At 34.2% G+C, this 72,089-nt stretch overlaps 3 protein-coding genes and 2 pseudogenes across 3 annotated transcripts; 2 read left to right on the top strand and 3 right to left on the bottom strand.

Annotated features, from left to right (window-relative positions):
• Positions 1-25,333: 25,333 nt before the first annotated feature.
• Positions 25,334-27,200, bottom strand: LOC139885334 (tubby-like protein 8; annotated as a pseudogene).
• A 6,746-nt stretch (positions 27,201-33,946) lies between these two features.
• Positions 33,947-37,420, top strand: LOC139885332 (probable disease resistance protein At1g61300). Its single transcript, XM_071869250.1, has 3 exons — positions 33,947-36,646; positions 37,059-37,199; positions 37,313-37,420. The coding sequence occupies exons 1-3, from the start codon at positions 33,947-33,949 to the stop codon at positions 37,418-37,420; spliced, it is 2,949 nt and encodes a 982-aa protein (XP_071725351.1).
• Positions 37,421-37,794: 374 nt separating this feature from the next.
• LOC139885331 (tubby-like protein 4) lies at positions 37,795-38,961 on the bottom strand. Its single transcript, XM_071869249.1, has 5 exons — positions 38,470-38,961; positions 38,323-38,369; positions 38,180-38,228; positions 37,950-38,039; positions 37,795-37,857 (listed from the first exon to the last, which is right to left on the bottom strand). Exons 1-5 carry the CDS (start codon positions 38,959-38,961, stop codon positions 37,795-37,797), a joined length of 741 nt encoding a protein of 246 aa, XP_071725350.1.
• Positions 38,962-38,963: 2 nt separating this feature from the next.
• Positions 38,964-42,453, bottom strand: LOC139885330 (nudix hydrolase 3-like; annotated as a pseudogene).
• Positions 42,454-64,457: 22,004 nt separating this feature from the next.
• Positions 64,458-66,614, top strand: LOC139885329 (protein HEADING DATE REPRESSOR 1-like). The gene is made up of 3 exons (XM_071869248.1): positions 64,458-64,560; positions 65,976-66,310; positions 66,402-66,614. The coding sequence occupies exons 1-3, from the start codon at positions 64,458-64,460 to the stop codon at positions 66,612-66,614; spliced, it is 651 nt and encodes a 216-aa protein (XP_071725349.1).
• The last annotated feature ends 5,475 nt before the right edge of the window (positions 66,615-72,089 follow it).

The following is a 72,089-nucleotide window of genomic DNA, read 5'->3' as shown; positions in this document are numbered from 1 at the left end:
ACAGAGAAAAGATTATCAAAGTGGATGGATTGGTTTAATTTGCTCACCCATGAGCTTCTTCTAAACCAAACCGTACTGAGCGGAAGCAGCCTGCTAGAAAAGAAACATACATTGACTTGACTAAATCATTTGGAAGGAGGCCCTGCAAAAAGAAACATCCACTTAAGCTTGTTTAGTTCTGATGCATCAGCATGTTGCTTCAACCAATCCTGTAGTGCTGGATTGCTGCACCAAACCTGAAAATGGAAAATTGACAGTGATCAGACCGCCATCAACATTTAACAGAAAAGAAAACCTGATACCAAAAATACATGCAGAATAAAAAGATGATATATGTAATATTTCAAATTCGAAGATCTTCCCAACATAGAAAAAGGTGTTAGATGATTGTTAAAGGAAACGCAAAAAGGCCAAGGGAGACTTGTAGGATGTTATGCTACGTATTAGATTGCGAGCCCTCAATTAAATAATGACATGAGCGCATGGGAATTTCTAATCCCACCACAATTTCAATGCAGGCGGCTTCTCATGTGTGTAACCAACAGAAGACATTATCTCAGAAAACCAAGAACTCCATACAAATTCTCACACAGCGAACAAACAAAATTTCATGGTAGCCCTTCTTTATGCTTTTATACTGCAACTTTTTCGGGTTTTTAAAGAGTATGATTTTTGGGTGCATCAAATGATCCATATGCAGTAATTGATACGTAACCTGAAGGTAGAAGATTTCATCCATTATTTTTGCAGCCTTTATAAGTAATACCAGAGCTTCCTTATCAGCATCTGTCAGCCCTGTAAGCTACAGTGAGAAAAACGATTGAAAACATTAATCTAACAAAAGAGAAAAATCAATTATCATTGCAAAATGTTGCTAAAAAGGAAAAATTAAGGCAAGTGTGACTTATCTTTTATAACAGTAAGGAATGCACGGCTAAATTAAACTCAAGGATAAAATTACTTGAATTTCAACACAACCGTCAGTATCCTCACCTGAAGTGTGAAGGCCTCCAAAGGAATGGGATTTTTAGTTGTCACTAAGAACCTTGTTCGTTATACTCATTGTTGATGAATTTTCCATCATTTATGACGCTGCATGAAACAACTAAGTCAAATGATTGGACAGACCACATGGGTGGAGAAAATGAAGATCCCCAAGTCAAATGGGAGACGATTATCCCTTGCATTATGATGAATTGTCTAATAAAATATAAAGGTTTAGGTATTGCCAATCGAGTCGAGACGAGTCGAACTGGAGCGAAACAAAAAAGAACAGGACTTTAGTTAGCTGGAAGAAGAAGAAGAGGAAGAGGATGAAGAAGACAATGTTTGATATTTGTCCTTTAACTTTGATAATTATTACGTTTTGAACTTTTTACTTTTAAAATATTATATCTAGCTCCTTGCACTTTAGTTCCATTGATGCAAGATGCTCTGTGGCGGCATTGACCCAGACCGTTACGTTTATTTAACAGTGTTGATGTGGATTGTGGTGTTTTGGTAATTTAAAAGATTATTTCTTTAGAGTTAAACAAAATGAAAAGTCTTAAAAAAACATGCGACGGAAAAAATAATAAATATATATATAAAATAGTATTATATAACCCAACTCATATGTTTAAACGGCCCAATTCAACTCAATCCAGATTGTTTGGGCTTTTTAATTTCATTATTAGATTCAGTTTGGGTTTACACAAAAAACTCCCGCGCACATACCGTCGCCCACCGAAAATATTATTTTTCGTCTTTCAATACGTGATCAAAAAATTAGATAAAATGAAAAATATAATATATTTTGATATAAATTATATATGATTTTATGAGAATTATCATTTTCAAGACAAAATGAAAAGTTTAAAAAACATACGACGAAAAGATTAATAAATATATATAAATATATTATATATGATATGATGGGGGCTAAAAAAAATATTACTAAACATATTGCGAGCTACTATTTTCGTCTCTAATTATTTGTCATTTTTTAAATATAATTTATATAGGAAAAATGACAAGTAATATTAACGATAGATAGAGTATATTTTATGGCTAGATCTGTCGAGGTACGCAACTCGATCAACTGCAAATTGTCTACTAATGCAATGAACGTTATTCGAAGCACGACTCTTCTAATTAGTCTGTCTCTGTTTCGTACGAGATAATTGAGGTTCAAGTGTTCAATTAACTATATATATATATGCAATTGATATGAAGAAAGAATATTCTATACTTATGGCAACAAAATGGGTCGAAGTCAAACGTAGACTTAGATTCCAATTTCAAATAAAATATTATTTAAGTCGAGAAATTTTAAGTTGCACGTAACGTAATACGTTATCTTTACACTCCATTTTAGATTATGATATTTATACTATTTATGTGTTGTATTTAGCTTATTATGGATCTCACATTTTATATAAAAATTTATGTTATTTTAATTTATGACGTGCCTATAATTATAATAAATGCATCACATAAATAATACTCATATAAATATTTGAATGAAGTGTGAAATAACACAATATTAAATTCCAATTTGAAGTATAACATTATTTAAGACATCGTCCACAGAAATATAATTATTGCTAAAGCTTACGTATATATGATTCTTTGTAGCATAACACTTGTATAAAATAGCAAGGAATCAATGAATTTGATTAGTTTAATTTGAGTTCTTATTAAAGATATCTTATACGTAAACGGATGTTGACGATTACACGAATACAACACGATGATGTTAAATGACTAGCGATTAGTTGCCTTGGTCAAATACAGAAACCAGCTCCTAGTGAATTTTAAAGTTTACCATTTTGGTTATACAGTTGCCAGAAAAAGCAGACAGTTTTTATAACTGTAAAAGTTTACTTCTTTTTAACATTCAAACCAGAGAGCAGGAACCAACCTGGGACATTACAACTCGATAACTGTAAGATTGTGTTGGAGCACCATGTAGGAAGACAATAGTTCCACGCGGACTATCCGGCCTTCCTAAAAAGGTCAGAGCACCAAATTACAGATTTTCATCTTTCATTTTAACAACATAGAGATTGAAGTATGAATTAGGAGATGATCTTTTACCAGTTTCTCTAACGAACCATCTTAACTTCCCGGATTTGATAACTGAACCATATTCCTTCCCTTTGTCTTCAGTCCTCTGAGAAATAATAATATATATACATATATCGAACAAGGTTCTTACAAATAATATGAAAATTACCACTCAAATGCACTCCCTTACTTAAATTCCTAGCTCCACTACGAATCATAAGGTGAATTAGTATACCAAGGTTTAAGCTTTGCACGGCTTTCTCTATGAAGGAACACTACGATATAAAAATAGGAAGATTTATTTTTTCAACAATAGTTATACTCGAAAAACCGTTAGGCTTCATTTTCAACTTCTTACTGTATATCTTATCACTTCCTCACAACTGATTTTCATTCTAAATTCATCATCTCAAATACTTTAGATAACTGTTTTCTAATTTTCAGTTTTTCAGTTTGTTTGGTCCATCATCTCTAATGTCGTGATAAACCAACCGGTAAGTACAGGATGTTTTCATGTCATTTAGAGTTCTCCAACCCAATGAAAATATTATTTAACGTAGGTCTTTTTGCCGAGTGTAATAAATAGAGAGTGTACTCGATATTGCAGTTTCACTTGCATCAATCTCTTCCAACATTTTCAAACCCCCCCAAATCCTATGGCAAATTATCAAGCTTAAAGCAACCAGATACATTGAGTTCCTCAAGTGATTTCAAACTACTTATGCCTCTTGGAAGACCTTTAAGGTCATAACAGTTGTCCAAGTACAACGATTTTAGTCTTTGTAGGTTTACAATGGTGTAGGTTTACAATGGTGGATGGTAGTTCTGATATTGCAGTAAAACTTGCATAAAGCTCTAGCAAGCTTTTCAAACTCCCCAAATCATCTGCAATTTATCAAGATTATAACAATGAGAGACTGAGATACTCAAGTGAATTTAACCCATTTACGCTTGGAAGAGCTTTAAGATTTTTGCAGTATTCCAATCTCAACCATTTTAGTCTTTGTAGGTTTACAATGGCGGATGGTAGTCTTTGTAGGTTTACTTTTGTTCCCTCCCAGAGCTTTTCAATGGAGCTGTGAGACATTTCAAGACGAACAAGTTTATATGGTTCAAAGCTTGATGGTAAGGACTTTAAAGAAGAACTATCCCAATCAAGTGACTGTAAACTTCTTGGAAGGAAACTGAGACCACGAGGAGTCTGTAGAAAACCGACGAGTCGATTCCCTGTTTTATTCACTACTGTGCGGCACTCACAGTTTGCGAAAATGAAGCTTCTTGGATGCATTTCATCAAACATGTTGTAGGCATGAGGTTGATTGCTTCCCAAGAAATAGTTGTAGCTCTGTTTTTGTCATTCCAGGAAATACTCCACACTGCAGAATGAGATTTCATTCTTCAATTGTCGATTATAATGCTCCCGCTAGCCACTTTGAGTCGAAAATTTTCTGGATTCTCACAAGCATTTGATCAAACAGTTGTTGTGCATAGAAGAAAAACTTGCTTCTCAAGGCACGTTACAAGCTCTGTATTCTGCTTCTCAAGCTACAAACCAGAATTCTCCGAGTGCAACTTTCAACCTATACTATGTGTGCATATCTTAACCAATACATCATACTTCAATCCTACATTTATATAACTACTAAGAACTTGAAAGGAACAAATTTAAGACACTTAATCTCCATGAACTGACCTAAGCAAGTGATCCCCAGTTCTTGCAGTTTCAAGATTCACCATCATGTAGCTTTGTTTGGCATCCACTTCTAGGACATGGTTTTCGAACTTCCAGAATTGGCTTTTTAGGGAGGAGACTTTCTTCAAACACTTGGCGTGCCTTTGAGAAACTTAGGCTCCAAGATGCCATAAATCCATATTGACTATTTCCCATAGACATAAAAACATACCATTTCATCAACAAATTCATAACAGATGGATGCAAACATGAAGTACTATTGTCTCGAAGAGTAACACAAATTAAAGCTTGAGATGATGATGTATGGCGTGATTGGTATAAGAGAAAAGAAGCTTCACCAGGATCTGACACACCAGATCTTGCGGAAGATCTCCAAATTTTGTCATTGCTAATATTCTATAGGAATTGATTAATTAAGAACTTGTAATCACCAAATTAAGAGAAAGCTTTATGTATTTATAAGGTGTTGACAAAAACCTAAACCAAACTGGAACAGAATTTCTCCTATATATTTCAAATAGGACAAGAATTCAAACTAACTAAACCGCTCTCCATCTGCGTGAAGACCAAGTCATCGCGTCCACAATCATTGCTTTATCAGGGTTCCTACAACAATCAAATTAATCCATTTTTTTGTTTTTGTCCATTTTTAATACTGATTTTTCTGTTATAAATATTGTGCGGGAGTTGTTATAGCACCAGATATCAACGAGCCCAGAATGATTGAATAGAGCCTAATATGCTCAAAATTAGTTGAAGCCCAACCCAAACGCATCAAGATAAGGGTCGGAAGGGTTGACTGGACCGAGTTAATGATAAGAGCGAGTAAATGATAAGAGCACATGGAACACATGTGCACGAGTTGTCCTTATCTGAACGGACTGTTACACTCATGATGACCTTACCATTACACCAACTCGTAAATACCTCTATTTATGACTCGTAACCTTCCCATTCACTACATCCTTGGAGGCCAAGTAAAGACTCCACTATAAAAAGGAAAGAGCACACATGAACAAAACAACTCACATCCACCTACTACACCTACACACACTTTGTATAAGCACTTTATATTGTAATACGTCTTCTAACTACTGAATAAAGACTTCCTGATCTTTTCTGGTTCATCAAATTAGGAGCACACATGAACAAAACAACTCACATTAACCTACTACACCTACACACACTTTGTATAAACATTTTATATTGTAATACGTCTTCTTAGTCAATAAAGACTTCCTGATCTTTTCTGGTTCATCGGAAGTCACGAAACTTCCCTTTCACATCACATTTTCTACTGATCACCAAGTCAACATGTTTGTTGACCAAGCAAAAGCTTGTTTAACAAGTTGCGTGCAAAGAAGATATATAAATTTATGTGATATTGTGTTTTGATGCTCGATCGTACTTACATTTTAATTATTCATTAAACGACAATCTAAAGTTTGAAGTTTGAAGTACTTGAATGTAAGCTTCGAATGAAACTTGCTTAGGAACCGCTAAGTTCAAATGAAACTTGCTTAGGAAGTTAGCAAACTTGGAGGGCTTTTTTTTTTTTTTTTTAATTTTGCAAACTTACGAAGGTTTTTATGATGATCGTACTTACGAAGCATGAAGTACGGAGATGCTTTTTCTTGATGAAGAGGTATTTCTTATTTTTATGATGATTTAGTTGATTATTGTAGTTTGTTTATGATAAGAATTTAAAGAACAAAACCGAACAATAGAAGATTTTTTTTTTGGTTGGGGGAGTTTGTTTGTTGGCAGTGAATTACAGTAAGTAGTATTTCTTTCTTTCTTTCTGGTAAACGACACCGTAGTATAACAAAGTGAGAATTATTAACAACCACTTCTCTTATTTTTCTCATTAATTAATTCAACTGTCTTATGTATATGTACATATTTATACTAGAAAACAGCTGTTTGTACGAAATGAAAATAAAAGGACTTTATCTCTTGTAAGACGACACCGTTTTGCATGTTTTGAATATAACGGTCAAATGGGTAAGAACTGACTGAATTCATGTTATCAACTACGATACAAGACGAACCAATATGTACGTAGTTCTTATTAACAGTAATTAATTATACCCCTTTAATTAATCTCTTGCATCATTCTAAAATGTTGCGGAGATAATGTGAGAGTCGACGGAGACAATTTTGCTTTGGCAACTACTATAGCATGCAGGACACTAAAATATTGGATGCCTTGTTGATGAAGTCATGTGTTTGAGTTTAGCAGTAAGGAAAAAATGCAAAGGAAATAAAATAAAATTAATGCCCTGTTTTGATTCGAGCAGTGTTGAAAATTCGTCTCAAGGAGAAAATAAAATTAAAAACAGGGGCATGAAGATATATAAATCGAGGGATTGAAATTGTTTGATTAGCAAGCAACCATTGGCTCCAACCAATACCCAGTACTCTGACATAGAGTTTTTATATTGACAAAGCTTTTCAAAAACTTTTGTTATTCGGTATTGACACTACTTTTAACAATGCCAATCAATTTTGGACTTTTTTTAAAAAAAAAGGTTTGACTTGGGGTGCTACGTCATCAGCTTCCAAAGTCGAAAGGTATAAAACTAACTCTGCTCATGCTTACAGAGTTGAAAACAAGAAAAACAGAACCTATGAACTTGTAACCGAGAAAATGATAGTCTCAATCATGTTTGAGTTGATTTGAATGCTGTAAATTAAAGGCTATATGAACATCACTTATGCAGAGGCATCAGCCCTTCTTATTTGCTAACTCTATATATATATATATATATATATACACATATATGTATATACACAAGGATTAGAGTGGTGTTTCGAGAGGACATTGTAAACACTTATAGTTTGATACAAAGCATTAAGATAGTCATGCGTTTTATTTTGGCAAATAGAAAGGGCCATATGTGTGTAGGAATTTTGAGAAGGTGGAAATGATCGTTAAGATGCAACTTGTTTTGTCTCTATATATATAGTTCAATAAGAAGAAATCGCACCACAAACGAGATATAAATCATCACTTTGCGCACCGACATCGGCCAAATTGGAGACGGAGAAGAGATCGTATAGAATGATATCGCAAAGATTAGCTGTGAGAGCTGAAAGGGAATGATGGGAAAAAAGCTTTTCAAATGTGTAGGTAAAGTAATAGAGTTTGTGAAAAAAAATATGAGGACCAAACTGCAAACCTGGATTTCTTCAGGGACCTGAAGGTACAAAGATTTTCTGGACTACAATGGTTTATGTAAAAGGGTGAACCCGATTCCTTCAAAACAAAGATCGAAGCTTTTAGTCTTAAAAATGTAGATCTTTAATTTGCTTTGTGTTTTATTTTATTGTCATGAATAAATTAGTGTAGTGTAGTTTTTGCAATAATCACTCTTCTCTTGTTTTTTATGGTAAAGGAGAAACCTGGTTCTAGTCTTAAAAAGGCTCAAGTCTCTCGATTTAGGTTGATGTTTGAATGCCTCTGTTGCTGTTTAATGTCACTTAGAGGTCTATTCTAAGTGTGGTTGAAGGAGACTCTGAGTTACTTGTTTTTCAAGTTTTCTCTCCTATGCAGACAACCTATTCGATGAAATGTCTCTCTATACTATATGATTGATTCTTGCAAAATTTCGATTGTAATGCTGATAGTAGAATATCAGGAAGCAGTTTTTATCAGTATGTAGTCAGTAGTATGTCCAGAATTGAAAACAACAGAGCTTTCATCAAGTACCTTGAAAAGCAAGCAACAAATAACAGTGTACACGCCAACTGTTCGATAAAACGCTTGTCAGAAGCTGCAGAAAAGTTTAACTCGAAAATGGATAGATGGATCGTAGTCATACTCTTAAGAATCAATACATGAAATACGTTATGACTTAGATGTATCTGACGATAGTTTTAACCAATAGGCAAATTTAGCGATGCGCTCTAGAATTCTATACGGATCAACGTACATTGGCGTTAACTTGCCTTACTTACCGAATCGTATTACTCCTTTTCATGGTGAGACTTTCAAGAATACTAAATATCCTTCTTCGTTCTCGTTCTCATTATGGGTCCAGCTGATGGATATTTTAAAGTACGTGAAAATCGAAACTTAATACTAGAAATCTAATACAAGAAGCTTAATTTGAATCCTTGCCATTCTAATGGCAAGTCTAAGTGATAAGGAATTTTTTCTCGATCCTCTGTACGATTTTGAGTTGATAAATAAAACGTGATATATCAACCTTGCCTCCACGTTTGAAACGTAGAATGCATATCCTGAAAGATAGCTTCTAACATGCTAGAACTTTTCTTCATTCTCTGCGTCGATCTATTGGGAATTGAAACTAAGACTCTCTCGTAGGAAAATGCTACAATCTAATTCCTTGATGGATAATAGGTGATCATTAGGAAGGAAAATATTTGTTGAAACGAATTACTGGATCGTTGACTCTATTAAAGGAACTCTACTAGAGTTTACTGACATAGAAAAGTATATGACACTTTATCTTAGGATTTTGATATCCTAGATAAATCATACTTCGCTCTTTTACTGAAATAGTGCGACCCTATTGAGATAATCCAACTAGATTATCTATTTAAGAGATATAGTTTAAACTGAAGATTTCTATAGGTATCTATCATCTAATCTAGAGACTTCTAACAGCTCTGCTGGTTATGAAACTATTAACTGATTATTTATTCAGACCCATGAATTTCTATTTCTAATACTGATTATAGACAATGGTACACTTTCTAAATAACTGATTAAAATCATGTACAACTTTGACCTTAACTTGACTACATCTTATACTACATGGTCATTTACCTCATGCATATTCAATGATCCATTATTCTAGAATGTGACTTCTTATTGACAAATGCAACAGGATGCTTATATAATTACTGACACATGATACATGGTGCATCTTACTAATAACATGTCTATATATGGCAATTGGTTCATGCACACATTTAGTGACTTAAGAAATGTGACATCATGGTGATCTTCTTATAATAAATTTCCTAGTTATGCAATACTCCACTTTAAATCGTAGTCCATGCGATTCTGAATGTTTCTATAAATGTTGACTTCAAAAATAAAAGTACATATGCTTATTTTTCATGCTAATGCACTTCTTCCTCGCTAACTGACATACATTTTACTTAATATGCAATGATTATTAACTGAATGACCGTATCGACTATTAATCATTCTTAATTATCTCTTCTAGACAATTTACCATTTAGTCAAAATTCTAATAAAATTAAAATTTATACTTATCTAAGAAAACGTTATTCTTGATTCCGAAAGAACTTGCTACTAAAATATCAACTCGATTAATCAATCATCAATTATTCTATCATGACTATATTGCACTTTACCATTTTACATTTATCATAGTCTCATTTTAAATTCATATCTCAATAATTCCAATCTAACAAAATTTTATCATGCATTAATAGTTGACTATATTAACAGTTTCTATTATCCCTACATATAAAATTTCATACTTATCTACATCTAACTTATCTGAAATTAACTGCATCTAGTTATTCCTGATTTACTTCTAATAAAGAAAAATTAATTCTAACCCTTCTAAGTAATTATTCTTATTTCTATTTCCGATCTTATAATTTATTAAGTGATCTGTTATTCTATTACCAACATAACTCATTACTACTAACAACTGATAATAATGACATCTATTAATTAACACATGTATTGATATTTCTAAATGCAAACATTTTCTATGTATGACATTAGTCTCTCTAATCATCATAACAAAATATGTTCCAATGCATGTTTAGACCTTAACATTATGCACTATTACATCTTATCCGATCTTTAATACTCTTTTTAAATATGTGCCATGATGATGCCAAAGAAATGCTTATGCTTTCATTTTATATTTAACGTGAATTAAATCTTTATCTGATGGAAAACTTTCTAACTGCTTAGACTCAAAATGTCTAATGCAATGCATACTTTGAAAGTTTATTACTCTAAGTGATATCCTGATAATTCCTAGAATTCTTAAATTAAACTGGTTATTGACCAAGGACTAAACATTTATCGACTCTTTCAATTGCACATTGCAACAGATCATAGAAGTTATTGGGAATAGAGGAAGATATTGGAATTGCGATTTTATAACTTAGATCGTTCATGAATCTCTTCTCATCAGTGTCTCCTTTATTAGGAATGCACTATAAGTGATCCGTTCATCATCGTCGAAATACGTGTCGTATCGCGAAACTAAATGTAGAATTTATCTGGTCTTTCATCATCGTCAAAATACGTGTCGTATCGCGAAACTAAATGTAGAATTTATCTGGTCTTTCATCATCATTGAATCTTTGGCTCCAAGGCTGCGAAACCTCTCAATTGGCATTTTACCTCCTCTTCGGTTCATTATCTATCAAACGGCGTGGCTCCTCGAACTTCTGGATTAGGCGACGATGCCTCATTATTACGATTAGTGGAATCTCGATCTAGCTATTCAGGGTTAGCATCCTGAATCTGGCGGATATTTCGTCAAACGCTTATTAGCTACATATCTATACGTAGAAGAATATCTTCATCGTCTACTTCGATAAGCAGAATTCTTCATTCCTCGTGGATATGGCTCGATCGATCATGACTTGATTTGATTAACTTTCTATAGATCATCATTTTTTTTCAACACATCTTTTCAAAACTTTAAACGAAAATTCTTATTTTAAAAAATTATTTCATAAAAATAATTTTATTCAAATCGACTCTCGAATTGACAACTGAAAAAGAAAATTTATGCGTGATCACGACTTTTAAAACTTTAGTTGATCCATAGTCCGTCATCTTATCAGAACATGACTTATTGATTTGTCTTTCATCTTTCACTTCCATCTTCATCGTTTGTGTTACTTGAACTTCAACTTCAAGATTTCTCACATTTGAGAATAAAATGACATCGTTCATCGTACGAGTCATAAAACCTTTAAGCTCGATCGTTTATCGTTTAAGTCATAAGACTTTTAAGTTCGTTCGTCTAATTATCTAATGGTTTATCTCTTTTAACTCAATTTATTGTAACGATCCGGCCCCGCCTCAGCCCGTTGGCCGTTCTCTCAAGGTCTACTTTAATTCTAACGTGTTTAGCGAATCCACGAATCATAATCGCAAAAAGGGAATTGTTCCTATGAATCACTTACTCTAAGTAAGTATTCACGCACGTATATAAAACTTAGATACAGACCTCGCAGAGCTTAATTTCACCTAGGTATTTTTCCTATGGTCATTCTATACCCCAACATTTTTCCAAAAGACACTTAACCTGGGCTCTGATACCAAAATTGAGACATCCCACTCATGATTTTCCCTCTAAGGAATATCCTCCAAAGACGGAAGATCACTCGAGGAGCGTCTGGGGTTAACACTTATCAATTTAACAAACAAATAAATATTTAAGTTTTATATTGATAAAACATAGTAAAATAAATTAATTACAAATAAGGTTGAAATATTAATAAAAGCCAGGTTAAGTCTAAGACTCACTTCGGCACAAGTGCCGCCCAACAGGTTTATTTAAGTAAGACCATCACTATGCTCTGCTCGAGGCTGTGGAGTAATCTACCTCGATCTCCAAACGATAACTTATTCTACTCGTTACCTGTAAAAAAATTTAATTCAACGTTTATGAGATATAAAATCCCGTGAGTAGGCCGTTAATTATAGGAGGAGTTTTTCCCCCCTTATATATTCTAGATTCTACCCACGTAATATTTGAAAATATTATCATGAAATGCATATCCAAAATCTTAAATGATTTTTATCTCAAATAGTTTATATATATATATATCAAAATATATATATATTTTCCAATCAATTCAGACAATAAAAATATGTTATTTATTTATATAGTAACCACTTTAATCCCACAATCGAACCTTTACCGATAAATCGATAAAGTCTAGTGTCCTACCACCGGGACAAGCTACCTTTCCGCTCCCCAACCAGGCTCTGGTCGAGTTTTTGAACTACGGCCCGCGGCCCTCCGTAGCCCAGCGCCCCGTCATGACAACCCAAATCCGAGCATTCCGTAGAACCGGCGTAGATTCATAGTGTGAGTCCCGTCGAACTCACGAATCAGTTTATGTATGTATCCGTCCGAGTTCCCACATGTGGTTACATGTAATAATATTTTTTATAAATCTTTACGGATATTTATCCGATTAATTTATTTAGAATTCTTTCCGAATATTTTCTCCCACATTATATATATGATTATTTATCATATAATTCATAATATTTTTCCCAAAATATATATATATATATATATCAATTCCAAATTATTTCCCAATTCGTATATATATATATATATTCGTATATATATATAATACAACCAATCCTAGGTAGCTATTATATATATATATATATTATATACAAAACAACATGCATGATACATAATAAAAACATAAGCGCCTTCTATAATTAAAAGTCTACTCACAGTGATGAAGACCGTTAATTAGCTAATCGGTATTAGATACTTCTCCAATGTCGTCCGTAGTTTCGTTACCTACTAAACGATATATATAACAATCATTATTTTCTAATTTTATAATCAAAGAAATATCTAGACGTTCTATTTTAGTTAGATTAGATCTATAAGTCGTGTTAGTATTTACTACGACTTAATTCGTACACGTCTCACTCGTCGAAATACCTCTAAGTTACTTTCAAAATATTTATATAATAATAAAATTTTCCCCAATTATAGAATTAAATATTTTTATACCATAAAAATATTTAAGAAATTTTCAGAATAGTACTAATCATTTAAAATAATATATTATAATTTTTCTGAATTTTTCTAAACTGATTTACTATTTTTAAAACAATTTATTTACTTTAATAATATATTTTTAACTCTAATTTTACCAAAAATCGAAATAAATTAAATCTGTTATCATAAAATTCTAATTTTTACATATGTTGTTTAAAATAATATTTATAACCTACTGTAAAAATTTCATAATTTTTGGATAAGTAAAAATGATTTTATTAGCTTCGGAAAATAAATATAATACTTTAATATATAAAATCAGGTTCGGAGCTATGAAATTACCAGAAAGGGTTTTTGACTTAATTTTGACCCGTTGGTATAATTGTAAATAGTTTAAAAACGGAAAGGACAGAACTGACATTTAATTCGAAATGATTCAACAAAACTACAACTCGAGATGAACTGAACAAAACTACAACCTGGAATGGACTCAAACAAAACTACAACTCGGGATAGCTCATAATATATTCAACAAAACTGCAACTCGGAACGAACTTATGAAAAAAACGATTTTGCCCTTTGACTATTTAGGTTGACCGGAAATTCAGTTTGGTTTTTCGGTATATAACTTAAACAGCTAAGGATTTAACAGTAATTTACTCGTATTAAAATTATATAACAGTTTTCCTCTTCCTTTCTTCTTCTTTTAAACGACGACACAGTAATCTCTCTCCACCGCTCTCTGCCGTTCGTCGACCACAGCGTTACCGGCGACGTCGTGGCCCGAAACCGGCACCGATCGACGCGGCTCGGCACAAGGAACAAGATTCTACCGTCAATTTTATCAAATTCCAAGCGGGTAAGTCTAAATTTCAATTTTTGTTTTCGGTGTAAATTCTTTAAGCAGCCGATTTGAGTTCCAATCTCTTAATATGTTAGTCTATTGATACTGGGGATTGTTTCTATACTAATTTTGGAATGAAAAACGTATAGGAAAGGTGGGTTTCGTTAGCTTACAGTGGCTCCGGTGAGCTCGTACGATGTCGGCTCCTGCTCGAACAGAGTCGCCGGAGTCCCTGGGTGTGGTTGGCGTTCAAATTCGGTCGGAAAACACTACTTCCGATTTCAACACCGAAACTTCTCAGCTCCGGTACGGTGGTTTCCGGTCGATGAAATGGTATGGTCCTTTGACAAAAAATGATCCTCGTAACGTCTAGTTTAGCATAGATTATTTTGAGATTTTTCTGGAAAATTGTATTTTGAGGCAGAGGATTAATTAACAAAGTTTTCGTGTTTGGTTCTTACGGAGACAAATTGAACTGTGTTCGGTATTGGTTTTGTAATGAAATTGGACTGTAATCTGTACTGTGGAGGTTTATTTGAAGGAAACTGTAAATGTTGTGTTGTTGTTTGCTCTCTGTTGTGAAATCAATGGCGAGAGAGGAGAGGATATATAACATGTGCTAAAGATGGTTGTCAACGGTGAGGAGTGATTAAGATCACACTAAGAAAAATGGCAGACATCTAATATTTGGTTAGTTAGGTCTCATAGCACAACGAACGATCGAGAGCAAAAGAAAAGAATAGTGAAAGAAAAAGATGATTTAAAATAAAAACGTCAAAATCACTATTATTAATTATCTATCCGTCACGATCCACACGTGTAATACCAAACGTTTCGAGTATTATACCCGATATCCAAAGCAAGAAAATATATATTATCAGCTATCGAAAATATTAAGAATTTAAGGGCTAATTCTCTCGATAAAATGCTACGCGAACAATTTAAAACGACTATTCGAAATAATTAGATATACTACGCGTCTAAACGGAGTACGGGTGTTACAATTCTCCCCCACTTAGGTTATTTCGTCCTCGAAATAGTACTAACCTGTCGAAGGAAATCAGGCACTGAAGAACTTTATTTCGCATCATCATATTCTCATCTATCTATGACTGCGACACGGACTTTTTCGTAGGATCAGTCCTCTCGATTCAACTGAAGAATGCTCGAGAATATAAGATGGATCGTAGTCATACTCTTAAGAATCAATACATGAAATACGTTATGACTTAGATGTATCTGACGATAGTTTTAACCAATAGGCAAATTTAGCGATGCGCTCTAGAATTCTATACGGATCAACGTACATTGGCGTTAACTTGCCTTACTTACCGAATCGTATTACTCCTTTTCATGGTGAGACTTTCAAGAATACTAAATATCCTTCTTCGTTCTCGTTCTCATTATGGGTCCAGCTGATGGATATTTTAAAGTACGTGAAAATCGAAACTTAATACTAGAAATCTAATACAAGAAGCTTAATTTGAATCCTTGCCATTCTAATGGCAAGTCTAAGTGATAAGGAATTTTTTCTCGATCCTCTGTACGATTTTGAGTTGATAAATAAAACGTGATATATCAACCTTGCCTCCACGTTTGAAACGTAGAATGCATATCCTGAAAGATAGCTTCTAACATGCTAGAACTTTTCTTCATTCTCTGCGTCGATCTATTGGGAATTGAAACTAAGACTCTCTCGTAGGAAAATGCTACAATCTAATTCCTTGATGGATAATAGGTGATCATTAGGAAGGAAAATATTTGTTGAAACGAATTACTGGATCGTTGACTCTATTAAAGGAACTCTACTAGAGTTTACTGACATAGAAAAGTATATGACACTTTATCTTAGGATTTTGATATCCTAGATAAATCATACTTCGCTCTTTTACTGAAATAGTGCGACCCTATTGAGATAATCCAACTAGATTATCTATTTAAGAGATATAGTTTAAACTGAAGATTTCTATAGGTATCTATCATCTATTCTAGAGACTTCTAACAGCTCTGCTGGTTATGAAACTATTAACTGATTATTTATTCAGACCCATGAATTTCTATTTCTAATACTGATTATAGACAATGGTACACTTTCTAAATAACTGATTAAAATCATGTACAACTTTGACCTTAACTTGACTACATCTTATACTACATGGTCATTTACCTCATGCATATTCAATGATCCATTATTCTAGAATGTGACTTCTTATTGACAAATGCAACAGGATGCTTATATAATTACTGACACATGATACATGGTGCATCTTACTAATAACATGTCTATATATGGCAATTGGTTCATGCACACATTTAGTGACTTAAGAAATGTGACATCATGGTGATCTTCTTATAATAAATTTCCTAGTTATGCAATACTCCACTTTAAATCGTAGTCCATGCGATTCTGAATGTTTCTATAAATGTTGACTTCAAAAATAAAAGTACATATGCTTATTTTTCATGCTAATGCACTTCTTCCTCGCTAACTGACATACATTTTACTTAATATGCAATGATTATTAACTGAATGACCGTATCGACTATTAATCATTCTTAATTATCTCTTCTAGACAATTTACCATTTAGTCAAAATTCTAATAAAATTAAAATTTATACTTATCTAAGAAAACGTTATTCTTGATTCCGAAAGAACTTGCTACTAAAATATCAACTCGATTAATCAATCATCAATTATTCTATCATGACTATATTGCACTTTACCATTTTACATTTATCATAGTCTCATTTTAAATTCATATCTCAATAATTCCAATCTAACAAAATTTTATCATGCATTAATAGTTGACTATATTAACAGTTTCTATTATCCCTACATATAAAATTTCATACTTATCTACATCTAACTTATCTGAAATTAACTGCATCTAGTTATTCCTGATTTACTTCTAATAAAGAAAAATTAATTCTAACCCTTCTAAGTAATTATTCTTATTTCTATTTCCGATCTTATAATTTATTAAGTGATCTGTTATTCTATTACCAACATAACTCATTACTACTAACAACTGATAATAATGACATCTATTAATTAACACATGTATTGATATTTCTAAATGCAAACATTTTCTATGTATGACATTAGTCTCTCTAATCATCATAACAAAATATGTTCCAATGCATGTTTAGACCTTAACATTATGCACTATTACATCTTATCCGATCTTTAATACTCTTTTTAAATATGTGCCATGATGATGCCAAAGAAATGCTTATGCTTTCATTTTATATTTAACGTGAATTAAATCTTTATCTGATGGAAAACTTTCTAACTGCTTAGACTCAAAATGTCTAATGCAATGCATACTTTGAAAGTTTATTACTCTAAGTGATATCCTGATAATTCCTAGAATTCTTAAATTAAACTGGTTATTGACCAAGGACTAAACATTTATCGACTCTTTCAATTGCACATTGCAACAGATCATAGAAGTTATTGGGAATAGAGGAAGATATTGGAATTGCGATTTTATAACTTAGATCGTTCATGAATCTCTTCTCATCAGTGTCTCCTTTATTAGGAATGCACTATAAGTGATCCGTTCATCATCGTCGAAATACGTGTCGTATCGCGAAACTAAATGTAGAATTTATCTGGTCTTTCATCATCGTCAAAATACGTGTCGTATCGCGAAACTAAATGTAGAATTTATCTGGTCTTTCATCATCATTGAATCTTTGGCTCCAAGGCTGCGAAACCTCTCAATTGGCATTTTACCTCCTCTTCGGTTCATTATCTATCAAACGGCGTGGCTCCTCGAACTTCTGGATTAGGCGACGATGCCTCATTATTACGATTAGTGGAATCTCGATCTAGCTATTCAGGGTTAGCATCCTGAATCTGGCGGATATTTCGTCAAACGCTTATTAGCTACATATCTATACGTAGAAGAATATCTTCATCGTCTACTTCGATAAGCAGAATTCTTCATTCCTCGTGGATATGGCTCGATCGATCATGACTTGATTTGATTAACTTTCTATAGATCATCATTTTTTTTTCAACACATCTTTTCAAAACTTTAAACGAAAATTCTTATTTTAAAAAATTATTTCATAAAAATAATTTTATTCAAATCGACTCTCGAATTGACAACTGAAAAAGAAAATTTATGCGTGATCACGACTTTTAAAACTTTAGTTGATCCATAGTCCGTCATCTTATCAGAACATGACTTATTGATTTGTCTTTCATCTTTCACTTCCATCTTCATCGTTTGTGTTACTTGAACTTCAACTTCAAGATTTCTCACATTTGAGAATAAAATGACATCGTTCATCGTACGAGTCATAAAACCTTTAAGCTCGATCGTTTATCGTTTAAGTCATAAGACTTTTAAGTTCGTTCGTCTAATTATCTAATGGTTTATCTCTTTTAACTCAATTTATTGTAACGATCCGGCCCCGCCTCAGCCCGTTGGCCGTTCTCTCAAGGTCTACTTTAATTCTAACGTGTTTAGCGAATCCACGAATCATAATCGCAAAAAGGGAATTGTTCCTATGAATCACTTACTCTAAGTAAGTATTCACGCACGTATATAAAACTTAGATACAGACCTCGCAGAGCTTAATTTCACCTAGGTATTTTTCCTATGGTCATTCTATACCCCAACATTTTCCCAAAAGACACTTAACCTGGGCTCTGATACCAAAATTGAGACATCCCACTCATGATTTTCCCTCTAAGGAATATCCTCCAAAGACGGAAGATCACTCGAGGAGCGTCTGGGGTTAACACTTATCAATTTAACAAACAAATAAATATTTAAGTTTTATATTGATAAAACATAGTAAAATAAATTAATTACAAATAAGGTTGAAATATTAATAAAAGCCAGGTTAAGTCTAAGACTCACTTCGGCACAAGTGCCGCCCAACAGGTTTATTTAAGTAAGACCATCACTATGCTCTGCTCGAGGCTGTGGAGTAATCTACCTCGATCTCCAAACGATAACTTATTCTACTCGTTACCTGTAAAAAAATTTAATTCAACGTTTATGAGATATAAAATCCCGTGAGTAGGCCGTTAATTATAGGAGGAGTTTTTCCCCCCTTATATATTCTAGATTCTACCCACGTAATATTTGAAAATATTATCATGAAATGCATATCCAAAATCTTAAATGATTTTTATCTCAAATAGTTTATATATATATATCAAAATATATATATATTTTCCAATCAATTCAGACAATAAAAATATGTTATTTATTTATATAGTAACCACTTTAATCCCACAATCGAACCTTTACCGATAAATCGATAAAGTCTAGTGTCCTACCACCGGGACAAGCTACCTTTCCGCTCCCCAACCAGGCTCTGGTCGAGTTTTTGAACTACGGCCCGCGGCCCTCCGTAGCCCAGCGCCCCGTCATGACAACCCAAATCCGAGCATTCCGTAGAACCGGCGTAGATTCATAGTGTGAGTCCCGTCGAACTCACGAATCAGTTTATGTATGTATCCGTCCGAGTTCCCACATGTGGTTACATGTAATAATATTTTTTATAAATCTTTACGGATATTTATCCGATTAATTTATTTAGAATTCTTTCCGAATATTTTCTCCCACATTATATATATGATTATTTATCATATAATTCATAATATTTTTCCCAAAATATATATATATATATATATCAATTCCAAATTATTTCCCAATTCGTATATATATATATATATATTCGTATATATATATAATACAACCAATCCTAGGTAGCTATTATATATATATATATATTATATACAAAACAACATGCATGATACATAATAAAAACATAAGCGCCTTCTATAATTAAAAGTCTACTCACAGTGATGAAGACCGTTAATTAGCTAATCGGTATTAGATACTTCTCCAATGTCGTCCGTAGTTTCGTTACCTACTAAACGATATATATAACAATCATTATTTTCTAATTTTATAATCAAAGAAATATCTAGACGTTCTATTTTAGTTAGATTAGATCTATAAGTCGTGTTAGTATTTACTACGACTTAATTCGTACACGTCTCACTCGTCGAAATACCTCTAAGTTACTTTCAAAATATTTATATAATAATAAAATTTTCCCCAATTATAGAATTAAATATTTTTATACCATAAAAATATTTAAGAAATTTTCAGAATAGTACTAATCATTTAAAATAATATATTATAATTTTTCTGAATTTTTCTAAACTGATTTACTATTTTTAAAACAATTTATTTACTTTAATAATATATTTTTAACTCTAATTTTACCAAAAATCGAAATAAATTAAATCTGTTATCATAAAATTCTAATTTTTACATATGTTGTTTAAAATAATATTTATAACCTACTGTAAAAATTTCATAATTTTTGGATAAGTAAAAATGATTTTATTAGCTTCGGAAAATAAATATAATACTTTAATATATAAAATCAGGTTCGGAGCTATGAAATTACCAGAAAGGGTTTTTGACTTAATTTTGACCCGTTGGTATAATTGTAAATAGTTTAAAAACGGAAAGGACAGAACTGACATTTAATTCGAAATGATTCAACAAAACTACAACTCGAGATGAACTGAACAAAACTACAACCTGGAATGGACTCAAACAAAACTACAACTCGGGATAGCTCATAATATATTCAACAAAACTGCAACTCGGAACGAACTTATGAAAAAAACGATTTTGCCCTTTGACTATTTAGGTTGACCGGAAATTCAGTTTGGTTTTTCGGTATATAACTTAAACAGCTAAGGATTTAACAGTAATTTACTCGTATTAAAATTATATAACAGTTTTCCTCTTCCTTTCTTCTTCTTTTAAACGACGACACAGTAATCTCTCTCCACCGCTCTCTGCCGTTCGTCGACCACAGCGTTACCGGCGACGTCGTGGCCCGAAACCGGCACCGATCGACGCGGCTCGGCACAAGGAACAAGATTCTACCGTCAATTTTATCAAATTCCAAGCGGGTAAGTCTAAATTTCAATTTTTGTTTTCGGTGTAAATTCTTTAAGCAGCCGATTTGAGTTCCAATCTCTTAATATGTTAGTCTATTGATACTGGGGATTGTTTCTATACTAATTTTGGAATGAAAAACGTATAGGAAAGGTGGGTTTCGTTAGCTTACAGTGGCTCCGGTGAGCTCGTACGATGTCGGCTCCTGCTCGAACAGAGTCGCCGGAGTCCCTGGGTGTGGTTGGCGTTCAAATTCGGTCGGAAAACACTACTTCCGATTTCAACACCGAAACTTCTCAGCTCCGGTACGGTGGTTTCCGGTCGATGAAATGGTATGGTCCTTTGACAAAAAATGATCCTCGTAACGTCTAGTTTAGCATAGATTATTTTGAGATTTTTCTGGAAAATTGTATTTTGAGCAGAGGATTAATTAACAAAGTTTTCGTGTTTGGTTCTTACGGAGACAAATTGAACTGTGTTCGGTATTGGTTTTGTAATGAAATTGGACTGTAATCTGTACTGTGGAGGTTTATTTGAAGGAAACTGTAAATGTTGTGTTGTTGTTTGCTCTCTGTTGTGAAATCAATGGCGAGAGAGGAGAGGATATATAACATGTGCTAAAGATGGTTGTCAACGGTGAGGAGTGATTAAGATCACACTAAGAAAAATGGCAGACATCTAATATTTGGTTAGTTAGGTCTCATAGCACAACGAACGATCGAGAGCAAAAGAAAAGAATAGTGAAAGAAAAAGATGATTTAAAATAAAAACGTCAAAATCACTATTATTAATTATCTATCCGTCACGATCCACACGTGTAATACCAAACGTTTCGAGTATTATACCCGATATCCAAAGCAAGAAAATATATATTATCAGCTATCGAAAATATTAAGAATTTAAGGGCTAATTCTCTCGATAAAATGCTACGCGAACAATTTAAAACGACTATTCGAAATAATTAGATATACTACGCGTCTAAACGGAGTACGGGTGTTACAGAGAAGAAGCTGAAACGTTTTGTTAGTTCCATAGTTTTAACAGAGTGTCTGAGTTAACGGATGTTTGAATAAAGCTAACGGATGTTAACAGAGTTAAGTCCTGACTTGTCCGCCTCCTGCTTTCGTCGATTCCGAGATATCCATTTGTTCTGTCATTAGATCCAAATTAAACACATTAATTAGCTAGCCATGACATAGAAAAATATCTAACTCACCAAGTGGTCTATCATCTGAGAGCTTCCACTCCAAGAAACTACCTTAGCATGAGATAAAGAACGGTCAGAGCGAAGGATTCAAAGTCGCTGAATTCGCCATGTCGCACGGCACGTTGTTGCTAAAGATTCAATCCTCTGATATGGCAGTTCGCTATGTCGATACTATGGGTAGGTAGTAGTTACTTAAAGAAGAATTTCTTGGGAGGAAGCTCAAATGAGAGACCACTCGCTGAATTCCTATTTCACTTGACGTCTTTACGAACTAACATAATATTGAAATCTGCCGTTTTAGGCCTCTCTGATTGTACACATTTTCAGTTGCTGTAAAAAAAATATTGATATCTGCCACTAGCACATGTTTCTGTTTGACTTCACCTTTCTCTTAAATACATAGATCATTAGGATACTATGCAACCTCCATTTGTCAATGTTATTTTTATTTTCATTACAAAAACTTCATGTTTATTTATTATATTACACTGCATAATAGTAATATTTTTCCCATCTCAAATTTTAAATAGAGTAATGTTCAGCCCTTGACAATTTATTTTCAGTTAAGTATTTTGGTAAAGGAGAAGATTTCCAATAAAATTACTTTCCCATCCATTCTATTAGTCAACTCTTCTATTTCCTTTTTCTAGAATCAAGTTCTTGAATAGACACACATGATATCAGATGAACCTAAGATTAGGAAACGACATCATAATATTTTTTCCATTTCATAGCCCAAAAATTATATACTAGACGGGATAAATCTAGCCCAAAAGTCATTGAATGGACTTAAAGTAAATACATTACATTTTGAAAGATAATATTGTAAAATAACATATTTCAAAACCCAAATTAACTTGATTATTTAAACTCTTAGATAGATTTTATTGGGAGTAGGAACACAAAAGAGCCACCACACAAATTCTATCGTTTTCCCTCTTCCTCTTCACTTGACCATAAAGAAACTATGATTCTTATGCTATGATGGTCAAATTGGGAAGTCAGGAATTGAAGAAACTCAACTTCTATGATGCTAGCTACAATTTTAGACTGCCATATCAGATTGACGATTTGAATCTGAATGATCATACCATGTTAGTTCACCATGTTCTCCTTACTTTTATAGCTAAACTTTATTTTTGATACTGAACTTTTGAGCTAGGAAGAAGAAAATATACAATGGTATAGAATTATTATCAATTTAACATGAGGTGTAGATAGGAATAGGGATGATTAAGTATGGTATATAATTATTATCGATTTAACGTAGATGTAGATAGGAATAGAGATGATTAAGCAAGGTAGCTCTTGAATTTGTAAGAGCTAACTCGTTCTTCGTAATCTAGAAGGGACCATATAACTGTTGGAGAGTTCGTTTCGCGATTAAAGTCGGACTGTTTTGAAGACTGCAGAAAATAGAAGAACCAAACTGCAAAACTGCAGTCTTGTAGGGACTAAACTGTCAAAATTGCTGGGTTCTTTGTAATTGTCTTCCGTTAATGAAAATCTCATCCTTTCACTATCAATACCTCACTTCTCCACCACCCTAACAAATTTATTTCATCTCTTTTGTTCAAACCAAACCCAGAAATCTAAAACAAAGGTAAAAACTTCTCTGTTTTTCATTTTTCCAGGGCTGAATCATTTGATCAAATACCTTGCATACAGAAATCTAAGTGTGGACAATAGAAGCTTCAAAATGACTTATTTTTTCGAGTTTTTCTGCACATGCCCACAAATTGTTCGATAAAATGCCTGTGAGAGTCCAGAAAAATTTAGGCTCAAAATGGCTTGCTGGAGCATCAAACTCGACAACAGATGCATGAAAGATCATTTTGCATTGTGAAGTTCATCCAGGATTGACGAAAATCAAAGCATCAAATCTTTCTTGGGAAGCAAGCAATTTTTCAATGCCTACAATCTGTTCTTCATCAGTTGGTGCTGCGTTTCTGTTTAAGAAGAAGTTGATTCTGTTTTTGTCACTAGACTGCCTTGAAGCTAGGAACCCAGAACAGAATGCTTCTTGTTGAACTGTCTTGAAGATAGGAATCCAGAACGCTGCTTGTTGAAGGCTGGTTGCTGTCTTGTTACTGTCTTGAAGCTAAGGGTTCAGAGCTTCGTGCCTTTGCTTCAAGTCAATGAGTCCTCATATTTAGCATCCTCTTTTCATGTATTAGCTGATGGATAGATGATGAACTGATATATATGTATTTTGGGAAGAGTCAATACATTTTTGGTAGCTTAGAGTCTAAGTTATTTTGCTGCTTTTGATGAATAGAGATTCTGGAGGTTTGATTAGTAGAAAGTGTTATTTAGCTTATGCTGTCGATATTTGTTAAATATTTGTGTCATGAGTAGTATTGTCTATGGTTGCATTGTGAAGAAAATGTGGTGTCTTGGCGATGAAGAAAGCAATGCACACAGACTGTTTGACAAAATGTCTCTGTGAAGAAAGTATGATTCTGATAGATTGAAAAACTGTTTTAGCTGAATGTGGTTAGTACTTGAAGGATTGTAGTTAGTATCAGCATGGTTTGTGAGCTTGAGAGGCAGAATATAGAGGTTGTAAGATGCCTTGTGAAACAAGCTTCTTCAAAGCCTACAACATGTTCGATGAAATGCCTCAATGAAGCCTTCTTTTCACAAACTGTGAGTGCCGCACAGTAGTGAATAAAATAGGGAATAGACTCGTCGGTTTCCTACAGTAACTTGGTACCAATGTAGATAGGAATATGTGTTATTAAAATATCTAACTTGGCAGTAATATCTCCATCTACTGGGGCCAAGCACAAGATAATTGGCACTCTAGTTTCTCCTTTTGTTCCCCTGGTTCATTTTGTACTTTAACCGGTTGATGAATCAATGGCATAGTGCTTGGTAGCCTGTCAAAGGATATCTGCAAAAAGAAATCATCATTGATTCTCATAACATACTTTGACTTATCCACCTTCCCTAGCTGAAGAATTGTCTGCCTTCCATTCTCCTATAATAACGTTGTCATACAAATAATTTATAAGCACACCAAATTAAGAAAATAAGAATACCCATACAAGCTGATTAAGGTAAGGATATTGTTAATACCTCGTATGTGAGTTGAAAATTCTTTACCGAGCGTTGAATTCTCAATCCCAATCTTCCCCTGTCTCTGAAGTCTAGTTCGTATAGCTTTGATAGCTGAAACAATCAAATTGCAAACCCATATGGTCAAATTCATCCAAATCTTAATAAAAGTCCTATCTGTTTTGATAAAAGCTAACATGCAACAAATCATATTATCTTACATCGTTGTAGTTTGGAGTCCTCGAGCACAACTGATAGATTTTGTCCAGTTTCCCTTCCCAGTCATCAGGTAGGCCACCGATATGTTGAACCTTCAATTCAAAAGAAGTTGCAAATTATGGATTGAAAATGAAGTTGCTGTCAAGAGGTTTCAGCATACACAATCTGAATTGCTATAAATAAATACCTTGGCATTGTTAAAGCTCATGAATTGGTGTTTCGGTATATATACTTTCATGCTCCTATGGCTTCCAGTACATGTGGCTACCGTTGGAATGAATCTGTGAAAGCAACAAAATAATTCAAAACGAAAAGAGAACATACAATTTAGTTGAGATAGAAACATCCAAAACGAGCGATATTTAAGCATACCTTACTACAGCAAGAAGCGAACTAGGCTGGTTAGTTAAACTGTCTTGTTATTATTAAAGCAAATAGTATAAAGTATGACTCATAAATGAAAGTTACAAAATTATTCAAGAGCATGTAATGGAATGTTCGATAGAACAATGCCTCGAATAAGAAATCTTACAAACAAAAAGACACGAAAATTTCTTTGCAAAAAGCTTTTGACAAGTAAAGAAACTCTTACAATGGTTTAAAGTGAATATAGAGAGCCTCCATAAAACCCTTTAGGCAATCTTTCCTTCACAATTAGACAAGTACACCTCCCTACATCTATCGGAAGCGGCCTACACAACAGCGCCCTGCAATAATCAAATTCATCAAATTACGAATAAAGTTTCAACACATCAGTAAGAACCAAAACTCTGCAAAACAAACTTATCTAATATGAATTGCCTTATAACATAACATCCTATTAATTCTAAACCATTCAATCGGAGTCCATTCCAAGCAGAAATCATAATCAGAGGTGTCTTCAACAATATTCCAACACAATGTCTCAAAAACTAACATCATTAGCTAAAAAGGTGTTGTTTGTTTTACAAGAAACTGACCTATTAGGCAATGTAGACCAAGATGAAGCAGGAGCAGCTTCAGAATCAGAATAATCCCAAATCTTCAATGAGCTCGAATTCTCCGATTCGAACGGTTCTCATAATCCCAAACCAAAAACCTTAATATCTGGCTCATTCATTTGCATACAAAACTCAAGTGAAGTAGGTTTCAATATCCTACTAGTAGACAAAGACTTCATATGTAAAAACCCTTGTTTATTAGCCAAACCCAAGAATGACCCATTATTTGTAGACAAACACTTCATGTTCTTCTTAGCAATGGTGGGATTTTCGTCCTTTTCCTAGTCCCCTCCACCTCCATTAATGAAAACAGAGTTTTCTTTGTTGTCAGAAAACACATCTGAGAGGTTGTTTCTTCCTCCTCCTTCATTGTTAATGTGAGCGTGCTTGTTGTCATTAATAGGGTTTATATAAAGGGAATTGTATAAATTCGGGCGTGGCATTAATGGTTTTTTGGAACCAGACATTTTTATGTGGGGTTTATATTTTTTTTAAGGTAAAGATTGAATTTTTATGGAAGAAAAGAATTGGATTTCCTGGCTAAATTCCTCAAAAACAGTCATTTTTGGTGTCTGAAGCAGAGAGATAGCTAGAGCATGAACTGGTTACAGTAAAAATTGTATCTTTCATCTTTCAGTTAACTAACTACTGATATAAGCTTATTTAAAAATGTATACTCTGAAAAATGTTACTCCTCATGTCCACTTCAAGTATCAATTCGGTTAGGTAATAGAGGTTAGAAACTACAATCAAATTGAAATCGAGTGATTGATCGATTCGATTTCGGTCAAAGTAGACCGATTCGATTACAATATGTCAATTTTCGATCGAATGAGGTCGACTTGGTCCATTTATTTTAAATTCTTGACCTACATTGTGAAATGGTCTGTAAACTTTTTGAACGTTTTACCGATTTCATTATTGAATAAATATATAAATTGGATCCTTAGAAAATAAAGTAACTTAAAAAGTGAATTCATTGAAAGTGCTTTCGGACTGATGATCCGATAAGTAATGTTCAAGGAGAAGTGCAGATCGAATTAGAGAACTACTTCCGGTATATATATAACTGCCTTCCAAAGCTCAATTGGCCGGATAATTAATTTGTTTTTGCTTTTGCAGTTTCTTCCTCGAGTAGTGTCTTCAGGTACTAAATAAATGACATCAAGATTATTATTTATACACAATGAGTATATATATATGTATATATATATATATATATTGGGGAATAACAGTTATACACGGACGCAGCTTTTTGGGGCGACGACAGTCTAGTCAAAAAAAACCATGTGTGCAGCCGTATTTCGTCCTTTCAACATTCATACATGTAGGAAACCGACAAGTCGATTCCCTGTTTTATTCACCACTGTGCGGCACTCACAGTTTGAGAAAATGAAGGTTCTTGGAGGCATTTCATCGAACAACTTGTAGGCATAGATGATAGCTTGGTTGCGTCATAGATGATAGCTTGCTTGCGTCCTAAGACATAGTTTAAGCTCTGCTTTTTACCTCTGAAGCTCGCAAATCCAAATGATACAAACCAGAATATACGAGTTGTAATATTATTCAGCAGAAAACCAGTTTTCAACCAATCAGGATCATCTTGACGGAGACATTTTATCAAACATGTTATGTTGTGTGCATGGAAGAAACTTGCTTGTCAAGACATAGTTGAATCTTTAATTTTTGCAGCAGAAAATATTCTATACTATGACAATGCAAAAACTGCTTCCTGTTTTCCACTATCAGCCTTCCAATAAGCAAGAATATTTCAACCTCTGATTTTACCAATTCTGGATATACTACACAGTACAAAACGAAATTCCCATCATATGTTGTCGAAACTAATTGCTCAATCTAGCCATTTTGAAACAAAACAATTTCTCAGCTTCTCACAGGACTTTAATCGAACACTTTGTATGCATATGAAGAAAAACTTAGACTTCAACCTTATTAAAAAAAACTAAAATTGCTTGAAGGTCTACATTTTTCTGGATTGAAAGCAACAATTTATTGATAGAAAACGGGATACACTAGAAACTGAGAATGAATGGCTTTATATATCCAAAACACTACACACACTTCCTAAACCAACCAATCACACATTTTCTTTTGAGTTTCCAATATAAAATTGTAAAAGCAATACTTGACCACTCATTTAATCCAATCCGTCCATCTTCAGATTTTTCAGAAAGCTTTCCTGCATTTTTCATTTTGGTCCTTGTCGAAATCCAGATTTTCATTTTGGTCCTCATATTCTTCCTTTCTTCAAAAACCAGAGCTTCAACCATTATCGTTTCTTTCTTTAATCGCAAAACTATCCAAACCAACATGTTTTGCATGAATTTATCAAAGATGCTTTGTTAAACATGCACAAAATTTTAAGTTGGCACAGTCCAAATCTCACTCGGTGGCTGCTAACATTGTCTATCATCTTTCCTCGATTATATTAAAAATCTTTTAATACCTTATCTAAATTCCTGAATTTTGCTTTCAGCGTTTCTATGACCAAGCTTGCGGCATCTATCGGAGAATGTGGTCTACTGTTTGTTGTTGACACGATGACCTGTCATAAACAATTTCAGTTTCATATGCTCTAAAAACAATGTGATTTGTTAATTGAAAAACTGGGTCACCATTTCAACATATGACTATGTGCTTCTGTATTTTGCTACCTAAATGTGTAACTATTTATTTTGCTACCTAAGTGTTTTCTATACTTGATATTATTATTGATAACATGCAGTTTATTGATTGTGTGATTAAATCTGGATTACTGAAAAGACTTTCATCAACCACTGCTAATGGCTTTGTAAAGATAAATTTTGATGCAAGTTATTATGCTGGTATGGATTCTAAATTTCTAATCGATGTGGTTTGATAGCAAAATACTACAAATTTTTTTTGGAGAAGTAGATCGAGCCTTATCCAACCTTCGTAGGTTGCCTTTGAAATTTCTTAAAGGGCATGGATTTTGATTCTTACCATGCTTCGATGAATGCCTCAGATTATGCTCTCAATTTATTTTTGGTTGTTTCTTTAGGTCTCATGAACTTTGATCTTTCATTGTAATCACAAAATTTGTATCGAATATATAGAGATCTCCAAATTTCATTTCTGTCAAAAGTTCTAAGAATCCGCATTCTTCTACAATTGTCAAAATCAACATCATATATTTTGAGACAGAGGTTGTAATATATAGAAATGAAGCTGCGATAATTTACCTTGTCAAAATCAACAGAGAACATATTGTCTGGATGCAGAATAAAGGCTTCTTCCTCGAATAACCAGTTGAACTGTAATGCTTGTCCTTTTCTGAAGATAATCAGCAAATATTGTAGAGAGCTTGTTATAGACAGATTCAAAGCCAACAGATAAAAGATTATCAAAGTGGATGGATTGGATTAATTTGCTCACCCATGACCTTCTTCTAAACCAAACTGTACTGAGCGGAAGCAGCCTGCTAGAAAAGAAACATACATTCACTTGACTAAATCATTTGGAAGGAGGCCCTGTAATTGTAAACACAAAATCTAAAAATTGAGAGGGACTGTATCTTCCCATTTTAAAATACTAGGGACTGTATATTCCATATTTGAAATTATAGGGTCAGTATTCACCAATTCTAAACCTTTTTAATTTACATATAGTCCGAGGTGTCATCAACTTCCTCATTAAGTAGCGAAAAAAAAAAAAAAAGAAAAAAAAAAAAACTTCCTCATGAAGTATATCAAATCAATCAACCTCTTTACTTTACTTTACTTTACACAAGAATTGCCATGGAAGCTGGCTTCTTACTTTATTCCAAATTTAATGATTTTTAAAACGGTTTATGATTAAAAATATATATATTTTTTTTTTGAAAAACAAATATCTGCAAAATTCTTATAAACTCCACCAAAATATAAAAATAGTGGGTTAATATGGTCTATCTCATTCAAGGTAAATCAGAAGAGTATATATACTCCTCTATGGTATACAAAGACAAAAAGCTTAGGAATGTGGTATTGTTTAATACATATACAGTATTTAAGGAGGGGAGGAGAAATTGTTATTATTGTTCAGATTCATGGAGCCATAATATATGGTAATATATATTCCATATTCACGAGATGCACGCTGGTCTCTTTAGTCAACAAGAAGCAATACAACAAAGATGATTAGATGAAGGAAAGAATATTGGTCCATAGTGGTGATGGGTCGGGACACTTTCACTTTACAGCATGTCAAGAGGAACCTTTTCAACTTGATCAGTCCAAGTAAGTACCGATGATTAGTTTCTGCCAAACAATGTAGTAACTCACAAATTAATTACCTTATAAAATAATTTAAATGCATGATTTTCACCACTTTAAAGTTCAAACTTGTGGAAATTAGAAGAAAAAATATACTGCTTGTACATACCCCTGCATTATATATGAGCTGGATTACACGAATAGGAGCAGCAATAACCCAACTGCACCCGGTGGTTTCACCAAAGGAAATGCAGTTTTATACTCAACTGCGTTTCCAACCAGGAACTGCCTTCTTCGCTTCAGGAAGCCAGGACCTGCAAAGGATAACCCAACTGCTGTAAGATAGCCCTTGTCTAGCACACAAAGGATCATGACAAAAATAAATTAATTATTACTGTGTGTTCACACCTCACATGCATTGAAGCATATAATTATAAAATGTGTGTTCACATTTCAATAGTAAAAAAACAAGCGAATTTTTTTCTTTTTTAAAAAAAACAAATTTCAACTAAACTTTCAAAAGGTAATAATTACGAAATTTCTCCATCACCTCGCTTCATTCTCGTGGCCGACAACCCTTTCCTTCTCCCCACTCTCCACTCAATTTTTCAACACCTACATTGAGTCGCCTATCTAACCCTACCACTTTTCTTTGTCTCTTAATAATGCACACAGTATTATTCATGTAATTATATGAGACGGAGGATTTCAAAGCAACATATTTTCATCAAAGACAAAATTTTCATGAGAGTTTCTGAAATATAGAAATTATCATTCAAAGTTCCAGTTGCAATTTAACTCAACACAGTCCAATTACACAGAATACAAAAAATTTCGGTCAAAGCAATACAATTCCGGTAAGCTATCATTGATTTCGATCCTAGCTAAATTATCAAATAAATCAAATAAATTCTAGAAAAATTTTTTCTATAATAATTGGAGCTCCGGAATCTACCTATATCATTTCCGTCACGATCCGACCGGAATCGGAGCTAGGAACCGGTCTGACCGAGAGAATTGACGCGTTGACCTCACCAAATCGGACCAGAGTCGCGTGAACCGTCGTTGCTGACGCCAAGAGAGACCCCGAATGAGTTCGAATCGAGTGAAACCGATCGTTGACCATTGAAACGAAACTTCAAGGTAAGAATTCAACTCCTTAATCTATGCCAATCAATTCGATTTTCATGTCAAAACGATCCTTAGTAAGTATAGAATAACATACTAAAAGAGGGAGGAGAAATAACGATTTTGATTTTTTTGACCGAAACTTAAAATCGAAATTAAAGACAAACCGTTACGAATTAAACAAAAATAACCTTATTTTCGGAATCCCCACGTCGAGAGCTTTGATTTGCATACTGGATTGTGGAGTTTGGCCGTCATTTTATAATCTGTACTCATAGTCAAACTGCTAGAGGATCGCATCCACGTGGACAAAATAAAATAAATTCTTTAATTTTTATAAATCTTAAAATAAAATCAAAATAATTATACTTGCAGAGAGAAAAATTTGATCGTATAAATGAAGGAGAAGGACATGTAGTAATGACTTTTAAATATCAAATGAACATTTTGCCCTCAAGTCAATAAAATAATTATAAAAATACCTTATGTATTTCGGAATAGTCGAAGGATATTATTGTCTTTTCATTATTCCGAACCTAGTTATCTTCCGAACCTAATATCATCCATGCAAAGACTTAGTCGTGAAAATTTTCCTAATTAAGGAAGGATATACTAATTAAATATATTTAGACATATCCGAGGAAAGTTTAAAGAAATGATAGTACTAATTAAATGGATTATACATATCTAATAAAAGGAAGTTATGCATACATATATATAAGTGAATCTTAAAAAAAATCGTTCATACATATATATATATATATAAAACCTCCCTAATGTTTGGTTTAGTCTATAATTTATCCTCATTTATTGAAATTGTTTTTATAAAACTCCCTGTTATGGCTAAGCCTGCATTTTCTTTCTTCCGTCAATATTTGTAATTTACTCAATCTTTTAAATATTACGACCAAATCAATAATATTTCCAATCTATATATGTTAATTAAATAGAACAAAACACATGTTACGATAAGTATAATCTAGTCTTTTTTATATATATTTTTTGTGTATAATAGTTAACTAAAATTTTTATCATGTCAATATTAATACTTTTTTGTTTAAAAAAAATATTATTACATTTTGATAGATTAAATTATGTAAAATTTAAAAAATATTATTACATTTTGTTCTATTTAATTAACATATATCGTAACATCTCTTAAATAAATAAATTATTTTTCTCGGCACTACATCCTGACTTCGTCCCTCGATATCCATTAATAGACTTGTCAACGTAACAGAAAATCAAGATTGAATGATAAAATCAGTCTAACAATGTTGAAAATTGTAGTTATATTCGTCTTAATCTTCATTCATCTTAATGAAAATCGTAATTATATTCCAAAATACCCGTTTAACAATTGGGTTCGAGACCAATAAAATGAAATGACCAATAAAGCAGGACAATAATGAGAAACATTATTATTATGTTATCGAGACAAAAATAAATTAAGAAGGGTCCCATCATTCACATGCATTGAACCATATAATTATGAAATATGTGTTCATTTCAATAGTAAAAAAACAAATTTCTTCAAAAATTTCAGAAGGTAATAATTATGAAATGTCTCCATCACCTCATTTCACCCTCGTGGCCGACAACCCTTTCCTTTTCTCCACTCAATTTTGCCAGCATTAAAAACTCCGTACAATGTAGTTGAGAGTAGGTAATTACATTCAGATTATCATCTTTAAACTCAGCCGTTACATTTGAGCAAAGTCTTGAAAGGTCAGTTCAGTTCAAGTGTTGAACATCCATCTATATTCATTTGTTGAGTATTTATATTGATGTAATTTCTTCCAGTACTTTTATTATATATCTCATGTGTACAATTTGTGGGCAGGGCGGATATGGCCGATCAGATTGTTTCCGTTCTTGGTGAGGTTGCAGAGTTATTAGTGGAGCCAACAAAACGTCAACTTCGCTACATTTTTCGCTATAAAAGAATCCTTGAAGAACTGAGGGAAGCAATCCGGAAACTGAAAGGGACGCAAGGGCAGGTGCAAAAAGATGTCGAAGTAGCCAAAGGGAACGCTGAAAAAATTAGAGACGATGTCGAGGATTGGCTGAAGAAAGTTCAAACAGCCGTTGAAGGCATGGAGAGCTTGGAAAATGATCTTCAACAACTGAGCAGTTCATGCTGCAATGCAAATTGGTTTTCTCGATACATGTCATGCAGGAAAGCAGCAAAGGAGGTGATTGAAGCTACCAAGCTTGCAGAAAATGGGCATTTGGCTAAGGTGGGTGACCCTGCACCTCTTCCGTTCATTCCATTCAAAGGTTTTGTGTCTTCTGACACAACAAAAGCGGCATTCGAACAAGTCCTTGAGGAGCTGAAAGATGATAAAGTAAGCGTTATTGGATTATATGGAATGGGAGGTGTGGGTAAGACAACTTTGGCTAAAAGTTTGCGTGAGAAAGTTGAAGAGTTGAAGCTTTTTGACACAGTTGTGTGGGCGACCGTATCCCAATTTGATACAAAAAGCATTCAAGAGCAAATTGCTGAAGAATTGCGTTTGAAGTTTGATGAGAGTAACGTAATGAAAAGAGCAAGCCGCTTAATGGTGAGATTACAAAGCGAGAGGAATACCCTTCTAATCTTGGATGACGTTTGGAAACCCTTAGACTTCACTGAAATTGGGATTCCACAAGTCCATGATAATAATGGTTGCAAGATCATGCTGACAACCCGTAAAAAAGATGTATGTACTTCTATGGGATGTCAAAAAATGGTTCAATTGAGCGTGTTAACTGAAGATGAAGCATGGGCCTTATTCAAGGTCACTGCAGGGATATCGGAAGACAGAGAGTCTTCAACATTTATTGATGTTGCCAAGGAGGCTGCTAAAGAATGCCAGGGGCTGCCTTTAGCGATTGTAATTGTCGGAAAGACTTTGAAGGGGAAATCTGCGAGTGAATGGAGTTCAGCTCTAGACAAATTAAGGAATGCTAGATTTGTGAATGTTCATGATGGCGAAGACATATATCCACGTATTAAGGTCAGTTTTGACTTCTTGAACGGGAAAAAAATTCAGTCTTGCTTTCTGTTGTGCTCTTTATTCCCTGAAGACTATGAAATTCCTATCGAAGACTTGACCTGGATTGCATGGGGATTAGGACTATTTGAATATTACACCACAATGGGCACTGCAAGGAGAGAAATGATTGTAATGATGGACACTCTCCGAAATTGTGGCTTAGTATTGGATGCAGAAGCTGGAGACAGATTTGTGAAATTACATGACATTGTTCGTGATACTGCGCATTGGATAGCGTCAGATGGGGAGAACATATTCATGGTCAAGCATAATGCTGAATTGGAGTCATGGCCAAAGGACAACCGTTCTGAATGTTACACGGCAATCTCTTTGATGCACAATAGTATCGAAGAGATTCCGCAAGGATTGGCTTATCCAAAACTCAACACTTTGTTTATGCAGGGAGTCCGCAAGGTTTGTGGCTCGTGTTTTCGAGAAATGAATGCCTTGAAGGTTCTAAGAATGTCCCATTGTCAGTTGTTTCAGGTATCATTTCAGTTTTTGACAAACCTTCAAACTCTGGAATTAAACAAGTGCAACTTCATGATGGATGACTTTTCTTCAATTAAGAATCTGAGCAGCCTAGAAATTCTTCGAATCAGAGATGTAGGTGTGTCTGAATTTCCGTACGAAATTTTCGAATTAAAGAATTTGAAGGTACTACAATTGATGGAATTGTCTTCATTAAGAAGTATTTCTCCTCAGGCGATCTCAAGATTATCCAATTTAAAAGAGTTTTGTGCTCTTGACTGTCCCAATTTTTTAGAAAATGGGAGGTTTGAAGATCATGATGGGAGGTTTGAAGAGCAGGGCAAGGCATTTTTAACGGAGTTAAGTAAACTACCCCGTTTGAAAGGATTAGTACTGGAAATTCATGAAAAGCATATCGCAGCAACAGGCTTAATTTTCCACACATTGTCAACATTCAACATTAGTGTGACATCTGGGTATCTTGAGGATTTCTCACAAATAATTGATACAAGAACCTTGAGGCTTGAACGTGGGAATGCACGCTTGTTCAGTCCATTCATTAACTTATTACCCTCCGTCGAAAATCTTCATCTAGACTACTGTGATGGCTTTCAGAATATCATCCCGGATGTTCACAAGGGAGGAGACATGAAGGATTTACGTAATCTTGATATTATAAGATGCCCAGATGTGGAGTGTGTGTTCGATTTAGCACATGTTGAAGACAGCCTCGGAATTACATTCTCAAATTTGACAGATTTATATTTGGAAGATTTAGATAAATTGAAGTGCATATGGAATGGGCCTAGTCAACATTTTCGTCACCAAAGTCTTAGAAATGTATACATTGAAGATTGCCCAAACTTAGAATATGTGTTCCCGGTCCACATAGGTTCAAGTTTGCTGCATTTGGAAAAGCTGTCCATAACTAACTGCGCAGCTTTAAAGCACGTGTTTGCAGCATATGGATCAGATGGAAATGCTGACATGATCATCGAGCTTCCCAAGTTGAAAATTATCGAGCTCTCTAGAATGCTCCAGGTACTCATGCTCAATTAATTTATATATAAACATATTATTTATAAATTAGTTTAGAAAAAATACAAATTTGACTTTTTTCACTTCATTTTTCTTATATTTATTTCGACAATATATCTTCTTATAATAGAAAATTAATCATACAATTTTTTTTAAAATAAACTTTAAAAATTGTTTTATCCAAAATTAATCATACAAGCCTCACTTTCAATAATAATATTAAGTTTTTCATTTTAAAAAAATTCGTCCATGCCCTCTCACCAGTGTCATAAATTTAAAATGTCATTTGATGAGTATTTTATATTAAAGGGAGTATATAATTAAATTAGGAAAATAAATAATTTGACACATTGAGATTAAGTATATTATAATTCATAAGCTTTGAGTATTGATCTTAACGGGTTAGATATTTCAGGAAAACTTTAATTTCTATTCAAGGAGGTATCATTTTATCTTCCCAATATTGGACCGTATAATTGTAAGAGAACTTCCTCATATGACTATGAGTTTTAGTATTGATACAAATGCAGCCGTGCACGCCAAAGCCAGAGCAGAGGTAATCATATTTCCCAACTTTAAAGCTTATAATACATATATGTTCCCTTATTTTGCCTCAATATTATAAGTACTAATTTTCGTTTTATTATCAAAACTCCATATATGTTGAAGGGAGAAATGTCAACTCAAGCAATAACTTCCACGTCATCAAATGGTTTTGTTTGGGCACGTGGTGACACTGAGAGTACACTACCACCTTACGTGGAAGCAGATGATTGATTGATTCGATACACGTGCATGCAATTTGACAGACAATAGACGTCCCGGCGTGCTTGCTTCTACAAAGTGTTTATCATTAGCAACAAGATACATACAAATGACTCTTTTAATTTGTCACTTCCTTCTTTTTGTATCTAGTATTTCCATTGTTCTTTCTATTATTATTTTTTATTCAAAAATGGTATAAAATTCGTGATCGTGAGATAAGACAATATAAAGTACAATTTTTACCATTTTTATTTTTTATTTTATTCAACGATTTTGGATTACATCTATTCTACGATAGGATACATCTATTCTACGATAGGAGTTGAAAATTCTTTACCGAGCGTTGAATTGTAAGTCCCAATCTCCCCCTGTCTCTGAAGTCTAGTTCATACTGAATTGTAAGTCCCAATCTCCCCGTCTCTGAAGTCTAGTTCATACTGCTTTGATAGCTGAAACAATCAAATTTCAAACCCCACGACATCAAATTCATTCAAAGCATCCGTTTTGATAAAGTGCAAAAATGCATTCAATATTATCTTACATTGTTGTAGCTTGGAGTCCTAGAGGACAACTTATAGATTTTGTCCATTTTCCCTTCCCAGTCATCGGGAAGGCCACCGATAAGTCGAACCTACAATTCAAAAGAAGTTGCAAATTATGGATTGAAAATGAAGTTGTCTGTCGAGAAGTTTCAGCGTACACAAATCTGAATTGCTATAAATAAATACCTTGGCATTGTTAAAGCTCATGGATTGGTTTAGGTATATATACTTTCATGCTCCGATGGCTTCCAGTGCATGTGACTACCGTTGGCATGAATCTGTAAAACCAACAAAATAATTTAGCACAAAAAAAGAAAGCATACAAGTTTAGTTGAAATAGAAATTTGCAAAAGGAGAGATACTTAAGTATACCTTACAACAGCAAGAAGCGAACTAGGCTGGTTAGTTAAACTTTTCCCCTGAAATTTAATCAAACGTTAACCGTATTAAATCAAAAAACGTTTTTTAATACTATATAAACTCATTTGATAGTACAGCTCAGGAAAACAAGAAAGGAACCTGATTCCAGATATTGAATTTAGAGCCCATGAGGTTAGAAGTAAGTGTTCCTATAAAGCTTTCATCTGCATTACACAATATTCCTTTTGTACTCTGTGCAATTATGAACTCCGATTTTCCATTACGTCTCTTGTGGTATGCAACTGCTAGTTTCCTATCTTCTCGCCCCTGACCTTTAATATCTGGCTCATTTATTTGCATACAAAACTCAAACGAAGTAGGTTTCAATATCCTACCAGTAGACAAAGACTTCATATGTGAAAACCCTTGTTTATTAGTATTAGCCAAACCCAAGAATGTCCCATTATTTGTAGACAAGCACTTCATGTTCTTCTTAGTAATGGTGGGCTTTTCGTCCTTCTCCTTGTCTCCTCCACCTCCATTAATGAAAACAGAGTTTTCTTTGTTGTCAGAAAACAAAGCCTTTTTGCCAAATGCTCTGTTCCATCCAGCATGAGAATTGTAGCCAAACAAATACAGAAAAGGGGACATCTTCACGCTGATAATTTATCGGCAATGGGAAATGTATGAGTTATATCCACAGGAACCTGGAAGATGCAAATTCCAATCAATTAAACAAGTTTAATAAAAGCAAATGACATATTTCTACAATGCCATGTAGGATTTTGTATACAAAATTTTGTACAAATAGCATTACTCCATATTAATGTAACTGATACGGTACCTGAACGCTCTCTAGTTTTTGAAAAGCCATTTTCAATGGTGGTGTCAGTGTACAGTACTTATCAAGAAGTAATCTTGCAGAGTCTTTGTCACCTTTTGCTTGTATGGTAAGTATCTCCGTGCTCAAGCTCTCAACTGCCTCTTCAACCTAGCAAATCAATAAAAAATTGTACTCTTGACTCTTTTTATCCCAATCATTTGGTAAACTATATAGTATCAACAAATGAAGATGCGATAATTTACCTTGTCAAAATCAACAGAGAACATATTGTCTGGATGCAGAATAAAGGCTTCTTTCTCGAATAACCATTTGAATTGTAATGCTTGTCCTTTTCTGAAGATAATCAGCAAATATTGTAGAGAGCTTGTTATAGACAGATTCAAAGCTAACAGAGAAAAGATTATCAAAGTGGATGGATTGGATTAATTTGCTCACCCATGAGCTTCTTCTAAACCAAACCGTACTGAGCGGAAGCAGCCTGCTAGAAAAGAAACATACATCGACTTGACTAAATCATTTGGAAGGAGGCCCTGTAATTGTAAACACAAAATGTCAGGGAGAATGGAGATTGGATGTCAAACCAATTTAACTCAACTCAAGATCAAATTATTCAATATACTCTAGCTCGTTCGGTTGCTTTTGTCTGCAGTAACTCTTTATGTTAATTGATTGTTTGTTTATAAATATTCCCAATTAATTGATAATATTGTACATGAAATTTAGATTATCCTTTCTTCGTTTCTTATTCGTCCTTTTTTCTCATTAAAATTATTCTAAGGATTCCAGAATGCAAGAAGTAATATTTATTACCAAATCACAAGACCGAGTGAATCAAAGACTGTGAAAGATTTTGTACACACCTTGCTAATTAGAAATTTCAAAGCCCAAAGGCCAACTATATCAGCTTTTGCTTCTTCTAAAGCTGAATGGAGTTCTTGCAATTCCTGTAAGAGATGCCATTCACACGGCAATTTAGTATTTCAATCTTAAAACTGGAAAACTGAAATGGTTTGAGGATGCACAGAAGAAATGAAAGTACGACTAATTCAAGTTCAGCACATGAACAGATAAACATTTCAGAAAACTATAAAACAGAACCAGGAATGAAGTGATAAGTAATTATCTGAAGTAACTTACCAATCTGACGGTTGACTTTTGACCACTTGGAAGAGTTATGGTATGGGGCCCAATTCCATGGCAACACTCGTGACATATAGTGTGAGTGAAAAAGGAATCGAAATCAACAAGACCTTGTTGATCTTTAGCAATACATGCATCAGCAATAGGTTGAAGAATATGAAGAAACCTGGTCAATGCAGATGGTTTAGATAAAAAAGAAGACAGTATTCGAGTTTGACACGTTTAAGCAACAATAAGTGAGTACATAGAACTCTTGCAGATCATAGAAATGAAGAAATCGTACTTCGCTTCTGAAACATTCTTAAGCATGACCATTGATGTTCCTCGATCTTTGACTATACGTTCATCATTTGGTAAATTGAAAGCAACAGTCTGAGGACCTTTTACATACTGAGGTGAATTCAAGTCCATAATGTCAGACTGAGAACTGATGATAGTCAAGATGAAGTGTCCAGTGGTCAGACGTGCAACCAAATTCAATTGTAAGACGTGCATCTGCTAAGATAGTTATCTATCATGAAGCAAGACCACTAGTCGTATGAAGGAAAGTTTTTGCAGCAAAACGCAATGAATAAACCCCAAATTAAAGGAATCTAGTGAACAAGTACAATTATTATGGTGATCATGGTTTAGAAAATATATCAGGTAGTGATAGTCTATACAACTTTAAAAGTTAATTCCCTGATATAACTATTTGATTTATTTGTCTAACAAGGGTCAGGTATACTACAATGGGGTATAATGCATAAAAATATCATCAAGGTAATAAAGGGCCCAAACACTCGCAAAAAAGTGCGTCAATCAAAAGCTAACTTTGACGAGAAACCCATTTACCCGGTAAATACACACATACTATTGAGAATTACCTTGTACCCAAAAATTGCATCTTCATAAGTCTCATATGGACCGATAGTAATATCAATCTTAGAGTCCTACACCAGGAAAAGAAAAATGGGGGAAATCTATCAAATGCCGTTATAATATTACATACATTCAATCATATGTGTATTATCTTGATATTGAGCCACTGACCAGTTCCATCCATGCTATATCTGATTAATAGTAGTCATTTGAAAGGAAGGCATTTGCCTTACTGTGTAGCAACCTCTTCAAACTGTACATGAGAAAGAATAATAAATTATATTTCCACTCCACAAAAACTCCAACAATGGATTAAGTTTTTATCAAATTAAATTCAGCAAAGGAATGGGATCTTTAGTTGTCACTAAATACACATCGTTGTACTCATTGTTGATGAATTTTCCATCAATTATGACGCTGCATGAAACAACTAAGTAAACAGCAGTTTCGAAATGATTGGACAGACCACATGGGTGGAGAAAATGAAGATCCCCAAGTCAAATGGGAGACGATTATCCCTTGCATTACGATGAATTGTCTAATAAATTATGAAGGTTTAGGTATTTAAAGCACTGAAGTTTAGCAGAACCAGTTCATCAAAATATACACTAAAAGAAATAAATGGCTCGAGAGAAATAAGAAGGCGGTCTGATGCACTAACCATTCTTGAAGAAACACAAATATCAACTCAAATGCATCATTGGGTAGCTTTATGCCTAATTCTTCTTCAAGCTCCCGTCTGAATGCACAAAATATCAACTATTAGCTCAAGCATAATAGAAACGCACCAATAAGAGAGCACTGCCAATAGTTTCATATACATAACGTATTCAATATTTCTCTTTTACCACATTATAATGAAACTAGTAATTGTTCTTGAATCCAACATTGACCGTGTTCGATATTGATTTCGATCTTCCAGTTTCGCTACGATTCTAAATTCAATTCCCCAATTCAAAATACATATATAACACTTACTGAGCTGAAATGTGACCTGCACTGGAAATATCCCACAAGCCAGGCCATGAATCCTTTGAATCGACTCATTTTTGCAAAAGAAGCTGTTGTGTGCTCTCTGCATAAATCCAAACATGAACTGCCCGGTGATAATCTCCATCTCGATGAACATCTCCCCTACAAAAAATCGAAACATTCACAATAAGAGAAAAATTACAGACAAAATCAAAATGAATGAAATTTTTTTTGAAGAGAAAACAAACTTGCCTGGGTTTAGAGATGCCAGTCTTTTCACCAGTTTTAGTGAGAACATCGAAATACTCTACTTCGTCTTTTGCCATTTGATCGTCTATTGCCAATCGAGTCGAGACGAGTAAGCGAAACAAAAAAGAACAGAACTTTAGTTAGCTGGAAGAAGAAGAGGAGAGGAAGAAGAAGACAATGTTTGATATTTGTCCTTTAACTTTGATAATTCTTACGTTTTGAACCTTATACTTTTAAAATATTATATCTAGCTCCTTGCACTTTATTTCCATTAATGCAAGATGCTCTGTGGCGGCATTGACCCAGACCGTTAGGTTTATTTAACGGTGTTGATGTGGATTGTGACGTTTTGGTAATTTAAAAGATTATTTCTGTAGACTTAAAATATTTCATAGACGGCCCAACTATAACCAAACTTTAAACGGCCCAACTCAACTCAATGCAGATTATTTGGACTTTTTAATTCCATTATTAGATTCAGTATGGGTTTACACCAAAAACTCCCGCCGACATACCATCACCCACCGAAAATATTACTCTCCGTCTTTCAATACATGATCAGAAAATTAGATAAAATGAAAAATATAATATATTTTGATATAAATTATATGTGATTTTATGAAAATTATCATTTTTAGAACATCGAAATTATATGTGATTTTATGAGAATTATTAGATTCAGTATGGGTTTACACCAAAATTTCCAATTTCAAGTATAACATTATTTAAGACATCTTCCACATAAATATAATTATTGCTAAAGCTTACGTATATATGATTCTTTGTAGCATAACACTTGTATAGAATAGCAAGGAATCAATGAATTTGATTAGTTTAATTTGAGTTCTTATTAAAGATTTTTTTGTCCCTGTTTCAAACGTTTTTAAACCGTTTGGTCATTGATTTAAACGTTTTCGAATCGTTTGGTCCCTATTTTCAAACGTTTCTGAACTGTTTCGTCCTTCCAAACATAAAGTGTCGATCTGTCACTTTTAACCAATCAGAGAGTGACACGTGTCATTTACGTGTAAAAAATGTGTCACTCTTTGATTGGCTAAAAATGACAGAACGGCCAAAATTAACGTCCGTTAGGGTCGAGGGACTAACTAGTTCAAAAATTAATTGATGGTTACTTTTGCCTATATATAAAACCTCCCTAATGTTTGGTTTACTCTACAATTTATCCTCATTTATTGAATTTGTTTTAAAAAAACTCTCTGTTATTTTTCTAAGCCTGCATTTTCTTTCGTAATTTACTCAAACTTTTAAATATTACGACCAAATCAATAATATTTCCAATCTATATATGTTAATTAAATAGAACAAAACACATGCAACGATAAGTATAATCTAGTCTTTTATATATATATATATTTGAGTATAATAGTTAACTAAAATTTTTATCATGTCAATATTAATACATTTTGATAAATTAAATTATGTAAAATTTGAAAAATTCGCGATGCAACCATATATATACTTAAAAAATATATAATTTGTTATAACTCAATTTATTTTATTCAACGTAACTTAATTTTCTTTTGAATTTCCTAACAACATTCATATGTTAGCTAAATAATTATTTTTCTAGGCATTATATCCTGATTCCGTCCCTCGATATCCATAAATAGAATTGTCAACGTAACAAAAAAATAATTTTTTTTAATGAATAAACAGAAAAACAATTGACTTGTCGAAAATCTTGTCATTCATATCTTAACGTTACTCAAGTGGAGTATAAAAAAACACATACCTTAGAAGAGCTATCATCGTCAGCCGTCATCACACCTCAAACTAATGATTTCTCCTTAAAAACGATAAATATATATTGTATAAATTAGTTCACTCCTTATCTAATTACATACCCACTCATATTAAAATTTACTCCTTCCGTCTCAAATTAGATGTAAATATAAATATAATTTTTTGTCTATTGACAAGTTTAAGGAACATTAATTATGTTTATCCATTATACTCTAATCAATTTCACCATCTTCACCCTTATGTCCCCACGCACTTCACTGTTAGGCTAAAACCACTTACACACAAGTGCACGTGTCGTCCCAAGTAGTGATGGGACTGTGAAGTCCGGTTATCGATCTAAGGGAATCGTGAAGAATTCAAACCAAGTACCAGTGTCGAAATTCAAATTATTGTCTAGACGAATTCTAGTAGTTGATTGTTTGAATTAAACTAAGAACATAAAATTGCATGCAATATTGAAGTTGAGACAATGAATGATTAAACATGTAGGGTCCTGTGAATCCACGTTTACCATTCTCAATGCATGATTAAATGTCAATTTCTATCTCTTGATTCCTCGCTTTACTACCCAATACCCCTAATTATTCATAAGTGTCTTTCGACACTTGACTTATGCCCTTAATTAGGATTAAATGACCATATCTCCCGAATGTGTACAAACTAATCCTAATTGCATTAAGTTCCCAATTCGTGTCTAGGCTAGGTTAATTAATCAACTAGATGTATTCCTACCTTTGTGGACAAATTAAACCTAAGTCTAATCAATTATTTGTTAAACAAGTTCTAATCTTAATCTCACTATTCCTAAATTTTGATTAAGATAACCAATCAATCAATTTGATGATCAAGCAAATTAACGCGTAAAGAACAATTTAACAAAAATAGATTCATGAATCGTTTAATAGGAAAAGTAGTCAAACTCAAAACATATTGAATTGCAAACGCTTCATCAACTCTAAATTAAAAGATTAGTTCATGATGTAGAAGAAATTACAACTTTTAAAATTTGTAGACATGATGATAAAAAAAATAAAAAAACTTAAGTAATAAAGGTCATCTCTTTTTTATATAACTAGTCAGTGGGCCTGTCCGTTGGACGGAAAGACCGTACCTTTAAAAATAAATAATTTAAATATATATTAAAAAAATTATATAATAATTATTTGCATTAAATATTATTAATAATAGGAAAAATCTACAATCCTATTAGCATTAAAATTTTATTTTATTTTGAAAAATAAGATATATCCGTTTTAATTAATAATAGGAAAAAATATAGCAGATTTTTATTAGGAATAATAGTTTAATAAAAAAATTTGAAAAAAAATAATATATATTTTAATTTGATTAGAAATAATTTTTTTTAGCAATATGTACGTTTGAATAGGAAAAAAAGAAGATGTGCCCATTTTAATTAGGAATAGGAAAAAAGAATATAATGGATTTTAATTAAGAAAAATATTTAAATAAGAAAATTAGAAAAAAATATAGTGTATTATAATTTTATCAGGAATATATTTTTATTGTGTTTTGATTTCTTAATTAGAATAGAAAAAATTATAGACTTAAAATTTTAATTTGAAACCTAATTAAAGTTAAAGTTCTAAATAAAGAATATAGTTTAATAAAAAATTTTGAAAAAAATAATATATTATATTATTTGATTAGGAATAATTTTTGTAACAATAAGTCCGCTTGAATAGGAAAAAAAATGCTTTTAGGAATAGAAAATGAATTTTTATTAGAAAAATTTTTTTAATAAAAAAATATAACGTATTATAATTTTATTAGGATTTTTTAGAATAATGGATAGGAAATTGATTAAAAATAAAACTATTATATTAAAAAAAAGTAATTGGTAAAAATTTATTAGGAATCATTATGTTTTTATTGTATTTTGATTTTTTAATTAAAAAAGGAAAAAGATAATATTATTGACTTAAAATTATAACTTGAAACCTAATTAAACTCAAAGTTCTTATATACATGTGTTGAATTACTATTCGTTAATAAAACAACATGTGTCGGATGTTGATTTGACAATAAAATTTGCAATTAAATTGCAATTGGGACAAATTGAAAAAATCTCTCTATTGTCTATAAGATTAGCTCTTGGTTGGTCCCAAAAGCCGTATATGGTTACAACGTATAAGTACGCTTATAACGGTGCCACGTATAATTCTTTTTTTTCTCTCAACTTTAAATTCTTTTTAAAGGACAAGTTTAAATTCAACTTTAAAGGACAAATTTAAATTCTTTTTTTTTATGATAATTATTTAAATTCTTGATTAAATTCAAAAGGCGACATGTGCCGATTAGAACAATCGTCTAATGATTCGACATTTTCTCTCAACTCATGGGGAGTGAATATTTGGGAGTTTATGGGTAGATTATTTTAGGAATATCAAAAAATAAAAAGTGACATCGTCGGTCGGTCGGTTTTTGATAAAATGGTGAAATTGGACCGATTTGAAAGTCTGTGGGAACTAACAATGAGTCGGTTTGAAAATGGTTCATAGTTTTTAAAGAGCCAAAGTCGATTAATCCTGCTGGCTCCAGGTCTATTCACGTTGTTTTGTAATTGAAGTTGAGCCGTAGGCAAAAACTCTGATAATAAAATCGGCTCAGTTTCATGTTCTTTGGCCGGCCGATTATGATAACATTTTTATTTATTTTTTTAATCTGAGTTTTGGACATGTCTACTAAATTCGGTATCTATCTATTAACTTCACATTCGTCTTCTATGTTTTACGAACAGCTAACTGAATTTGACTGTTACGACTGAAATTGATCGAAAAATGAACCGAAATAATATGATCACATCGGTTTCGTCTTTTTGATCAGACAATTTCGAATTAGAAAATGATCGAGCTTAATTCAGCTACTAAAAAGTTCAAAGTAACCGAGCGAATCGAAATTTAAAGGAAGATTGAACAAAACCTATAGAAAATTACCATAACCAATCGAACCGAACCAAATCTAACGATTTTCTTTCACTAACCAAGTGTCCACCAACCGGGACACCCTTAATCTGATCAGACCGTTCTTACCAACAAATTCAAAGACCAAACAATGCAAGAAATCGATTTAATGTGGTAATACTGGTCGATTTGATCCGACAATTCCGAATAGAAAAATAACCGGAAATTAACTCCGGTGACTAAATATTCGAACCGACCAAACGAAGTCTAATTGAAAATGATCAAAACAAGAAATCGAACGGAACCATTATTGACTGACCAAGCCTAATTCGATCAGACCCTTATTAGCAATCAAAGCAGGACAAAACAATGCATTTTCAAGAAATCTCACTACACATGAATATGATATTACTTGCACAAAAAGCAATCATCTAAAACATCGTTAACCATTTTGGCAGATGATGGCACCAAAATCCTGAAAATGGTTATAATACAGCAATTAGTGCCCTGTGGTTTAGAAAAAATGCCAACACTAGTCCAACGATTTAAAAATGCCTGAAATGGGTCCTGGTTTAAAACAAAAGAATCGCAAGATAACAACCATTATCGGATCTCTGCTAAAGGAGCTGAACTCAATGCTATATTATCGCTATAGAGAACCTTGTAATCATATTTGGCGATCATATGGGAATTCAACTTGATCAGTAAAGGCTAATTGACAATAGCCAGAGAGCTGACGAATCTAAAACTCTTTTTTTTTATAAAGGATGAAACTTTATTGGTAATAATACATTAAGATGGTAGGAAGCCCGAAAGCCAAAAAGTAGGTGTTATTAGTTTGCTCGTCCACAAATCAACTACCGTAGGTTTAGACGAATCTAGATCTCTACTTAACATCAATAAATGCCCAATTCTTCAACAAATTGAACAGAATTAACGAAATTCAACAAGAAATCATGGAATTAGCTAAAACCCCAGATAAATCCAAATCATTATCAATGAGAAAACAGCAATAATTTGACGATTGCGAATTGTTCACCTGAAAAGGTTTCAATCTTTAAGCTGATTTCGAATCTGAGATGCCCAGATTTTGCAGATAATCAACATCAACGAACGAATCAAAACAAAAAAAAACCTCGTTTCTTCTTCTGAAAACAGAAAAAAACAGCGATTGTTAAACGAAAGAATCAAAAACAAGAAAAGGGTATTCGGGAATCGACAAGGAGAAATCAAAATGGGCAACTCACCAATCAGATCTGAAGTGCAAAAAATGGATCCTTTCTTTCAATATCTATCATCACAATTGTATGATGTTCGTGTATTGTAGTGTGTATGTATTTTGATTGGCGAAGAATATGAAAAAAGATTGAATTTTGAGAATAAATGATTTCCAGCGGAGAGTCAGAAAAACAAAATAAGGAAAAATAGTAGTAAATAATTTAAAAACAAAATAATAAAGACGGTAATTTGTTTCTCCACATTGGGACGGTAAAATTTTTTTATTCCTTTTATTCTTGGATCTTGGTAAACTTTTTTGGGAACTTTTGACACATAATTAATGAGGACTGTAAATGCCTCTGACATCTAAAGTTCACACTTTTTTTTTATGAATAAGAAAGGTTTCATTGATTAATCTAGAACAGCGATGGAATATAAGGAAAAAGGCAATCGATCGCTCCCATTCGATCTAAGATTAGCAATTGAATGGACTAGTCGATTGTTTCTTCTCGGAATATAAATAAAATTATTGGAGAGAAATTGTAAAGAGATCTATTTAATCTTGACTAAGGTGTCATGGCAAGACATAAATTGAGAGCTCCTCCTGTTAAGTCGAATTGATTCTTAAAGGATGCTGATTTCCGACGAGGAGATACTAAAACATCGTTAACCATATTGGCAGATGATGGCACCAAAATCCTGAAAATGGTTATAATACAGCAATTAGTGCCCTGTGGTTTAGAAAAAATGCCAACACTAGTCCAACGATTTAAAAATGCCTGAAATGGGTCCTGGTTTAAAACAAAAGAATCGCAAGATAACAACCATTATCGGATCTCTGCTAAAGGAGCTGAACTCAATGCTATATTATCGCTATAGAGAACCTTGTAATCATATTTGGCGATCATATGGGAATTCAACTTGATCAGTAAAGGCTAATTGACAATAGCCAGAGAGCTGACGAATCTAAAACTCTTTTTTTTTATAAAGGATGAAACTTTATTGGTAATAATACATTAAGATGGTAGGAAGCCCGAAAGCCAAAAACCGTAAGTGTTATTAGTTTGCTCGTCCACAAATCAACTACCGTAGGTTTAGACGAATCTAGATCTCTAATTAACATCAATAAAGGCCCAATTCTTCAACAAATTGAACAGAATTAACGAAATTCAACGAGAAAACATGGAATTAGCTAAAATCCCAGATAAATCCAAATCATTATCAATAAGAAAAGCTAAGAGAGTTAGTTAAATCTTACTAGAACTTTCCAGAAAATTGTGTTATTAAATTAAATCTTGTGTGAAGTGATTATTTGATTGTTCCAATTTGATGAGGGGAATTTATATTACGGGGAGTAGTTTGATCGTGCCGCAATCAAGACTCCTCATATCACTTCCAAAAAATCTAATTAATTATGATCTGTACAAGAAGACAGACCGCACAACAAAATTATCTTCTTTCGGCGATTGATCAACTGGTACTAGTAGTAGTAGTCGCTACCTAGCCGTGCGCAGTGGTGGCTATCGGACTTCGATTCGATGGTGATACATGAGGATCGGTGAATCAAAGACTGTAAAAGATTTTGTACACACCTTGCTGATTAGAAACTTCAAAGCCCAAAGGCCAATTATATCTGCTTTTGCTTCTTCTAAAGCCGAATGGAGTTCTTGCAATTCCTGTAAGAGACGCCATTCACATTTCACATGGCCATTTAGTATTTGAATCTTAAAACTGGAAAACTGAAATGGTTAATTTGGGGATGCACAAAAGAAATGAAAGTACGATTAATTCAAGTTCAGCACATGAACAGATTAACATTTCAGAAAACTATAAAACAGAACCAGGAATGAAGTGATAAGTAATTATCTGAAGTAGCTTACCAATCTGACTGTTGACTTTTGACCATTTGGAAGAGTTATGGTATGGGGTCCAATTCCATGGCAACACTCGTGACATATCGTGTGAGTGAAAAAGGAATCGAAATCAACAAGACCTTGTTGATCTTTAGCAATACATGTATCAGCAATAGGTAGAAGAATATGAAGAAACCTGGTCAATGCAGATGATTTAGATGAAAAAAGAAGGTAGAGAAACCGTACTCGAATTTGATACATTTAAGCAACAATAAGCTAGTACATAAACAGCTTGCAAATCACAAAAATGAAGGAAGAAATCATACTTTGCTTCTGAAACATTCTTAAGCATGACCATTGATGTTCGAAAAAGTTAGGCCAAAACCAAGATTGAATGACAAAATTAGCCCAACAATGTTCGAAATCAAAGTAGAAAGTTCATCTAAATGCATCATTTTCACCACTTTAAAGTTCAAACTTGTGGAAATTAGAAGAAAAAATATACTTCTTGTACATACCCCTGCATTATATATGAGCTGGATTACACGAATAGGAGCAGCAATAATTTCTGTTGATTTGTATATTTTATCCATTGGCAGGTTTTGTTCCAACACCTGAGAATGATTCTTTTCTTAGTATTACATATAAAGAGTGTAAACTGTAAGAAACCGACGAGTCGATTCCCTGTTTTATTCACTACTGTGCGGCACTCACAGTTTGCGAAAAGAAGGCTTCTTGGATGCATTTCATCAAACATGTTGTAGGCATATGTGTAACTTGCTTCCCAAGGTATATTAAAGGCTCTGATTTTTCCTTCTTAAACTCTTAATATCATTCAACACAAATCAGAAACCTTCTAATGCTAATCACATTCAGCTAAAAGGAATTACTAGCAATTTCCTATCAACACGATTTTAACTTAACTTTGCTAGTAATACTTGAACCTGAATAGCTGAATGGATTTTGGCTTGATTTAGATCGATTTCATGACCTGATGCACTTGATTTTCCCGTCACAAGTGATTCCAGGATGTGCTGAAATTTCGTCAAACAGCTGCTGGGTATACTCCTGTTGCTTGGTCTTCAAGACATTTGATGTTACTGCTTCCCTTCTTTTTCCAACAAGCAACAATCTGGATATCTTCAAGACAGTTATCCTAGCTTCAAGACAGTCTAGTAACAAAAACAGTCCAGCCTTCTTAAAATAGAAAATGAGCAGCACCAACTGATGAAGAACGGATTGTAGGCTTTGAAGATTTCTTGCTTCTCAAGCTATAGTTGAGGCTCTGTTTTTGTCCATCCTGGAAGTAAAGTACACTGCAAAATGACCTTTACAACATCTGTTTTCGACTTTGATGCTCCAGCTATCCATATTTGACTCACAAATTTCTCAGCTTCTGACAGGACTTTAATCGAACACTTTGTATGCATATGCGAGAAACTTAAGAAATATGTCACTTTCAACAGAGGCCATTCGTCCACACTTAGAGTATTTCTAAGTGACACAAATCCAACAAGTCATACAAAAATCGACCAGAGAAGCTTTACCTTTTGAGTTCTGGATTTTGGTTTGAACAGAAGTGAGGATAAGGAATGTGAGAGGGTTTAGTGATTTGGTTTTGATAAAAAATGGAAAGATTAAACTAAAACACATGAATGCTTACAACTAATTAATTGAACTAGCTTACAACTAACTAAGACAAAAATAAAAACATGAATGCTTTAAGAGACTACATCTTTTCTAAACTAAAGACAGTTTATTCCCTGTCAAACTGCAGTTTGGTCCTTCTATTTTCTGCAGTCATCAAAACAGTCCCTCCATCTTCTAAAACAGTCCGGCTTCAATCGCGAAACGAACTCTCCAACAGCCCCCCTTCGTCGAGGGATTGAAGCTTCATGCTCTCCCTTAATTTCATGATTCATAAACCATTTTGTACCTTCAGGTACCTTCATAAACTACATATTATCATTAAGTAACACAATCTAAACCTTGGCAAATTCCTATAATTTAGGATGATAAGCTCAATCTACTCGAGCAATCAATCAACTTATCATATAAACTAGATACGATAATTAGTATCTCCATATTAAAATACATGATGATTTCTATTTTTAATTCAAATTTATTGACTAAATACAAGTTCATATGAATGGACATACAAATATAAAATTTCTTGTATTTTGAGACGGATGTCGTATATGATAACCAGCCTGCACTGCTTTGTAACCTTTCAAACATAATTATATAACTTTTAAATTAATTGAATCAAAAAGAATATTTATAGGTACCTTTCTCAACTTGATGATAAACTTTAGGTATCTCTGAAAGATACTTGATGGCAAAAGTAAGTATTGAAGAAGTCGTATGGTGACCACCAACAATCAAGCTTAAATTCTTGTCTGTTATCTCCGATTCACACATAAATTTTCCATTGTCGCCCGGCACAGCTAGCATGTGCGTCAATTTCACAAAGAAAGCCAAGTTTCAATTACATAAAAACAAAAGCCAAGTTACAATTTACACGCACCCACCCTTAAAAACACTCGATCATCATCCATTCTCGCAACCAAAATCCATCACAATCACACACTCCAGCCAGCCACAAGTTTATGCACACTTTCAGCTACTATTAGCATACAACAAAACCCCAGAACTCAGTTTCAGTTGGGAACCTCAGCTGTAACAAAAAGTATACAGATATTACGTGTCTCAAACCCAATCCGAACCGTGAAACAAAAATCCCCCCAGCCTCTGTTTTTACTCTAATCGACGAAATTAACGGCTCGAAGTTAGATTGTGTTGTATATTTATTTGGCCCAATTAGTTGTATGCTGCTGTAAGCTTTGGAAAAGTAACGTTCTAATTAAGCTTTGGTCAGTTTAACGTTCTTTTGTTCGTCCTCTTCCTCTTCTCCCTAACGTATTTTCCCCTACTTTCACCACTCATCCCTTTCTCAGCCCATATTCCCAATTCCAGCCGACGAGATCACCTCAGTTCATCTTCATCAGAGGTCAATTCTGTGCCCGACGAATCGCAACTACAAGGTACTTATCTCGGAAGCCATGTGTTGAAATTTAAGGAATGAAGACAGAGAAATTGAGAGAAACTCATTTTTCTTTATTGATATCAACTTAGAGGATTTACAATATAGAGAGTAGAGATAAAAATGAACTTCCTAAAACTATAAGCTAACATGACCTATTTATACAAGTAGGAATGAAAATTAAGTAAAGGAAAGTGGGTAGTTAAGCATGGGGAGGAAAATTAAGTAAAGGAAAGTAGGTAGTTAAGCATGGGGAGGAAAATTAAGTAAATGAAAGTGGTAAGTGGTGGTAAGTAGGCACATTTCAACACCCCCCGCAAACTCGGCTTGTCTGAACTTGAGAAGTCCGAGCTTGGAAAGAAACAAATGAAATGTGGGTGCACGTTGGGATTTGGTGAACAAATCTGCAAGTTGTTTAGAGGATGGAATGGGAAGGAGATGAATCGACCCTTCCTTCACCTGGTTCCTTATAATGTGACAATCAATTATTTCAGATTCTACATTATCATTTTGCTCATCTATGTGCATATCAGTAGGATTTTCTACTGGCTCACTGGGATTATCATTAGTTCCTTCATCAGAATAATGATAATCCTCAGATATTTCATCCAGGTAAGTTCCTTATTGGAAGCATTAAACACAAATCATCCAAATTAACATGAGGACCATTATATGGAAAAATGCTTTCATGAAATGTAACATGATATCCTAATTGAATGCTGTGATTCTGCAAATGTAAAACCTTGTAACCTTTTGTCCCTTGTTGGTATCCTAGCATAATGCATTTAGATGATCTAGGCATGAATTTAGTTTTATTTCTATCAAGTGTTGATATGAAGCATAATGATCCAAAGACTCTTAAATGAGATAAATCAGGAACTTTATTATACAGTATTTCATATGGAGTTTTATTCTTTAGAAGAGGTGTTGGTGTCCTATTTATCAAATGAATAGCATGAGTAATGGCATAATTCCAAAATTTAAGAGGAAGCTTACTTTGGAAAAGTAGGGCTCTTCCTACATTTAGGATATGCTGATGTTTTCTTTCAACCCTGCCATTCTGTTCAGGACATTCAACACAAGAGGTTTCATGTAACACTCCATTAGATGCATAAAACTGAGGATCATTAAATTCCTGACCATTGTCTGTTCTGATAACCTTTATTCTTTTTTTAAATTGAGTTTCTATCATCTTGTAGAACTGTGTTATCAAGTTTCTGGTTTTTGATTTATGCTTCATTAGATATATCCAAGTATGCCTAGAATGATCATCAACAACAGTTAGAAAATATTTATGTCCATGTATTGATGGTGAAACAGGTCCCCATATGTCCATGTGAATCAAATCAAAATTTTCTTTTGCAATTGAATGACTAATTTTGAAAGACAATTTTCTTTGCTTAGACAAGTGACAGATTTCACAAACATGGTCTTTATTAAAACTGATGCTTTTATTGATGGTCTTAAAGCTTGATAATCTGGCACTAGACGGATGACCAAGTCTAAAATGCCAGATATCAAAAACATTCTTAGGCAAGTCTATTACATTGGCAGACAAAGCATTGTTTTCACTGAAATTCCTAGAACATTCAAAAGTGTCTGCCAAATTCACAAAATAAAGTCCTTTCTTTTGCTCAGCTGTACCAATCATCCTCATAGTTTTCAAGTCCTGCATTAGACACTTAGAAGAATATACCATAAGCACACAATTAGAATCAACAGTAAGTTTATTTGCAGAAATAAGATTGAAAGCAAATTCAGGAGTGTATAACACATTTAACAGTGTAATTGTGTTTGTCAGCTCTACTATTCCTATGTGTGTGGCTGCTATGAAAACTTTATTTGGCAATTGTATTATGTGATTGAAAATAGGTCTTAGATTTTTTAAAAATAGTTTAGAACATCATATATGATCTGAGGCACCAGTGTCTAATAGCCATGGAAAAACTAGATTTTGTGAGTGTTTTTCAAAGAGATTACCATTGAAAATTGTCTTATGTATATGTACAGTACTTATCAAGAAGTAATCTTGCAGAGTCTTTGTCACCTTTTTCTCATTAATAAATTCAATTGTCTTATGTATATGTACATATTTATACTAGAAAACAGCTGTTTGTACTAAATGAAAATAAAAGGACTTTATCTCTTGTAACACGACACCGTTTTGTATGTTTTGAATATAACGGTCAATTGGGTAAGAACTGACTGTATATAGTTGGTATTTTATTTTTACAGTGAAAAACAATGGCGCGCGCACGGAGATCAGCTTGGAGCTGACCGAGAAGCAGACCTTCTGCGTGGATCGACCTTGCAATTAAGCTAATTTTGGCTTTCACCAATTAATGTGTCTGTCTTGTGAGGGTTTGCTTTTGCATGACCATGGCGTCCCCACGGTGGAGCTGATGAAGGAGACCGTCGCCGTGGATCGACCTTGTAAGCTAATTAATTCTGGCTTTTCATCAATTAATGTGTTTTCTAGCTTTTGCATGATCAATTACTAGCTAGCTAATAATGAGATACAGTATAATTCTGGATTGTGTTTCGCGTTCGCCCTCTGCTTTCTTTCATTTCGAGCCGAAGCTGCAGTGAAGTCATACCAATTCGATGTTAGTCACTTTGCTCTTTGCCGACAATCATTTCTTATTTAAAAATTCAAACTCATTCTCTAATTTTATTTTATTTTTGAATGATTCAGATTCAAGTGAAGAATGTGAGCAGGTTATGCCATGCAAAGCCTATCGTGACAGTGAACGGAATGTTCCCTGGACCAACAGTATATGCCAGAGAAGGAGACAGAGTTCTTGTAACCGGTTCCTTAACTGGAAATGACATTGTGATAAAGAAATTCTCTGAGTCATTCTTTTTAGCTCCTCAGATTGGCGGCTACTTTACCCAGTTAAAAAGCTAACTTCGACGAGAAACCCATTTACCCAGTAAATACACACATACTATTGAGAATTACCTTGTACCCAAAAATTGCATCTTCATAAGTCTCATATGGACCAATAGTAATATCAATCTTAGAGTCCTACACCAGGAAAAGAAAAATGGTGGACATCTATCAAATGTCGTTATAATATTACACACATACATTCATATGTGTATTATCTTGATATTGAGCCACTGACCAGTTCCATCCATGCTATATCTGAGTCATAGTAGTCATTTGAAAGGAAGGCATTTGCCTTACTGTGTAGCAACCTCTTCAAACTGTACATGAGAAAGAATAATAAATTATATTTCCACTCCACAAAAACTCCAACAATGGATTAAGTTTTTTATCAAATTAAATTCAGCAAAGACCATGAATGAAAACAAGACTAAACAATACAAGCTATTAACCTGAAGTTAGAAAAGTACTCTACTTCGTCTGGGTTTAGAGATGCCAGTCTTTTCACCAGTTTTAGTGAGAACATCGATATACTCTACTTCGTCTTTTGCCATTTGATCGTCTATTGCCAATCGAGTCGAGACGAGTCGAAGCGAAACAAAAAACGAACAGAACTTTAGTTAGCTAATACATAAATAATATACAAATAAAATTTGAATGAAGTGTGTAAGAACACAGTGTTAAATTCCAATTTCAAGTATAACATTATTTAAGACATCGTCCACTGAAATATAATTATTGCTAAAGCTTACGTATATATGATTCTTTGTAGCATAACGCTTGTATAAAATAGCAAGGAATCAATGCATTCTAAGATTGTATCAGCAACAGGTAGAAGAATATGAAGAAAATATTATTTTCTTTCTATCTCTCTCTGTGTGATCTGTTTTTTTTCTTTTTGGTGTTTGGTTGAATGGAAAAAGAAAATATAGAGATGATGAAGAAGGTTGATAGTGGTGGTGGTGGTGGTGGAGCTCTTCAAGGATTTGCTCCTGTTTCTTCAACTACGGATTTCTGGAATTCGAGGAAGAGATCAGGTATTTTAATTAAGCTCTTTCAATAAGAAAATATAATTGGAATTTTATTTTTCAATCTAATTTGTATGATATTATTTATTTTTTACATGAATAAGTTGTGAATGCTCTGTTTTTGCATCCTTTGATTAGTCAGTAATAATGGGGGAATTACAATTACTGTCTTGACACGTTTATTTTATTTTATTTTAAATATTGTATTAGTATTATATTAGCTGGGTTTTGGTTGTTTGGTTTACCAAATCATCTCCCTCGCACATTCTTATACATTCATATAATTTATTTTATTTATGTTTGGCTTTGAGAACTAATAATATTTTTGTTTTGGAGGTTGATTATACCAACTGAATATTATTAGATATTTTTTTAATCTCCCGTCGCAAGAGTATTTTTGAATTTATCTATTATTTTCCTCACCAAACGTTAGTGTAATATTAGTAGAAAACCTTCTCAATATTTTGATAAAAATGATGATTTAGATAATTTGTCAATTTTCTATATAGCAATTAATGTCACAAACATTTCACTATTAACTATGGCATTGCATTTTGCTACTCCCTCGTCATCAGTCGAGGAGAGACATGTATTTAGAGACGGAAGTAGTGCTTAGAATTTACTTTTCATGTTCCAAGAAAATAAAGAAAATGTTTTTTTTTTTGGTAAGAAAATAAAGAAAATGATTAATGGGTAGCTTTTAAGTAAGATCTGTTTTTTTCTTTGCTTCTCTTTTTAAGCTTTATATATGATGATGTAAACCCCATACCTATATATTACTCTGCTTTTGGCATTGCCAACATGTACAATCATCCTTTTCAAGTTTCTATTTGCTCATTTTCGAAGACTTTCTTAAACTGGTACTGTATGTTAGTTGCTCCTTTATACTCGTATATATTTGCACCTTAGGACATAATTAATTAATTCATAATTATGGATAAGTGTTTGAAGTATGATGTGTGATCATTTCTATGTTAGACTAACAAAAAAGGATAAATTAGTGTTCGAGGATTAAAGGACCTGTCTCATATATACGATAGGAAGAACAAGTGGATGGAATATCTAGATATTTTACACGAAACCCTCTTGTAGAGGTTTTCTACAAGTGGGTGATCTAGACATTCCTATCACATTCCGAACCTATCTCAAGTCATTCGGAGCATTCCGGATAGTTGAACTCGCGGAATGTGACATTCTCCCCCACCTAAATCGGCAATGCCCCCATTGCCTCGAGTGGCTCCGCACAAAGCCTTAGAAAATCCTTCCATGGCTTAGCCGAATCTCTCTTGTCGGCACTCACTTCGCCATGCTTTGGATTTTCCCATGCTCCACCATGCTTCGGATCGTCTTCCGAAGTCTTGAACTCATCCCATGAGTTGATCGTATAGATGTCCCCCTGAACATCCACGACCTTCCGACGCCGCGACCACATAGCTACGTCGGATAGATAAATCGAAGCCGTATCGAGCTTTGTGGCATCGTCCAAGCATTCCCTAGCTCGGAAATAACGCTCCTTTATCCAAGGAAAATTATCAATTTCCCTTGCACTACGAACTCCATCGTAATGCATAGGCTTCGGAACATCCACCCTTACCCCTGATAGAGTGCTTAATGGCAAGTTCACATCGCTCCTTGCAACCTTCATCCGGTCTACCTCCGACACCAAGCCGGAAACCGTAAGCGAGAGTCTCCCCTGAGTTCCCTCTAGGCTAACTGCACGATTTTGAAGCCCCACACTATCTTTACGTAATGTCGCATTTTCTCCATGTAGCATTTCCGCGTCCCTCTTAACCTCGTCGGCCGTTTCCTTGACAACGTTATTGTGGACATGAACCTCTTCACGGAACTTAGCAAGCTTCTCCCCGAATTTCCTCAAGTCGGCGCTCATACTCAATCTAACGCTCTTGAACTCGGATCGTAGATCGTCAACTCTATGAGCGATCCTTTCATTGAGAACCCCCACATCCCGTGAGTGTTTCTCCAATCCTAGCCCAATCGCTTGGAACCGTTCTTGCCCCCCGGCTACGAGTTCCTCCAAGTTAATGAGTCGTGCACCAAACATAGGATCAACGGATCGATCCCTCCAACTCTTGGATTGCTTTTCCATGTTTCTTTCCACAACTTTGTCGACGTTTCCGGCCATCACGAACGAGGCTTTGATACCACCTGTCACGTACTTAGACTTTTGTCGACTAAGTATGTGCGGCACTTGGCTTTTATTCGGCCAAGTCAGCCTATATCTTGCTTTGCGGAAGCGATTTTAATGCCTAAGAGCTTTGAAAGTAACTTAGAATGTAGAGATTTGTGTTAAGTAAGAATAACTCTTTATTCCTCTTAAACTTATAATGAGATCGTGAGTGATTATACAAGAGAGGGCTCTCCCCCTTTATATAGGCAACAAAAATATCCTAAGTAATGACACCTAGAATGAACACTAGAAAGTTCTATACAAGTGGGAAATAATATCTCTACCAAGACTTTTCTACAAAACCCTCTCCAAGGGGTTTCCTAAATATCTAGATATTTATACAAAACCCTCTACAAGAGGTTTTCTACAAGTGGGTGGAATATCTAGATATTTCTACATGAAACCCTCTTGGAGAGGTTTTCTACAAGTGGATGGAATATCTAGATATTTTACACGAAACCCTCTTGTAGAGGTTTTCTACAAGTGGGTGATCTAGACATTCCTATCACATTCCGAACCTATCTCAAGTCATCCGGAGCATTCCGGATAGTTGAACTCGCGGAATGTGACAATTTGTTGGAAACACTAAGGGATCAGTATTGCTAAATCTGCATAAAGCCTATTAAGTGTAATTCTATTATGAAGTAAAGTAACAAGATAATCATGTATTACAAATATATGAATGCAGGCTACGTTGTTGCTAAAGATTCTCGAGAGCATGAATTTTCAATCCTCTGCTATGGCAGTTCTCTATCTCGATGCAATGGGTAGGTAGTAGTTACTTAAGGAACAATTTCTTGGGAGGAAGCTCAAATGACAGACCACTCGGTGAGTTTACTATTTCACTATACGAATTAAGTTAACATAATATTGATATCTGTCATTGGCATGTTTGTGTTTGACTTGCTTCACCTTCGCTTTAACGATAGATGAAGATACTGCACAACCTCCATCCATTTAAGGATCTAATTAGTTCTACATAGAATAAAAATGAAGAAAGAGAGGAACCCATTGTGAGTGAATAGAAAAGCTTTGAAAGTACTGTATGTGATTAGATGGTATAATTTATGGTCGGCAAGTCTCTTTTGCTCAAATATATGTCGTGAGCGCCAATGCAATTAGCCTGGTGTACTGCTCAAATGAGAAACTTTGACCAGATCTAAGAATTTCTTGTACAAATTAAGTAAGATCAAACTACATATTATCAATAAGGAACGATAATCGTTACTCTATACTCCAACCAAAGCAGGCAAACGATAATCATAAAAGAAAACTGTATGATACATCTAAGTTACCTCATTCCTTGATGTAATGGAAAATGTAGAAGATGCAAATTCCAATCAATTAAACAAGTTTAATAAAAGCAAATGACACATTTCTAGAGTAATGCTATTTGTACAAAGCGATTTCAAAGCGATTTTCAATGGTGGTGTCAGTGTACAGTACTTATCAAGAAGTAAACTTGCAGAGTCTTTGTCACCTTTTTCTCATTAATTAATTCAACTGTCTTATGTATATGTACATATTTATACTAGAAAACATCTGTTTGTACGAAATGAAAATAAAAGGACTTTATCTCTTGTAGACGACACCGTTTTGTATGTTTTGAATATAACGGTCAATTGGGTAAGAACTGACTGATGCGGTGGAGCTGATGAAGGAGACCGTCGCCGTCGATCGACCTTGTAAGCTAATTAATTCTGGCTTTTAATCAATTTATTGTGGCTGATGCAGTGAGGTATTGGCTGAATGAAAACAGAGTTTTAGGCCTGATTTGTAACGGTCATAGTCAGGATAGTAGGCTTAAGTTACCAGAGAAATGGCAGGTTCCGACAGGTGGAGTACTTAAGTTAAACTTTGATGCCTCTTATGTGTATGGTAGATCGCGCAACTGGTTTGGGTTCATTGCACGCGATGGTAATAAAGCGGCCCATTATCTAGCTGCTATGAATGGTAATCTACCTTTAGTTTGTTTCACGTTTTCTTCGTTGCCGTACAATGTAGCTTCTCAAGTCCTTTTGGACAACGCTTAATTTATAAAATCTACTTTCCTTCAAAAAAAAAAATTACTAGCTAGCTGATTAAAATGCCCAAAAATAAGTTAGTTCTTATTAAGAGTAATTAATTATACCCCTTTAATTAATCTCTTGCATTATTCTAAAATGGAGATAATGTGAGAGTCAACGGAGACAATTATGCTTTGGCAACTACTATTGCATGCAGGACACTAAAATATTGGATGCCTTGTGGATGAAGTTATGTGTTTGAGTTTAGCAGTAAGGAAAAAATGCAAAGGAAATGAAATAAAATTAATGCCCTGTTTATGGCACTTTGATTCGAGCAGTGTTGAAAACCGTCTCAAGGAGAAAATAAAATTAAAAACAGGGGCACAAGGATATATAAATTGAGGGATTGAAAATCCGTCTTTGAATTTTGGAGATTATACTGTGGAGATCAAATCGATAGACGCTCAGTACTCTGTTGGGAAAGGGGTTATTGTTCTTGTAACCGGTTCCTTAACTGGAAATGACAATGTGATAAAGAAATTCTCTCAGTCATTCTTTTTAGCTCCTCAGATTGGCGGCTACTTTACCCAGTTAAAAAGCTAACTTGGACGAGAAAACCATTTACCCAGTAAATACACACATACTATTGAGAATTACCTTGTACCCAAAAATTGCATCTTCATAAGTCTCATATGGACCAATAGTAATATCGATCTTAGAGTCCTACACCAGGAAAAGAAAAATGGGGGACATCTATCAAATGTCGTTATAATATTACAGACATTCATTCATATGTGTATTATCTTGATATTGAGCCACTGACCAGTTCCATCCATGCTATATCTGAGTCATACTAGTCATTTGAAAGGAAGGCATTTGCCTTACTGTGTAGCAACCTCTTCAAACTGTACATGAGAAAGAATAATAAATTATATTTCCACTCCACAAAAACTCCAACAATGGATTAAGTTTTTATCAAATTAAATTCAGCAAAGACCATGAATGAAAACAAGACTAAACAATACAAGCTATTAACCTGAAGTTAGAAAAGTACAGCCGTATTCTAGATTAAGGCAAGTGTGACTTATCTTTTATAACAGTAAGGAATGCACGGCTAAATTAAACTCAAGGATAAATATACATAACGTATTCAATATTTCTCTTTTACCACATTATAATGAAACTAGTAATCGTTCTTGAATCCGACATTGACCGTGTTCGATATTGATTTCGATCTTCCAGTTTCGTTACGATTCTAAATTCAATTCCCCAATTCAAAATACATATATAACACTTACTGAGCTGAAATGTGACCTGCACTGGAAATATCCCACAAGCCAGGCCATGAATCCTTTGAATCGACTCGTTTTTGCAAAAGAAGCTGTTGTGTGCTCTCTGCATAAATCCAAACATGAACTGCCCGGTGATAATCTCCATCTCGATGAACATCTCCCCTACAAAAAATCGAAACATTCACAATAAGAGAGACAAAATCAAAAATGAATGAAATTTTTTTCGAAGAGAAAACAAACTTGCCTGGGTTTAGAGATGCCAGTCTTTTCACCAGTTTTAGTGATAATATCGATATTCTCTACTTCGTCTTTTGCCATTTGATCGTCTATTGCCAATCCAGTCGAAGCGAAACAAAAAAAAAAAACAGAACTTTAGTTAGCTAATACATAAATAATATACAAATAAAACTTGAATGAAGTGTGTAAGAACTGTTGGTTTGGATAGTTTTGCGGTTAAAGAAAGAAACGATAATGGTTGAAGCTCTGTTTTTTGGAAAGAAAAATATGAGGACCAAACTGCAAACCTGAAGTATCGCAGGGACTAAACTGTCAAAAATGCTGCAAAGTTGCTGGAAATCGTGATGAACTGTGATTGAATGAGTGGAGCTCAAGGAAGAGATTTTACAGCTGTTAAATGAAATACAATAAAAAATTATGTGATTGGTTGATGTAAAAGTGAGATTTTTAGTATTTTGGCTATAAAGCCTCTTCTTTGTAATTGTCTTCCGTTAATGAAAATCTGGGTTCTTTCAAATACTATCAAAATGTAGAAGCTTTACAGTATTGCCGTTTTTATTTTTCTATGTTAGAATCAATAAAGCCTCTTCTTTGTAATATGTTCAGTTAATGAAATTCTGAGGTCTTTGCAAGAGTGTGAAAATGTAGATTCCTTAAGCATTCACGTTTTCTAATTTCTGCCTTAGTAGTTAGTTAAATAAAGTAGTGTTAGCTAGTTTTATCTTTCCAGTGTCTATAAAATCTCAGCTTTTCTACTTCAACTAGCCATATTACTATACTACCATCAATCAAAATCTGTGTTTTTCGTGTTCCTTTAACACTAGAAATCATAGTTCAAGCTTCAGGTTTTGATTTTCTATCCCAGAAAGTTTTTTTAAATGCCAAAGTTTGTCTCTAACATTTGATCAAACACCTTTCGTTCATGGTTTTCTTCATGACCAAGCTACCATATTTTCTAAGCAAATAGAACTTTATTTCCTTTGTTTTTTGATTGCTTGAATTATTGGTTCTTTGTGTCACTTAGAAGCAATTTAAGTGTGGGCAAGAGATACATCAAGCTGACTTGATTTTCAAGTTTTCTTAATATGCCCACAAACTGTTCGATCAAATGTTTGTGAGAATCCAGAAATTTTTTTTTCTTTCTAAAATAGCTAGCTGGAGTATCACACTCGACAACAAATGCTGGGAAGACCATTTTGCAGTTGGGATCATTGCAGGATTGACGAAAACAGAGGGTCAAATATGCTTAGGAAGCAAGCTATCATCTATGCCTACAAGTTGTTCGATGAAATGCATCCAAGAAGCTACATTTTCGCAAACTATGAGTGCCGCACAGTAGTGAATATAATAGGGAATTGACTCGTCGGTTTACAACAAGAACACAGTGTTAAATTCCAATTTCAAGTATAACATTATTTAAGACATCGTCCACTGAAATATAATTATTGCTAAAGCTTACGTATATATGATTCTTTGTAGCATAACGCTTGTATAAAATAGCAAGGAATCAATGCATTCTAAGATTGTATCAGCAACAGGTAGAAGAATATGAAGAAAATATTATTTTCTTTCTATCTCTCTCTGTGTGATCTGTTTTTTTTCTTTTTGGTGTTTGGTTGAATGGAAAAAGAAAATATAGAGATGATGAAGAAGGTTGATAGTGGTGGTGGTGGTGGTGGAGCTCTTCAAGGATTTGCTCCTGTTTCTTCAACTACGGATTTCTGGAATTCGAGGAAGAGATCAGGTATTTTAATTAAGCTCTTTCAATAAGAAAATATAATTGGAATTTTATTTTTCAATCTAATTTGTATGATATTATTTATTTTTTACATGAATAAGTTGTGAATGCTCTGTTTTTGCATCCTTTGATTAGTCAGTAATAATGGGGGAATTACAATTACTGTCTTGACACGTTTATTTTATTTTATTTTAAATATTGTATTAGTATTATATTAGCTGGGTTTTGGTTGTTTGGTTTACCAAATCATCTCCCTCGCACATTCTTATACATTCATATAATTTATTTTATTTATGTTTGGCTTTGAGAACTAATAATATTTTTGTTTTGGAGGTTGATTATACCAACTGAATATTATTAGATATTTTTTTAATCTCCCGTCGCAAGAGTATTTTTGAATTTATCTATTATTTTCCTCACCAAACGTTAGTGTAATATTAGTAGAAAACCTTCTCAATATTTTGATAAAAATGATGATTTAGATAATTTGTCAATTTTCTATATAGCAATTAATGTCACAAACATTTCACTATTAACTATGGCATTGCATTTGCTACTCCCTCTCTCATCAGTCGGAGAGAGACATGTATTTAGAGACGGAGGCTGTGCTTACAATTTACTTTTCATGTTCCAAGAAAATAAAGAAAATGATTAATGGGTAGCTTTTAAGTAAGATCTGTTGTATGGACTCTGAAAACTTTAAATCCATTTTTTTGCTTTGCTTCTCTTTTTAAGCTTTATATATATTACTCTGCTTTTGGCATTGCCAACAATCATCCTTTTCAAGTTTCCATTTGCTCATTTTCGAAGATTTTCTTAAACTGTATGTTACTTGCTCCTTTATATTCGTATATATTTGCACCTTAGGACATAATTAATTAATTCATAATTACGGATAAGTGTTTGAAGTATGATGTGTGATCATTTCTATGTTAGACAAACAAAAAAGGATAAATTAGTGTTCGAGGATTAAAGGACCTATCTCATATATACGATCGGAAGAACAAAGTTTTCATTATCTTATCGGATATTTCTTATGCATAATAAATTTGTCCGTTGGACGAGCCTCCGACTAAGTACCTTAATTAGATGCTTTAGCTTAATTATACTAACAAACAAATAAAGAAATCAATATTAAAAATTAGTTACTCTAGTCTCTACATTCATAAATTTGGACTTTGGAACTGATTTTTTCAGATATTTCTGGATTTTCTTTCTGTTTAATGGAAGCTGAAATGTCCTGTTTGATAACAATTATTATACACATTTTACCATTCACGATGACATTAAAATGATCAATGTTTCAATTTTTCAATCATTCTTCTAGGACTTGGTTACAATCTCATTGGAAAAACAGATTTACTTAATTTGCTAATTGCTATAGTTTAGTATCTATAGAAATAGTAACTTGTTTCTAACAGCTAGCGGGAGGAATTTAGTCAAAGTAACTGAGGACTCGTTTGATAAAACACCCCCCAAACAGGAAGAATTTCCAAAAGAGGAAAAGATGGAGGATCAGGAAGAACCGACTCCTCCCGTTTTATCAGAGCGTCGAAAGGCGCTCTTCGAGCCATTGGAACCGATAGATAGTATCAATGGACGACGACTACTATTCAACGAGTCGTTGCTACCACCACCTGACTTCGACTCAGCATCCTATCCAAAAGGTTGGTTGATCGGAAAGAAGAGAAAGCTTGTCAATGTTGACGTTGTCGAGAGCATGCGAAGGATTGCTGTCCAAGAAATGAATAGAAAGGTACTCGTATGATAGCATTCGCCGTTCCCTTAGTTTTACTATATATTCAATTTAGTCGTTAAATTTATGAAAGTTCCGATATTTTTTGTAGGATCGAGAAATTAATGGGCTTAACGAGCAATTGGAGGAGGATGCTAGATGTCTAGAGCATCTTCAAGTCCAACTTTTGCAGGAAAAAAGTAAGAGGGCAGAAGTCGAAAGGGAGAATGGAATGTTACAAAAACAAATCGACTTGTTGATGAACATGTTACAAGAAAATGAACCAGTAGATGATGAACAAGGCACCGATGAACCCCAGCCTTAGTTCTGTCCGGTATTTTATTGTATTACCTTTTATTTTTTTATTTTTTTGTAGGCTTGTTTATTAATTTGGGGAGTTAGAAAGAATTATATACATATCATGCATATATACCATTAAGGATCGTGCCTCAAGTTTGAGATGGCACACGGTCCTAGTCATTACTAGCGTTTCCATGGTGGTCGTTTTGTTAGACGATTCTCAAAGCTTGAAGTGTGTATAAACAAATATTTGTTTATCTCTGTTGTAAATCATTTAAATCTATAAAATTGTATTCGGACTCTATGGATAGAAAATTAGTTCTTTCAAATTATTAATGACATATATGCTCTGGAGGCTTGTTGCAGGTTCCTTGAAGCTCATAGTAGATGTCAAATTTACTAATTAGCTCGTTCATAGGGTAAATTTTACTAATTAATTAGCTCATCATAGACGTGGCATATCTATTTATCACGTGCAATCTTTTGATCGATTGTTGAAATAAAATTAGTTGAGAAAGAGACGAATCATCTTGATGAGGGGATAGCTTTCAAGATTCAATCTTCTGTATACAAATAGATATTTAATCATCAAAGATTTTGGTTTCTTAAGCAACTTATGAAAATGCCTGGAATTGCTTTGTGTAAATGGAGCCATGATTCTGAGTAAAGCCCATTGAATCCGACATCTCCTGACATCTGTTGCTTTGTGTAAAGAACATCACCATTCATAAAAATTGATGATAGGGAGAAAGTTTAATTTTTAACGATTTCAACCCAAGTTTACTTTCATTTCTATCAAATCTGATAAGTTTTGGACAAGTGCTGTGGAGATATTGCAAGTGCAAACAACTAGTTAAGTATATAACTAGGGCGGAACTCGGTGACTTTGAGGATGCTACTCCTAAATGGGAGGATTTAATCCTTGTAACCATGCACTAAGACGTGTGCTGTTACAAAGTTGTTAATCAAGTTTTTGCTACACATCGACATAACTACTAGCATCTTCAGTTGGAATTCAGATAGGGTCGAACAAGCGAAAAAAGACGATAGTATCGGTCGACTTCTTACTTTATGCTCTTTTAATTAGCATCCTAGCTTGTGTTCATTGTTATTTGGTTGGTGGATGACATCTATCTAACCTTGACTTGCATTTAATTTTTATATACTCTTTCATATTTTATCCAGATAGTTTAATCGTGAACGTGACCTATAATTTTTACTTATTTTTAGAGATAAATATTTTCATCCATGAGTTATTGTCAGTAGAGAAGAGCAAACTCAGCCATTAATTTTTTTAATAATATGTTTTCTCAAATATATATATATATATAAAGTATATGAGTAGACAATTCCTGTGTTGTGAGTCATATGACCCAACTTGGTTTTATTTTCACACAAAGAAACCTTCAAGTGGGATATATATATATATATATACATATATTTTGATAATGAAGGAATATTATTAACATTTAATCAAATTAAAATAGCTTATTTACTTGTCAATACTCCTAACTTCTGAATTCCCGGTTTTGTAATCATCTAATTGTATTAATACACAGTATATATGTAGTACTATAAAGTCTCGGAAGAAAATAATCGATCCTTAAATTAATTATTTAGTGGACCCACTCAGAACAAAATGATTCCATTTTCTGCAAACTCAAACGCAATTCAGAGTACTAGATATGAAGAAAGTCTTGATATGTCCCCATTAGAGAAAGGGACAATGTATATGAATGGAACAAAGCTACAGAACGAGCTCTCTTTTTCATATATGGTGCGAGTTATTTTTCGGAAGAAAATAGTTGTAGTATATATCTTAGCACAAAGATTTATACCTGTTACATCTTTCGATTCCGCTCATCTTAACAAATGGGACCAACATAAGGTTAACGTGATTAAGTAATAGATTCCGAACTCATTATTTGTGTAACCTTACGGTAGTTTGGAACTTCGGATGTGGAAGATTCTCCTCATCACCTACGGTTCTTTATAGTTTAGATCGGGCTAAAATTTTAATTTGGAAAATCGAGGACAGTTTACACAATCAGTGGCGGAGTTAGGACCCGAGCTCGGTGGATTCAAATTCTAAATATAATAATGGAACTTATAAATTTATGGGGTCAAATAATTTTAAAATGGGTTTAAATTAAAACCAATGGGTTCAAATTATACATGGGTCTATTGTGATGTGTTGGGTGATGGTTTCTATGATCATTCACCGACTGTGGACACATTGAAGAGCTTTCAACAATAAAAACCAATGGCATTCCGATTCTATAATATGTGGATGAAGAACAACAACTCCAATGCTCTTGTAGCAGAAGCTTGGGAGACTCAGTTTGAGGGCAATCCTATATATATATATTGTGGCAGAAGCTAAAGCTTGTTAAACAAAGATGAAAGTGTCAAACAAAAGGGAATTCTATTATATTTCTAAGTGAGTTTAACCAGACATTTTTTGTGGGGTTTATATGTTTTTTTAAGGTAAAGATTGAATTTTTATGGAAGAAAAGACTTGGGTTTTGAGTTTAGGGAAAGATTTTTGTAAAATGTAATTGAAGATGGAAATGAAGATCAAGAAGGATCTGATTATTATTGAATGAATGATTCTCTGTTACAAGGTATGTATATTTATACATGATGAATAGAGTCCTACTATGGACAAGCATATTAGTCCAACAAGAACACAAGTCTATCTAAGTGAGTAATTCAAATAGAATCCTAAAGAATTCCAACGTGTGTTCATTGTATCTGCTGACTGTATCTGCTGACTGTATCACCCCCCCGCAAGATGAATGTTCGTGACATTCAGATTGGACAGAAGTCGACGAAAAGGAGCCAGCCCCAAAGCCTTGGTAAACAAGTCAGCAAGCTGAGACTGAGAAGGTGTATGATGCAGCGAAATGAGTCCAGCTTGAAGTTTTTCACGAGTGAAGTGGCAATCAATATCAACATGTTTCGTCCTGTCATGAAACACAGGATTTTGAGTAAGGGCGAGAGCCGATTTGTTGTCACAATGGAGAGGAACCGGTAATCGGGGTTTGAGGCGGAGCTCGGAAAGCAAATTCACTAACCACAGAATTTCACAAGTAGTCAAAGCAAGGGCTCGATACTCTGCTTCGGTCGAGGAACGACTGACCACAGACTGCTTTTTGGCGCGCCAACTGACTAAACTATTGCCGAGAAGAACACAATAACCGGAAATAGAGCGTCGGCTGGTGCGACAGCCAACCCAATCGCTATCACTGTAAGCCCGAAGGAGTGGGAAGGATGGGCTGGAAGATGAAGCAGCAGGGTAGAAAAGCCCATTACCAATAGAGCCCTTGAGATAACGCAGGACACGCTGAGCTGCAGAGAGATGGGCCTGAGTTGGACAGTCCAAAAATTGAGAGAGCTGTTGGGCTGCAAACGTGACGTCGGGCCTAGTAGCATTGAGATAGAGCAGGCGGCCCACAAGCCGGCGATAGGACGACGCCGCAACTGGAGAGAGTTGGGGTTCATCTGGCGACGGGCGACGAAGCTTCACGGTGGTGTCCATCGGAAAATCAACCGGAGCCGACGCCAGGTAACCCGAATCCTCCAGAATTTCGAGAACATACTTCCTCTGACACAAAGAAATCCCGCGTGAAGAACGAGCAACCTCAATCCCTAAGAAAAATTTCAAGTCGCCCAAGTCTTTGATGGTGAAATCTGAGTGGAGAAACTGTTTAATTGCAGTGATATGGGACAACGATGAGCCGGCAAGGAGGACATCGTCGACATAGACCACCAGAAAAGTGGAATGGCCATCCTTCTCCTGGAAGAACACGGACTGGTCGGAGTGAAGCTGAGTGAAGCCGAAACGAAGCAAAGTGCTGGTGAGTTTCGAAAACCATTGACGGGACGCCTGTTTGAGTCCATAGAGGCTTTTGCGAAGACGGCAAACAGACATGGCCGGAGCCTCAAACCCAGGTGGGACTTGCATATATATTGCCTCATTTAAATCCCCATGCAAGAAGGCGTTATTCACATCAAGTTGGTGTAAATGCCAGCCAAAGTGAGCTGCCAAAGCGATGATGAGACGAATGGAAGACATCTTTGCGACAGGTGAGAAAGTGTCGAAGAAATCGATTCCTTCTTTCTGCGTAAAACCTTTCGCCACTAGGCGAGCTTTATGCCTTTCAATTGTTCCATTGGGATGATACTTGAGTTTGTAAATCCACTGACAGCTGATCGGTTTCTTGCCAGGAGAAGAGGGACGATTTCCCAAGTGTGATTGGCTTCTAAAGCGGCAATTTCCTGAGCCATGGCGGCGACCCAATTCGGATCGGCAGCGGCCTGTGCATAATTGCGTGGTTCCTGTACAGAGGAGATATTGAGGACAAAAGACCTGTACTGTGGAGATAACCTGCTGTAATCAAGGTAAGCAGATAAAGGATATGGAACTATAGCAGTGCGTGTATCTATCATAGCATAATTAACATGAAAATCCGTTAAATATGATGGCTTTTGACGATGTCTGGATGATCTCCTAGGTGGAGGAGGCGCTGCAATCTCTGGCTGTGAAGATTGAAGGAGTGTTTGGGAGGGTGAGGACAGTGAGTGAGAAGGAGATGATGTGGTGGGAACAGGGTGATGGTCGAAGGTAGGCGGGCTGTCTAGGTCGATATTGTCTGCTGGAAGAGGCAGAACGACATCGGAGCTGGGAGCAGGGCCCTCGAATGGATCCCCACGAGGCAATGTAGTGTTGGAGAAAGGAAAGTAATGCTCCAAAAAGGTAACATCTCGAGACACTTGATATTGTTTGGTAGTGAGGTTGAATAATGTGTATCCGATGGATTGGGATGGATATCCTAGAAATATGCAGGGGTGAGCTCTAGGATCGAATTTTGTTCTATTCCTAGCGAGGGTAGAAGCATAACAGAGACAACCGAAAACTTTGAGGTGAGAGTAGTTCGGTGGTTTGTTAAAGAATGCTTCATAGGGAGAGATGTTGCCTAAGACTTTTGACGGTAGACGGTTGATGAGAAAGCAAGCTGTGAGTATAGGGTCGGACCAGAATGCTAATGGTAAATTGGACTGAAACATGATTGCTCTTGCAACTTGCAGGAGATGCTGGTGTTTACGCTCGACTCGGCCATTTTGTTGAGGTGTTTCGACACAAGAAAGTTGGTGAAGGATGCCTAAATCACGGTAGAGAGAGGTAAGTTTGAACTCAGAGCCATTATCGGTTCGAATAGTTCTAACTTTGGCATTAAATTGCGTGTGAATTAAGTGTATGAAATGTTGTATGTGATGGGAAGTTTCTGACTTAGCTTTCATGAGATAAACCCAAGTGATTCTAGAAAAATCATCGACTATGGTGAGAAAATAACGAAACCCTTTGTAGCTGGTTGTTTTATATGGCCCCCATATATCCATATGTAAAAGTTGACAAATAGAATCGGCTTTATTATCACTAAGAGAAAAGGGTTGTCGTTTCTGTTTTGCTAATGGACAGATAGTGCAAATAGGCAGT

The sequence above is a fragment of the Rutidosis leptorrhynchoides genome, unplaced genomic scaffold (genome assembly GCF_046630445.1).
Source record: "Rutidosis leptorrhynchoides isolate AG116_Rl617_1_P2 unplaced genomic scaffold, CSIRO_AGI_Rlap_v1 contig96, whole genome shotgun sequence".
Taxonomy (NCBI): Eukaryota; Viridiplantae; Streptophyta; class Magnoliopsida; order Asterales; family Asteraceae; genus Rutidosis; species Rutidosis leptorrhynchoides.
Note: the sequence above shows the minus strand (reverse complement) of the source record. Positions and strands in the feature narration are given on the sequence as shown.

Bases quoted from the DNA above. Each gene is read 5' to 3' on its own strand.
- LOC139885332 (XM_071869250.1), top strand. From the start codon at position 33,947: ATGGCCGATCAGATTGTTTCCGTTCTTGGTGAGGTTGCAGAGTTATTA. The intron at 36,647-37,058 runs GTACTCATGCTC...TAGATATTTCAG, and splicing joins AGCTCTCTAGAATGCTCCAG to GAAAACTTTAATTTCTATTC. The intron at 37,200-37,312 runs GTAATCATATTT...TATATGTTGAAG, and splicing joins ACGCCAAAGCCAGAGCAGAG to GGAGAAATGTCAACTCAAGC.
- LOC139885331 (XM_071869249.1), bottom strand. From the start codon at position 38,961: ATGTCCCCTTTTCTGTATTTGTTTGGCTACAATTCTCATGCTGGATGG. The intron at 38,370-38,469 runs GTTCCTTTCTTG...ATTAAATTTCAG, and splicing joins AATTCAATATCTGGAATCAG to GGGAAAAGTTTAACTAACCA. The intron at 38,040-38,179 runs GTATATATACCT...TTTGAATTGTAG, and splicing joins GAAGCCATCGGAGCATGAAA to GTTCGACTTATCGGTGGCCT.
- LOC139885329 (XM_071869248.1), top strand. From the start codon at position 64,458: ATGATGAAGAAGGTTGATAGTGGTGGTGGTGGTGGTGGAGCTCTTCAA. The intron at 64,561-65,975 runs GTATTTTAATTA...TGTTTCTAACAG, and splicing joins GAATTCGAGGAAGAGATCAG to CTAGCGGGAGGAATTTAGTC. The intron at 66,311-66,401 runs GTACTCGTATGA...TATTTTTTGTAG, and splicing joins TCCAAGAAATGAATAGAAAG to GATCGAGAAATTAATGGGCT.